Here is a 72,089-nt window from a genome sequence, read left to right on the forward strand (position 1 = left end):
CTTCAATGACATTAATTTCATTACAAAAGTCATTGATTTTAACACAAAATAAAATACGATCTCCCACAGACCAATTTTTGAGAAGCTTACGTAGATTTCTTAAGTTCACAAAGAGTTTACTCGACGGAGAACCAATTGATGTCTGACTCACCCACCATGATTGCACACATGATATAAAGTCTTAATTGATCAACAATTTATTTTTGAATCTAAATGGCCGACATGTTCTCTCCATCATACGACATTCCATCAAATCGGTTGGTGATCAGAACAACTCCATGAAATGACCTTTTGAAATATATTAGAAACCCCTCAAAAAATATATTCACTAATTTGAAATCTATCGATACGAGAATGAACTTGACCCCATTACCATTACCTCTCCCAAAGGTAAATTGATTGTCTTCCAAAGGCAAGTCAATAAGTTTAAGATCTTGAATTATCTTTGAAAACTCATGCATTAAGCTACTAAGCCTATTGGTCCATTTCCTTCCAGGCGGGGATCTAACTTCGTTCATGTTGTTCGCAAAAACAATTGATAAATCATAAAGACTTGCCACGTTCTTCATTTCATTAAAATCTCTGTTTTAAATTATGATAAAATTGTTCCATAAACTGCATAAATTACCCATAGAAAATTATTGATACTTCTCTTCACATCATCAATTAACTCATAAACGTCCAAGCAATAATTTTTTCAATCACTTATAAAATCTAATTGGAATAACTCTTTCTCGGGAGACGCGCTTTCCTACTTTCATATAACTCTACAATATGTCATTTAGCCTCTTTAGTTGACAATCTTGGTAGTTTTTTGATTAAGAATGATTTGAATGAAAAGTATATGGGAGGGATGAAATCTCGTGCACAATGGGCCACATTTCAGTCTCTAATTCAAATACCTCATTCATGGGGAATTTATTTTCACCCATTGTCATATTATGTGTTGAGAATTCTATTTGGATATTTTTGTTGACATCATAATCTGGCTCAGAAACCACCGATTCTTCAACAAACACATCATGAATGAAAACTAGTAATCATGAATGAAAACTGGTGATTCAAGAATATTAATCTCATGATAAGAGTTTTAATAAGATTGACCTAGATTATATCTTCTACAGGTGGCCATAACTTATTTTCTACATCGTCAATAATTTCTTTCTCGGACAACAAATCTAAATTATGACGATGAGTTAATGAACTCGGCTCTTAATATACGGGGAGACATCACAACTCGAGGGGTGTGAAAACGAATACTCTATCTCAGCCTCACAAGAATCTGTTGACTCATTTAATCCAACCTCATCTTGTTCAATCACCCTCTCGGCCATATCAAATCCCCCGAATTGGTCATCACAAGTCTTTCAATATCTACAAGGCTAGCCATATGAATCCAATCAACGTAAAATTGGGTTATCACTGACTCTCTCGTTAGCCCAAACAAAGTCGACGCCTCCAACACATGCATATTTGATCCCGGTGAAGGAGACACGACAATAAAATGTTCAGGCCACGCCATCATTTTATATACTTATGTCTCGTTATCAACTCAAATAGATTTAGGGTAACGACTGTGTGGATCAAATTGATGCACCCTAATTCTAACTTAACTGTTCTCATGTGCTCTTTGAGTTTTCTCATGAGTTCAATAAATCCTCCAATATCATTACCGACATGTCTAAAAAATCATGATTTCACATATATATTGTCATTCCAAACAATCGAATTCAATCAAACATTAATAATTTATATAATTTATTCCTCTTAATATTCTTTTAAAATCTATACCCTTTATTTATAGGATCAGGGACGGACCTAGAATTTCGAACTGGGATGTGCTTGAAAAAAATTTAGGGTGGGCTTAAAATAATAAAGATAAAATTTTGAAAAAAACAAGTATATAAAAGTAAAGTTTTACCATTTTTTTAATAATTAAATAAAAAATAATGAATTATATTAAATTTTTTTAAGAAATTAAGGATAATGTCATATTTTTACAGTAAAAATATTTCGGGGTGGGCTTCAGCCTAACCGAGCCCCTACATAAATTATAGGATGTATATATATATATATATATAATTAATATTATGTATCAAACACTATTTTATATTATTAATAATATTAGTTTACAAATTTAATATATTAAAGTATATAATTTAATATATTAAATAAAAATAAATACTAATATTTTTTTAATTTATATATTAAATTATAATTTGTTAATGTAATAAATTATGTTCTTTTATTTATATAAATAAATAAATAAGTAAAATAGACTCACTATATTTATATATTTCTGTCTCTCCTTTTTTTTATAATATAATTAATATTAAATATTTTTATATTTTTATTTTACTATGTTTAAAATTAATATAATAAAAATCAAAGTTTAGAAGAAGAAAATTGATTGTAGATTGTAATGAAAAAAAAAAAAGAAAAATAATAAGTTTATTAAATTTAGAAATATGAAATAATTTTTTTTGGATTAATTTTTAGAATAAAATGTTTAACATTTTTTTATTTTTAAAATAGTTTTATATTTTATTTATTATTTTTAATATAAATTTTATAGAAATAAGTGATAATAAATATACGTAATTAAATAAATTTATATTAAAATATATTAAATTAAGTGATAGTTTAAATTATAAATTATGTTTAAAGATTAAATTTTGGTTACCATTTTATCTACTAATAAACCCTAATTTCTAAGTTTCTTGTTCATCCGTTGTTTGCTCGGCAACTGAACTATTTTTCTACCTTCCTCTGAAAAATCCGCCATCGATGGCCGGTTCTTGAGTTTGATGATGTAAAAGCATCAGATTTAGCAAAAACCCGTTTCTAACTCATCGTCGCAGATTTCCAGATCCTCAAAAACAATCTTTTGATCGACAGGAACATCACATCATGTATTGCTTCAATGTACCAATGAAGGTATTCCCAAACCCTTTTATGGATAATCATTCACTCTCTTTTCAATCTCTCAATTCATTCTCTACAAGCCTATACTCACCTTTAATCCCAAATACCACCGCCTATAAATCTTCAAACTTTCCTTCCATCAGTTGCGGTCTGCGTGAAATAAGAGACAGAATCGAAACTGTGAAAAGTACCCAGAAAATTACAGAAGCTATGAAGCTCGTCTCAGCTGCTAAGATCCGTCGAGCACAAGAGGCTGTTTTAAATTCTAGACCTTTTGCTAAAAGCTTAGCTGAGTTTTTGTATGTTATTAATGAACAGATGCAATTTGAAGATGTAGATGTTCCTTTAACAAAAATTAGGCCTGTGAAGAAAGCTGCCATTGTTGTTATTACAGGTAACAGAGGTCTCTGTGGAGGACACAATTCAACAATTCTCAAGAAGGCAGAGGAGAGAATCAGAGAATTCAATAGAATTGGATTGGATTTTACTGTCATCAGTGTTGGAAAGAAGGGTAATTCTTATTTTCGACGAAGGAGTGATATCTCTGTCGATCGGTTTATCGAAGTGAGCAGTTTTCCAACTGCTAAGGAAGCACAAACCATTGCTGACTATCTTTTTTCTATGTTTGTGACTGAAGAAATTGACAAGGTAGAACTTCTTTATTATAGGTTTGTCTCCTTGGTGAAATCTAAACCTGTTATTCATACATTGCTTCCGATATCAGCAAAGGGTGGACTGTTTGATGAGAATGGAACTTGTGTTGACGCTAGTGAAGACGAGTTCTTCAGATTAACAAGTAAAGAAGGGAAGTTGTCTGTTGAGAGAGACAAATTGACGAGAAATGGAGAGAACTTTAATCTTAACATGCAATTTGAGCAAGACCCGGTTCAGATTCTTGATGCGATAATGCCTCTTTACTTGAATAGTCAGATATTGAAGGCGTTGCAAGAATCGTTGGCCAGTGAGCTTGCAGCAAGAATGTGTGCAATGACTAATGCTACAGATAATGCCAATGAACTGATGAAAGATCTTTCAACTGTTTACAATCGAACAAGACAAGGTAAAATCACCAGTGAGTTACTGGAGATTATAGCTGGAGCTGAAGCACTTAAAGATTCTTCATATTGATTGCTCCCTGTTCTTGAACAACAAGGTAAACAAGTAGATGTTTTCCTTAAGATTTGATATATTGTTTTTGAACAGAGAAGGAAGAACCCTTTGGAAACAATAATATAACATGTATCCCTAATAGATTAATGACATTACATTACTTTGGTTACTATTGAGCTTTTGTTTTGATTCCTTTGAAAAAAGACGCAATTTTCTATGTAAAACATGACAAAAAAATAGAACGAAACCCGACCATGAACACTGGATCTATTAACATAAGAAATAGCAAAGCAAGTTGAATCTTTAAAAGTTGATAAGAATTGGTTGACAAAACTTTGTGCCTCCCATGAGATGCCTGTCCGGTGGTTATCATCGGATTAAGGCAATCAATCGCTCAAAATGACACAAGGAGATTGTTTCCACAAAAGAAAACACAAATTCAAGTCATTTTCAATGTCATAGCTTCAACTGAATTCGGAACCAGGTGAAGAAGTTGTTCTCGCAACGAAACTACAAAACTATAGATGAAGAAACCACACAGACAATCAATATTAACGAAAATCTCAACATGAGAAGAAGAAGAGATTACCTCAACAAAACAAGAACCAGAAGAACATATAGATTTCTTGACAGAGGAATGGTTTCAGAAGCAGCACGCGGACAATCAATTTATTTCACGATGTCTTTATTTTCTAGACAAAAATAGGATCATTCACATATAAAATAGAGCCTTTACAGTTTCTAATCAAACTGCTGGTAAGCACTTCGGTGTAGTCTAAACCATTCTTTTTGGGTTAAAATAAAATTATTTTGGAGTCAAGACTGTATCAATCTGTCGTCCAAATATAAATGTGACGAAGAAACGACGTTATTCAGAGGTCGTCTTCGTCTACAAGTGTGATATTGCTCTTTTAGCTTTTAAACAAGTTTTGACTATTTTTAAAAGTCCTCACCATAAACAAGAAACTAGGAAAAGTTGTTGAGTTCGAAGACTTGTATAAAATGTTATGTTTTTGGTCCGACGTTTTGTTACACTTGAAAAAAGGGTCTCGGCCCTATTTCGTTTGTACTCATCGAAAAAAATGCCTGAACTCTAAGTAGAATTTTTGAGAGAGAGAAAATATGTATATAATTTTTATTGCTTGGTGTGATTATAATATAATACATTTAAGGTATTTATAGAACTTATGACGTACTAATTTAAAAATTGTCTTTCAATTACAAATTAATTAATACTAATTTAAGATATTCACTTTTTAACTAGAATATTCACTCCTTAACGAAAATATTCATTCTTAAATTAGAATATTCTTTCCTTAATTAGAATATCTCATCTTAAATTAGAATGTCTCTTCTTTAACTAGAGTATTTCTTGGATTGGGCCTACTTAGGCGATTGGCCTCTCCTTAGCTAGGATGATTGAGAGATAATTCTACACTTCACTTCAAGTTAGATAAAAGATGTTGAGAGTACCCACTTGCCACATAGTTTTTCGAAATTCCACTTGAGAAGAGTTCTTGGCTCTTGGCACTTGACACTTGGATCTTGACTCTTGGCACTTGGACACTTGGAAATTGACTTTTGGATCTGAAACTTGTCTCTTGGCTCTTGCAACTCTTGAAGTGAAAGATGATAATTTTTGGACAAATAAAATTTTGAAAGAAATTTGTTAAGACGCGAACTCGTACATATTGCAATTTTTGAAATGACGTCCCACTTGTTTAACATAGTAGGTGATAAAAAAAAATAGTTATGAAATATGAGATAATATAATCATTTGAGTTCTCCTCCAATGACTATTTTTACCATTGGAGGAGGAGGCATCGAAAAATTATGAACATTTTCCTTTAAAATGGAAAAATCTGCTCTGATACCAAGTAGAATTTTTGACAGAGAGAAAATATGTAGATAATTTTTATTGCTTGTTGTGATTACAACGAAATACCTTTGAGGTATTTATAGGATTTATGACGTATTAATTTAGAAATTGTTTTCCAAATACAAATTAATTATACTAATTTAAGATATTTTTTTAACCTAGAATATCACTTCTTTAACTAGAATATTCTTTCTTAAATTAGAATATCCCTTCTTTAACTAGGATATCTCATCTTAAATTAAAATATCTTTTCTTAACTAGAATATTCCTTGAGTTGGGTCTACTTAGACGATTGAGTCTTCCCTTGTACTAGGATGATTGAGAGATTATACACTGAGTTTTTTTTTTTTTTTATAAAATATGATTTTTACATTTTATTTGATTATTTTTTAAACATTTTATGTTCTTTGACCTATGTGTTTAAATGGTTAATCTAATTCTAAACATACTACTAATTTTGTAACACTTTACTTTTAGTAATGCATTTTAGGTATAATAATAGGATATCCTATAATAAAAAACTTTTAAAAAGTTTATATGTTAGCAAACTAGTTAGGATACTTACAATTTTAATATAAATTTTGAAGTTAATTTTCAAATAATCATTTTCGAGATTTTATCCCAATATTTTTTAATTTTTTATGATTTTATAAAGACCAAATAAAAAAATTAAAACCAATCAATGTCTTAAGTGCCTAGACCGAACCAACCATGAGGCGTCTCAGTCGCGACCGAACCATGAGGCATCTGGGTCTCAGCCACACAGTTGTATGCGGCAATTCTCAGTCGCGACCTCGGTTAACATGTAAACCAATTGTTGTTGTTGTTTTTTTACTTGTGTGGCCCTTGTGTCTCTTTCGTCATTTTTCTAAGAAAAAATCTTATGCATATGCATCGTGATAATGAGTTTGAGTATTTCACACTCGAATTAGGTAAAGGAAAAACCTTATAATTAATCTTTAAAGAGATAATAATAATATTAAATAAATAAATAAATGGTAAAAGCAGATGGCTAAATCAACTAGGACTAGCCTAACTCATATGAAACACAAAGAATTAAAATAAGAAATTAGCTATATATTGCTTCTCACGTGGACTAAAAACTAAGTCTAGGTGTCTTTATTTTAATAGCTATTTGTCCCCCATATCAATTTTGTAGCATATCTCATATTTAAGAAACTCATTTACTTTTATAATAGATTTCTCTTTTATAAATTAGGAAGCTTCACAATCTATTTAAACAAGTTCTCTTTTAATATATTGCCACAAAGGAGACAACCCAAACCAATGAAGTATTTTGAAGAATCTCAAAAACTAATTTAGAATCGAGACTATAATTCTTTGATTTGTTTGTTCCATGCCTCCTTTATATTTTTTGGTTACAAATGTGTTCCAATGGGTTGCTTATCGGGCGAGAATTGTTATTAAACTTTTAAAAATTTTGATGTTTCTTCAAATTGAATTCTCAAGAATCTCCATAATAATGATAAATGGGTAGTGTAAAAATGTGTCTCCTAACAAAAACCTTTAAAAGGATGAATTTTGTTAAAGGAACGGTTAGACAAAAAACGAGATGGTTGAAGAGGAGATACTTGATCGTAACAAATTTGACAAAAAAAAAAACAAAGAACTTTCAACTATTACACATGTTCAAACCTAGCTAACTCAAAAGTTTTCAATTTGAATTTTTGATATAATTATATTATATGTACATAAATTAATAAAGTAATTAGCATCACAAGATAATGTCATATTAATTTGTTCGATTCATCTAGACCATAAATGTTTAAGTATAATATAACTTTGAATTGTTAATAATCATATATATATATATTGAGATTATATTGCACTAATTAAAGTAACACATGCATGCCACATTAGAGCCGCCGTTAATAAGATTAAATTAATCAGCTTCTATGAAAGTTGCAATATAATAATAAATCCAAGAAGAAACCTGGAAACCATATAACTATTTTATTATTCCTATTTCCTGCTGAGAGGTCTAGTTGATTTTGAATACTCCCTCTTTTTAATAAAGCATTTATATTGGACACTTCTTCTTAATATAATCATGCATATTTTCTTATTATATTTTTAATATAAAGAAAAAAAAAGGGTAAAAGGCGGTGGCTAGCATCGAAGAGAGCCGTCATAGATGTAAAGTGGGAGTTCGGCTTTCTCGTGGCATATGACGAATAAAAATAGGCGATCTCGAAATAAATCTCTTCTATTAAAAGTAATTTTTTAAATGATCATTAAACGTAATTTTTTAAATGATCAATTCAAAGAGTCTATTTTGGTGTAGTTCCTGTTTGTATAAGATTAATTTGGCAACTAAATACATCATTTTGTATTTCAGGATTAAAAGTGTACAATTTTATTTTGTTAAATACCGGGTTCTTAGTGAAAATCGATTTTAAGACTTTAGTAGAGTCAAGGATTATTTTAGTATTTATTTGATTGAACACAAATAATTTTATTTTTTTTATCATTCAACTTTTTTTTTTCTTAATAATGTATATACACTGTACGGTTAGGTGTAATACATAATAATAATAATACACATGCATGCCACACTAGAGCTAGCCGCCGTTACTAAGATTAAATTAATGAACTTTTATGAAAGTTACAATATAATAATAAATCCAAGAAGAAACGAGGAAAGTGAGATTGAACAAAAACTTTTATTTTTCTCTACTTCATATATTATTTAATTTATCCCTCTTGAAACAAATTCTCAAGTTGCTTGATTCCCTTATAAATTTGATCACCATCATTTCAAGTCCCCCAAGATCGAAACTCACCTCAATTTCTCCCAATGGACAATTGGTATCGGACATTGATCAGCTATGGCGGCAAGAGGAACCAAGAACTTGAAGAACAACAAGGAGTGCGGTATGTTCTCAAAGAAGGAGATTACGTGAATTCTTATCAAACCGATTCAACCAAAACGTCATTTTCCATAACCTCGAGGCGTACTCATCTCTCAGCAGCCAGAATGATCCCGAGATCAACGACTTCCAATCTTGCTAAAGATCCCAAGTCGAAAACTCAACAATCGGCTCCAATGGTTGTGCCGGATTGGTCCAAAGTATCCCATTTAGAGGACGAGGACGATGATGAGAATGATGTAAGGATTCCTCCCCATGAATGGAGTGCAAGAGCAATGCGTAATAAATGGTCATTCTCGGTATGCGAGGGTGCTGGGAGGACACTCAAAGGAAGAGATCTAATGACGGTGAGGAACGCGATTCTCACTAGAACAGGATTCTTAGAATAACTAGTTATTGCTTATAAATGAAACACCTCTTATTTTTATTTGTCACATTTCATTTCAAACCTCACATTTTTTTTAGCCTATTAGAGATAAATTACTTCAATTGTTTTTTTAAAGTCTTGCACTATTATTTATCATTTTTGGTACTTTTATTTCATTTATTTATATTTTTCCATCTTTTAAATATTTTGCAATCAATAAATATGTAAATGCTAAAAAGTTAATCAAATTTCTTTACATAACGAATATATCAGTAAAAAAAAGTCATAAATTACATATTTTATCATGTTTAGCTTGTAATAGAGTTTGAATGATATGGACAACTAAAAATGATACTTGTTTCTCTAATTAAGAACCAAATATTAAACGTAGAAAATGAGTGTAAAAATAATTATCTTTTTTATATATATTATCATTAACATGTAACTGTGTTTTAAAATTGTGTAATCGAAATTCAAAAAATATACCAAAATAACGTTTTTATAAAAAAAATTAAATTATTAATAGAGTCATGCATATAATTTTAAACATTGTTTTGAAAAACATTTCAGTTATTAACCCGTTTTTTTAGTGTATTTCAGTCCAATCGGTTAAATCACTAGTTGGACCAGATTTTATTTTTAAATTAAATAAATTTAAATATATTAATACATAAATTGTATATATATAATCTTTATACAATGAAAAAATAATTAAATAAATACTAATTAAATTCAATAAATTGCCGAATAAATTAATATAATATCAAATATTCATAACTCTCTACAAAATTCATTAAATTTTTCACATATATAATTAGGGGGAAATTTGATGAAATGGCCCCCATAACAGGCTAAAATCCAAAAATGGACCGCGCCTGCTAATGTTGGCAAAAAGGGCCCTTTTGCCCTGCGAAATGTCAGAAATACCTCTCGCGCGCCAGATTTTACGCTCATTGACGCGAATTGACATTTACGCGATTTAGATTAAATCGCGTGATTTCATTCACGCGTTTAGATGAAACGCGTGAATGACAATTCGCGTTTTTCAATTTACGTGAATTCTCATCCACGCGTTTCATCTAAAACGCGTTGATGAACTCACGCGATTTATATTAAATCGCGTGAATGACAATTCGCGTCTTTAGTCTTATATATAACTTTTGGCCCTATTTTAAAACAAAACCTCCCCGATTCTCCCTCCCACCCCGACTTCCAAAACCACTTCTTCTCAACTGTCGACTTCCTTCAATATCGATCAAGATTAGGGGTGAGCATATATGGGTTTACCCAAACCCAACCCTAACCCAAACCCAAAATATTAATTTGGGTTGGTTAATATGAGTTGGGTTGAGTATGGGTTGGGTTGAGTATGAGTTGAGTTTAATTTGGGTTGGGTTAGGGTTACCCAAATTACCCAAATTATATAAATTTAGTTTAATTTTCTATTATTAATCCAATATAAACTAATCATTTTCCAACTTTAAGTCGAACACGTTTTTGACATGTTTAACATATTTTTCATACGTTTAACACGTTTTGCACACATCTAACACGTTTTTAATATTTTTAACATGTTTCACTTATAACATGTTTTTCACACGTTTAACACGTTTTTCACACGTTTAACACGTTTTTCACACGTTTAACACGTTTTCACATTTTTGACACGTTTAACACGTTTTCACGTTTTTGACACGTTTAACACGTTTTTGACATATTTAACACATTTTCACACTAAAAACACGTTTTTCACGTTTTTGTCATGTTGAACATGTTTTTGACATGTTTAATACGTTTAACGCGTTTTTGACAAGTTTAACATGTTTTTTACGTTTTTGACACGTTTAACACGTTTTAACATATATAACACTTTAACACATTTTTGATAAGTTTAACACAATTTTCACGTTTTTGGCACGTTTAACACGTTTTAAACATATTTAACACGTTTTTAATAAGTTTAACACAATTTTCATGTTTTTGACACGTTTAACACGTTTTTGACATTTTAACACGTTTTTGCTATGTTTAACACGTTTTTCACACTTTTTAATATTTTTTATCACGTTTTCACACTTAAAACATGTTTTTCACACGTTTAACACGTTTTTATGTTTTTGGCACGTTTAACAAGTTTTTGACATATTTAACATGTTTTCATACTAATAACACGTTTTTATCACGTTTAACATGTTTTTGACATATTTAATACGTTTAACGCGTTTTTGACAAATCTAACACGTTTTTTTACGTTTTTGGCACGTTTAACACGTTTTTAACATAACTAACACGTTAACATATTTTTGATAAGTTTAACACGGTTTTCACGTTTTTGGCACGTTTAACACGTTTTTAACATTTAAACACGTTTTTGATATGTTTAACACATTTTCACATGTTTTTCACACGTTTAACACGTGTTTCACACATTTAATATGTTTTTCACGTTTTTGGCATGTTAAACACATTTTTGACATATTTGACACGTTTTTCACACAATAACACTTTTATCATATTTTGGTATGTTTAATACGTTTTTGACATGTTTAACACGTTTTTCACTTTCTTAACACGTTTAACATGTTTGTAACATATTTAATACTTTTGTAACATGTTTAACACGTTTTTCACGTTTTTGGCACGTTTAACACGTTTTTGACATTTTAACACGTTTTACACATTTAACATATTTTTGACATGTTTAACATATTTTTTTGCACCTTTACACGTTTTGATAAGTTTTAACACGTTTTGTCACGTTTAACACGTTTTTGGCATTTTTGACACGTTTAATATGTTTTTCACACGTTTGACATTAAACATGTGAAAACGTATTAAACGTGTCAAAAAAGTGAAAAACATGTTAAACGTGTCAAAAACGTGTTAAACGTATCAAAATGTGCCAAAAACAAAGAAAACGTGTTAAACGTGCCAAAAACGTGGAATATGTGTCAAAACGTATTAAACGTGCCAAAAACGTGAAAAACGTGTGAAAACATGTTAAACATGTTACAAACGTGTTAAACATGTTACAAACGTGTTAAACGTGTTAATAATGTGAAAAACGTGAAAAACATGTTAAACATGTCAAAACGTGTTAAACGTGCCAAAAACGTGAAAAATGTGTTAAATGTGTCATAGTCGTGAAAAATGTGTCAAACGTGTTAAAAACGTGTTAAACGTGTCAAAACATGAAAATAGTGTCCAACGTGTCAAATGTGTTAAACGTGTTGAATGTGTTGAAAACGTATTAAACGTGTCGAAAATGTGAAAACGTGTCAAAAACGTGTTAAATTTCTCAAAACGTGGAAAACGTGTTAAATGTGTCAAAACGTGTTAAACGTGTCAAAACGTGTTAAACGTGCCAAAAATATGAAAAACGTGTGAAACGTGTCAATAATGTGAAAAACGTATTAAACGTGTCGAAAACGTGTCAAAACGTGTCAAAACGTGTCAAAAACGTGGAAAACGTGTTAAACGTGTCAAAACGTGCCAAAAACGTGAAAAACGTGTGAAACGTGTTTGAAATGTGAAAATATGTTGAACATGTCAAAACGTGTTAAACGTGCCAAAATGTGTCAAAATGTGATGAACGTGTCGAAAACGTGAAAAACGTGTCAAAACGTGTCAAAAACGTGGAAAACGTGTTAAACGTGTCAAAACGTGCCAAAAAAGTGTGAAACGTGTCAAAAATGTGAAAAATATGTTGAACGTGTTAAACGTGTTAAACGTGTTAAAACGCGTTAAACGTGCCAAAATGTGTCAAAATGTGTTAAACGTGTTAAAAACGTGAAAAAACATGTCCAAACGTGTCAAAAACGTGGAAAACGTGTTAAACGTGTCCAAACGTGCCAAAAACGTGTGAAACGTGTCAAAAATGTGAAAAATATGTTAAACGTGCCAAAATGTGTCAAAATGTATTAAACATGTCGAAAACGTGAAAAACGTGTCAAAACGTGTCAAAAACGTGGAAAATGTGTTAAACGTGTCAAAACATACCAAAAACGTGTGAAACGTATCAAAAATGTGAAAAATATGTTAAACGTGTTAAACGTGTTACAACGTGTTAAACGTGCCAAAATGTGTCAAATGTGTTAAACGTGTCGAAAACGTGAAAAAACGTATCAAAACGTGTCAAACGTGTCAAAAACGTGTCAATCGTGTCAAAAACGTGTTAAACGTGTTAAAAACGTGTTAAACATGCCAAAAACATGTAAAACGTGTTCAACCTGTCAAAAATGTGTTAAACGTTTCAAAAACGTGTTAAACGTGTGAAAAACGTATTAAAAATGTCAAAAACGTGAAAAACGTGTTAAACGAATAAAAATGTGTTAAATGAGTCAAATACATGTTAAATAAAAAAATAAAAAAAAAATAATTTGAGTTACCCAACCCATAGTCAACCCAACCCATACCCAACCCATATTAGTAAATAATATGGGTTGAATTATGGGTTGGGTAAATTTAATTTGGGTTGAATATGGGTTGGGTAATACGGGTTGGGTTTACCCGTTTGCTCACCCCTAATCAAGATCATCGTTCCTCAACTTCGTTCCTCGTCCAACATCATCGACTTTCCACCGTCTATTCGACATCATTGTCTTTCCACCGTCTCTTCGACATATTCCGGTGAGTTTAAGGCTTAAGGGTTAGGGTTAGGTTTTGATGTGTATTATGCCGTTTATATTGATTTATATTGATGTATTTAGGGTTCAGGGTTTGGTTCTGGTTTCGTTTATGTGTGTAAATGCTTTTAGGGTATATGACGAGTATTGTATCAGTGTTCTTATTCTGCATGTATTTCACGTTTATTCATTCATTTCTCGTTTAAGAAATGACATTTTCGTGTTTGTTATGTGTTTGTGAAGAAATGGTATTTTTGTGTTTTCTTTGACTGTGTAGGCTTAGAGTTTAACTTTTGCTACTTTACTGCACCTTAATAGAATGCCAATGAGACAGGTTTCGATGTTATATTAAGAAATTTAGAACTGTCCATTGAGAAATATATTACTGCACCTTTATTGTATTACTGTCCATTACCGCACCTTTACTTTACTGCACCTTAATGTATTAAGAAATTTGCAAGCATTTCTCAATGGTTAATTCGATTTGCTTACTCCCATGTTGTTCCTTATTTTGTAGATGGAGTCCACTATAATACCCGAGTTTGCTGGGAGGGTATCTTGGAAAACTAATATGAGAAATATTGCGGCCAAGTTTGCAAAGATGAATCTAACTGAAAGGGTAGAGGAAACCCAATTCAGATTCTTATTCAAAGGGCACCCGTTACTACAGTTCTCAGGAACGATTATACACCACATGCTCCTCAAGAAGTCCAGCTCAAATTCTATGGAGATGAAGTTCCTTGTGAATGGAGAAGAGCTGTGCTTCGGGATGAGGGAGTTTGCATTGGTTACAGGTCTCAATTTTGGGAGATTCCCTGCGGAGCAAACAATTTTCAATCAGGTTGAAGAATCTCCAACTTTGGTTCTTAAATATTTTAAAAGTATTCCACTTATTAGAATAGCAGACCTTCATTCAAAATTCATGTCCTGCTCTGATAGGGAAGATGCATGGAAATTGAGGCTGGTATACCTTGTTTCCCATTATCTCTTTGCCCTTGACCCGAAGAGGATAATAAATATGAAACTCTTCAGCATGGTCGATGACATCGACACCTTACTCAATTTTCCATGGGGAAAGGTGTCCTTTAGAGCAACCATCAAGGGTTTGACCAAAGACCTTGATCGCTACAGGAAGCTATATCTGCAAAGAAGAATGCCGCCTCGGGGAAGAAGAACAAAGACAAAGACAAAGATGTCGATGTTTCTTATACCGTATATAGGTTCACACTAACCTTACAAGTGTGGACTTATGAGGTGATCCAAACGTTTGTCCCCAATCTTGCAATTAAAACGACGCTTCAAACGGAAGAGCCTGTCTGCCCAAGGATAATACAGTACAAATCAAAGAGGAAGAGCACTGCCTCTGATCTTCACACTGCCCTACAAGGCAAGATTGTTAAGAAAATGGAATTGTCTGAAGAAGAGAAGATCTTATATGTTGGGGATGACTTTGAAGATATGGGAGGTAATGTTTATGATGTCTTTTTTGATCTTGACTGCAGAAAGAGGAAATTTGGAGATATTGACGATGGAGTTCCTCATAAAAAAACTGTCATGAGGAAGAAAAGACAAATTACTCCAGCCAAAGCCAAACCTTCCACGAGAAGAACAACCCGCAACCCTACCCCCAGCACCAGCACCAGCAGCTCTTATTCTGTCGAGAGCGCCATGAGTAGAAAAGACGAAGACGAAGAATCCTCTCCCCGACTCCAACAGCAACAACTTCCTAGGATAGATGTAGATTGGATGAACTTTTGAAGGAGCTAAATGAATTCAAAACTGAAATGAGAAATAAAATAATTCTCATCAAAACTGAAATGAGAAATGAAATAATTCTCATTAAACGGATGTTAAACCAACTACAACAAGACTTTGGCATATTATCAGCCATACTAGGGGAGAAAAAGAAGGAGAATGATGAAGAAAAGGACGAGGAAGATTTTGAGGTGAACATTGAGGTATGAGTTTGAATGATGATAAATTTCGTGTATTTGGCATTTCTTGCATTTGGTCTAATTAAAGGATTTTTTCTTTTTTGTAGGATGTGAAGGGAGACAATGTTGTGCTGATTTTGGAGAAAGACAATGTTGGGCTTGTGGAGGAGAATGAAGTTGATGTATGTATTTCTTGCATTTCTTGCATTTCTTGCATTTGATGCATTTCTCGCATTTGGTGCATTTCTTGCATTTGGTGCATTTCTTGCATTTGGTGCATTTCTCGCAGTTTGCCTATTTCTTGCATTTGGACTAATTGAAGACTTTTCTGTTTTTTGTAGGATGGACAGGAGGAAGACATTGTTGGGCTCTTGGAGAAAGACAATGTTGGGCTTGGGGAGGACAATGAAAATGAAGATCATGATTTGTTGAACGAAAAAAATATTGAGGTATGCATTTCTTACATTTCTTGCATTTGGTGCATTTCTCGCACTTTGCCTATTTCTTGCATTTGGACTAATTGAAGGCTTTTCTGTTTTTTGTAGGATGGGCCGTTGTTGGAGATGGACAATGTTGGGCCTGTGGAGGAGATGACAGTTGAAGATGGTGAATTGAATATCGAGGTATGCATTTCTTGCATTTGATGCATTTCTCGCACTTTGCATATTTCTTGCATTTGGACTAATTGAAAGCTTTTCTGTTTTTTGTAGGATGGACCGTTGTTGGAGATAGACAATGTTGGGACTTTGGAGGAGAAGACAGATGAAGATGGTGAATTGAATATCGAGGTATGCATTTCTTGCATTTGGTGCATTTCTCGCACTTTGCATATTTCTTGCATTTGGACTAATTGAAGGCTTTTCTGTTTTTTGTAGGATGGGCCGTTGTTGGAGATAGACAATGTTGGGACTTTGAAGGAGAAGACAAATGAAGATGGTGAATTGAATATCGAGGATGGGCTTTTGTTGGAGATAGACCTTGGGAATGTTGAGGAGGCTGATGTGGTTGATGGGAAATCCGATGGTGGGAATGTTGAGGAAGCTGTGGAGGAGCAAGTGGAAGAGAAGGTGGAAGAGAAGGTGGAAGATAATGAAGATGAGGTATGCATTTCTTGCATTTGGTGCATTTCTCGCAGTTTGCCTATTTCTTGCATTTGGACTAATTGAAGACTTTTCTGTTTTTTGTAGGATGAGCTTTTATTGGAAAAAGACCCTGGGAATGTTGAGGAGGCTGATGTGGTTGATGGGAAATCCGGTGTTGGGAATGTTGAGGAAGCTGTGGAGGAGAAGGTGGAAGAGAATGTGGAAGAGAAGGTGGAAGATAATGAAGATGAAGTATGCATTTCTTGCATTTCTTGTACTTTTTGAAAGAAATTCTGTTTATGCTCAAGTACGCAAACAGGTATGGCCTATTTCTCGAGTCGCGGAGGGACCTAATTCAATGATTTCTTTGTAGGTGGACGATGATTTCGTTGTGCAGAGGGGTAGGAAGGGGGTGCAGAGGGGTAGGAAGGGGGTGCAGAGGGGTAGAAAGGTGGTGCAGAAGAAGGTGGACGATCATTTCGTTGTGCAGAAGAAGGAGGACGAGCAGATAGATGAGGATGTGGTTGTACTGGAAGATGCATCCCACATCCTATTTAAGAGAAAGAGGACGACGTCGAAAGTTGTACGCAGTCCCTACATCGTCCCTCGTCCAAGAAAGAAGACGATTGTTGTCGATCCTATGTCGAATTGTAATCAGCAACCGAGGACAGAGTTCAGGAAAGAATTTGCGAAAGGGGCTACATTTGAGAACATCCAACTCTCTGATTGCACTGGAGACCTTAAGTTCTTCACTACAATTCTGAGGTTAAATAGGTGGCTAACTGATGTGGAGATGAATGCCGCAATTTGTCTGCTAAGAGCAAGAGCATTCGCCTACCCTAAGGCGTACCCGACGGATTTCACCATCTTAGATTGCCAGTTTGCCCCTTTGATTACTTCATACTATGACGATTTTGTTGCTGACTCGGTTGATCCAGAAAAACCAGCTGGCCATCTTTTCGCTGAAATCATTTACCACTACTACTGGGGTAGAGAAGATAAACATATGCCCAGTTGGAGCAGTGTTGATGATATTTACTTCCCCCTCAACCTCAACAACCTACACTGGGTACTGTGTGTTATTCGATTGCAAGAATGGAGAATTGATGTTTATGATTGCGATCAGACAATTTTCAATGACGACGAATTTGGAAAATCCATGAAAGCCATTTGTGAGATGATGCCGCCCTTCCTTCATAAAGCAATGTCTGAAGTTGAAATGGCCAAGTATCCTAACATGATAAATGGAACTTTTAGATTTCAGAGAATCCCACATCCCGAAGTACCAAAAGCAGAATGGAGTGGGGACTGTGGAGTTTTTGTATTAATGTATTTAGAGTACCTGACTGATAAACTTGGTCTAGAAAATTGCATATCAAAAAATATGCAATTATATAGAGAAAAGTGGGCAGTCAGGTTGTACCACCAGATTTTAGAGCCATGAAGTTGTAAACACTGAATTATTGTTGTAACATGTGTAAATACTGAATTATTTTTGTAACATGTTGTGTAAATACTGAATTATTGTTGTAACATGTTGTGTAATACTGAATATTGTTTATCATCATCATTGCAGCCATGAATGTTGTAATAGGTATCATAAAAATGTGTAGTAATATGCGTATGCGTGAGTTATGACTCACGCGTATTCTAATATGACTCACGTGTATTGTAATACCCGTTAGTCATAACTCACGCGTATTACAATATGACTCATGTATATTGTAATACACGTCAGTTATGACTCACACGTATTACAATATGACTCACGTATATTGTAATACACGTCAGTTATGACTCACACGTATTACAATATGACTCACGTATATTGTAATACACGTCAGTTATGACTCACGCGTATTACAATATGACTCACGCATATTGTAATATCACGCATATTGTAATACACGTCAGTTATGACTCGCGCGTATTACAATATGCGTGAGTTTAGCGTTGTGCAATATATATGCGTGAGTCACTATATGTCATTAGCATGGCCAACATGGATGTATTATACAATCTGTATACAACTTTCAAATAAAAAAACATAGACAATATACATTTAATTGAAAACCAACAATCTGTATACAACTTTCAACTGATCAACCATAGACAATATTCATGTAATTGAAAACCAATAATCAATCAGTATACAACTTTCAACTGAAAAACCATAAACAATATTCATGTTTGTGGCTGAGATGATGACGGCTGAGATGATGATGCTCTTGCAGCTCTTGCAGTAGAGGGTGCAGGCATTACTAATTTGCATGTTTCCCTATTATGACCCTGACCACCACATGAGCTACATGTTCTCGGTACCTTACGAATTTCACCTTGGGATGACCTACGCTTTGTTTGAGGTCGCCCTTTCTTAACCTTAACAGGTGGTTTAAGGCACACTCGTTGCTTGATATGTTCTGGAATATCCCAATACTCTTCATGACAAACTGGATATATTGTTTCCGCATACGCATTGATCCACAATTCACTTGAGTAATACCTGAAAGATAACAATTGAACATGTGAGAAATAAAGTTAGTTAGATAGATTCAATAGCAAATAAAGTAAAGTAAACCCTAAACCTTGAGCAGAACTCATAGGCATCCAATCTATGGGTACGGGAAGCAGCCAGGGCATGAGTGCAAGGAAGACCAGATACATCAAATATCCTACAACTACAACTCATTCCTTTCAAGTCAACTTTATAATCAGATTCACCGTCATGGACATAAGAGCATCTTCAGCGCATGACCTGTGCCCGCATCGGACAACGTGGAAAAGGGCAGGTCATTGATTTTTTTCATTTTTTGCATTGTAGATAAAAGCAAAAAGAGGGCAGTGCCCTCTATGCCGGTCATGCCCTACTCTGACATTTTCATAATTATATAATATAATATACTCTATAATATAGGAATATTAGTTATATATTTAATTATAATATTTTTTCCTACTATTTTTAAGTAACATTAAATAAATATATATTCTAAAATTTTACTATAATACAGGAATATTAATTATATATTTAATTATAATAATATTATAATATATTTTAAATTATAAAAATATTTTATATTTTATTATAATATAGAAATATTAGTTATATATTTTCAAATTTTTCTATAATATAGAAATATTAGTTATATATTCTCAAATTTATTATAATATATTTTAAATTATAAAAATATTTTATATTTCGATTTATTTAATATTAGTTATATATATATATAATTAATAAATATATATTTTAAATAAATTAATATATTTTTTTATTAATTATATTAACACGTTTTAAGGGTTTAAATTCTCAAATTTTCATATAATATAGAAATATTATTATAATAATATAAATTAGTTATTTATTTAAAATAGTATAAATAAAATTCACTTTAAATTATTTAGATAAGAGAGCGGGCGTAATCATTAGAGTGTTTTGCCCAAGTACAATATGTGCCCGCTTTCTGTTGAGGTGGAATATAGATTTGACAAAATAAGAGGGCAGAGGTCTTGTGCGCTGCTGATGCTCTAAAACTCGAATCGGTTAAGTGGATGAACGTTATATAATCTGGCCTTCTCAGCTTGATCACGTAAGAACTTTTCATAATAAGAAGATAAACGTTCATTGTGATTGGACGCTTTTTCTCTTCGACTATTAAACCAATCTTGTAATGTGAATCTTAAATAATCAGCTAAAATTGATATGGGATACTTTCTAGCTTCCCTACTTTGACTATTGAAGCTCTCAGCGTAATTGCTTGTCATTTGATTGTATCGTTTACCAGGAAAAAAGGCACGACTCCATCTCTCAAACCCAATATCTTCCAAATACATTGCAATACGAGGGTCTTTAGCATTGATCTTGTCAAAATGCTGATTAAACTTCAAGATTGTGTACGCTTGAGAAGCCAAACCAAACTCGGCGTGGCAGTGATCGGTTTTGAATTTGGCCATAATATTCATCTTGATGTGATATGTGCACGCACCGTGGTCAGCTTCTGGAAAAACAGCACACAAGGCATTGGCGATGCTTGGGTGTCTATCAGATACGAACACGAGATCATCAACCAATCCAATTGCATCTCTAAGTTTTTGCATGAAATAAGTCCAGGAGTTGTTATTCTCCGAATCAACAACGCTGAATGCAACATGATAGAGTTGTTCATTCGCATCTAATGCTATCGCCACCAATAGCTGACCTCCAACCTTGTGCTTAAGAAAACTGGCATCGACGCACAATACTGGACGACAACAGTTTTTGAAACCCCTAATTGAGCAGCCTAAGGACATGAACATATACCTGAAATGACCGTGCTCATCCGTCTGGATGTCTGTTATGGTACCTGGATTGTTCTTCTCCAACATGTACAGGTATGCTGGCCATTTACCATAAGAATCTTCTACAGTTCCTCGCACTGCCATTAGGGCCTTTTCTCTAGACCGCCAAGCCTTATTATAAGACAACTTTATTCCATAAGTAGTCTGTATGTCTTCCATTATTTTCTTGGGCATGTGGTCATGGTGATGGTCCATGTACTTGCTTTTCATGCATTTCCCAAACACCCATTTTGGTGCTTGCCTTTGATTCTCTTGCCTCGTCACAATTGAACACGTATGATCTTTTACGAATTTACGAATCTCAAACATTTCCGAGAAATTTACTCTGACAGCACGTAGTCTCCACTTGCAATTCTTATCCAAACATTTCACAACCCAAAGTTCTATTTTTGACTTCACCACTTTGAATTCAAAATGATTAGTCATGGCATATTTATATAACCTCAGTTGAAGTTTTTTTATTCTCAAACAAAGAACTGACTTCCAATCCGATTCCGGTACTTACTGCCTCATGTATAGGATTTTCACTACTTGGTATGTTACTAGCAACCCATTCACTACATCTTGGTTGAGTACGAACAACAACATTGTTTTGTTGTGTACTAGGAACCCAAACACTGTTTGGATTTGGATTGGTACTAGGAACCCAATCATAAATACTAGGTTGGGTAATAGGAACCCAATCATCATCAGCATCATCCCCCACATTCAGACGCAAATGTTCATCTTCAATGTCATTTTCGAAGAAAACCTCACGCTGCTTTGGGAAGACGTCGGGGTCATCAATTTCTGGAACCTCTACACTTTCTTGGGTTGGTAGTGACTTCTCTACTAAGGATACACACAATGGAGTGCGGTTGTGGACTGAAACTGCTTCATGTAAAAAGAACTACACATCCACATCTTTTTTTATATCAGTTATATAAGAAAATTTGGCAATCATGCCAGGAGCATTATACTTGGCTTGAAGCAATAAATCATATCTAGATTTGTCAACATCGGTAGCAGAATAAATTTGATCAACTAATTGGGCATAAGTAGACTTTTGGGGAACAATCATACCGCTGTTTGAATTTGCAGAAAAATGAGTAAGATCATCCGTAGTTTTCCACTCTCCATCAAAGTAAAGAAGTACAGGTACTTGAGCTGCAATTGAAAACAGTTCAACAACATCACAAGAATTGAAAAAAGTTCAACAACATTACCATAACCGAGGAGAGTTTGCTCGTAGAGTTTCAGGAAATCCAATGCAGCAACTTTTTACCATAAATTTGCTTCAATGAATCTAATGGGATAAGAGCTCCCTATCCAATAGGTCCATTGAAGCAAACTTGTGGTTAATTCTTGGCACATTGTATCTCCACGAAATATACCAGTAAACTCTACCTCAAAGCTTAATTCGCGTGAGTGGGAATCAATAAGCGTGAGTGAAATACGCGTGAATCAGCTACACTATGCCAACAAACCCTAAACCTTAATACTAGAATAACAACATAGTATTGATTCTCATTCATTCAAATACAACCTAGCTAAACTATAATTTAACTAACCTAGTGTTCATAATCACTAAAAACCATAAAATAAACATACCCATTTTGAGAACGAAGAGTAGTGGGTCACGAATTCAAACGGAGAGGTCTCGTGGTGTCATCGTAGTCGTCAGCTGCTGCTGCTCGTGGTCGAGTTCTTCAGGGGAGTACGGTTTGAGGGTCGAGTCGGAGTGGAGAAAGCGAGAGAAGAGAGAAGGGGAAATTAGTGATTCGTGGTTTTGTTATAAATTAGGGCACAAAAATATTATATACGAAGAAAGACGAGAATTGAAATTCACGCGTTTCATCTAAAACGCGTCAATAAACTCACGTATTTTAGATGAAACGCGTGAATGCATTTCACGTTAATTGAAAGACGAGGAATGCCATTCACACATTTCATCTAAAATGCGTGAGTTTATTCACGCGTTTTAGATGAAACGCGTGAATAACAACATTGTTCTTTGTTCCTTGTTGTTTGAGTTATGTTGTAAACAAAGAAAGTGAATATGCGTGATTATACACAATACACGTGAGTTATGTTGGATTTTTCTAAATAAGCATAAGTTATGATACTACATTCAAGCATTCTACACAATATACGTGAGTTTGTAGTATGGTGTATCATCAAATCGATTAACTCACCTAAATTATTAGAAATCCAACAATGATAAATAAGGCATATTGTAATAAATCAACAAACCATATTGTTAACAAAAGTAATAAACCAAAAATAGAAGAATATTCAGTAATATAAACCACCATAAATAGAAGAACAATAAGTATTGTTAACAAAAGTCTAAACAACTCCAAATTAAGTAAGCAAATGTTGCAAATCACAAGCAGCAACAGATTGAAGCAACTTTGTATGAGGAACAACATGTTCATCCAATATGCATGACATAACAGCCACTTTCTCAAAAAGCCAATTGTCGGGAAGAACATCAAAATCCTTTTCAATTGGTCGATACCTGCTGTCTATCTCGAAATATACTATTATAGTTTTCGCATCCCTTGGCTCAGCAAATGGATAATCTGGATTATCCAATTCTTTAATACTACCACCTCCAGCAACTATTAACTCAATGAGATCCTGTTTGTAAAGTGGGATGAAATTCCCTACAAATATAAAAATGTAACCGTCAAACAGTTTCGAACGCTGAAAAACAAACAAAGAAAATAATTTCAGTTATTAAGCAAAATAATAAAAGTACAGATAGGAGGAATAAGACCAAACTCACATTATTCAACAACCGAAGTCTGCCTTTTCTAGGACCACCTTGGGCTCCATGATTATCATGTTTAACCTCATAAGGTTCCTCATCAACACAGTTTTGGGTTTTCAATGATGATTTTATCCCTACACAAAACAATTTTTATATTAATTTAACAGACATATGTATGAAACAAATCGTGTTAACAGAGACTCACAATCAATAGTAAGGACTCATTTCCCGTTCAGAATTGCCTTCAATACTTTTTGAGTTCGGCCGCATGCACCATTAGGATCAGTGTAAGCAATAACATGGGTTACATCTTCTCTCCACTTCGGAGACACCCTTGCACCAAAAGTGCGAGCAAATTCAACTATCAACAACTGTGTAAAACAATAATATAATGGTTATTACATTCAAAACTAGTTAATATGGACATAGTAGAGAGAATAGAACATACATTATCTTCAGGTGATAATTGATTGGGACATAAGGTCATAGCAGTGTTTGTTGCCTGCATATTATTAAAAAAAGGAGTTTTGTTATTAAATACATAAATATGAACATTTCAATTCAATATAACAACCATTTTATTAAATACCATTTTGTTGAACGAACTAAGAAAACCGGTTGTGGTGGCGGTCGTGGCAGCTCCTGATCTAAATACTACAATATCCATCAATATAAACAGCAGAATATACATCAATAGCTAACTATACAATATTCATGTAATTGAAAACCAACAATCAATTAGTATATATAGGAAAACCAACAATCAATTAGTATATATAGGAAACGGCATAATATACATCAAAACCAAATCTTAAACTCTAAATACACTAATATCCATGAATATAAATGGCAAAATATACATCGAAACCTAACCCTAAACCTAAATACATCAATATATATAGGAAGGAAACAACATAATATACATCAATACCAAACCTTAAACCCTAAATACACCAATATCCATGAATATAAATGGTAGAATATACATCGAAACCTAACCCTAAACCTAAATACATCAATATACATAGGAAACATCATAATATACATCAAAACCAAACCTTAAACCCTAAATACACCAATATCCATGAATATAAACGGTATAATATACATCAAAACCTAACCCTAAACCTAAATACATCAATATATATAGGAAACGACATAAAATACATCAAAACCAAACCCTAAACCTAAATACATCCATATCCATGAATATAAACGGTATAATATAAATTGAAACCTAAACCTAAACCTTAAGCCCTAAACTGACCTGATGATGTTGAAGAACGATGATGTTGGAAGGATCCCGATGATGTTGAGGAACGATGATGTTGAGGAACGATGATCTTGATGGATGTTGGAGGAAGTCGGAATGGAAAGTCGGCCGCAGTCGGAGTGGGAGGGAGAATCGGGGATGTTTTGTTTTAAAATAGGGCCAAAAGTTATATATAAGACTAAAAACGCGAATTGCCATTCACGCGATTTAATATAAATCGCGTGAGTTCATCAACACGTTTTAGATGAAACGCGTGGATGGGAATTCACGTAAATTGAAAAACGTGAATTGCCATTCACGCGTTTCATCTAAAACGCGTGAATGAAATCACGTGACTTAATCTAAATCGCGTGAATGTCAATTCGCGTCAATGAGCGTAAAATCTGGCGCGCGAGGGGTATTTCTGACATTTCGCAGGGCAAAAGGGCCCTTTTTGCCAACATTAGCAGGCGCGGTCCATTTTTGGATTTTAGCCTGTTATGGGGGCCATTTCATCAAATTTCCCTATAAATACATAAACTCATTATACCCTTCTAACATTCTTATTCAACTCATAAGTTTGCTTACCTCTTTATCCGAAGCAAGGATATCTACCTAAACAAGATATCTGTCTTAGATAAGTTAAATCACCAGAAAAAATAGTAGATTCTCGTAAACAAAACACCGTCAGAAATAACGCAGTAGTGTCGCTGGACATCTCCTTTTACCTTAAGACCTACGGAGGCAACCTCTACGCTGTAGCCCTTGGGGAATTTGAGGAACCCCGTTACGTACTATTTGGGTCATGGGGCGGTCTAAGGAATTCTTCTTGCTTTCCGTCAGAATAAAATTATATCCAACTAATACTGGGGAAATCATTGCCGATATGGAGAGAGGCAGGATATACAGACATACATAGATAGAGAGAGGGACAAAAGATTGAGAAAACTTTGCAGAAATCTTTCTAACCACAAATTTCCATTTTGAATTTTTGGTTGAATCATTCCGTCGGACCAGATTTTGACCGGTTCGAAAGGTGACCGTATTAAAGTAAAAAATCGAATCGCCTACTTAACCGTTTCACGGTCGGACCGATTAGATCGGTTGTCCAACCGTGCGTATTTTAAAATTGTGATTTTAAATATAATATGCTCATGATTCAAATTCAACTAATGCAAATTAATTTGGAATATTTGAGGATAATCTAAAACTTATAGTATGGACAATGTGAACATCATACTTGAACTTTATGACAATAATTTTATTATTGTCAATTTTATTTTTAAAAAAAAAAGTTTTTTGTTTTAATTATTTGATTATTTTTAAATATTCATGTCCGGGCTAAGTTCATCGGTCCTAGGTTCAGGGATCCTCGATCCTAGGTCGAACCTCTCGATCTTGGATATAGAAATTCTCGGACGGACCTTTCGGTCCTGTTGAAATTCTCAGTCCTAGGTCTTGGTCCTAGTTTCGAATTTCTCAGTCCTAGGTCTTGGTCCGGACCGATGATTATCGGTTGGACCTCTTCGTCCTCAAGAACACAAAAAAGCAGTTTTATAAATTTGTTTTTTAGCTTGAATTCTTTGATTCAATGATTTGGGTAACTTCACAAAGCTCACATGAACATGTTGATCATCATCTCAAAGTATCAATCGACCTAGATGATGATCACATCGTTTAAAACAGTTTGTGATAAAAAATTGGATATTGATTTTAAAATTGTTTTGAGAAGAAATGAGTTATCCAATAGCTTCTTAATACCTCATATATTTGATTAGTACCAAAACAAGAACACTGCATTTCGTTTTGATTAAATGAAGAACTAAAAAATTTCAATTATTTTGAAAATTTTGATTTTGACCAAACATGATCGGGATAGATCAAATATGATCCAAATAGTTGCTCAACATGATTACAATTATGTTGGGAAGCTTTCTGTGATGTGATTCAAAAGAATTGGCTCAAGTACAACAAATATTTTTTTTTTCATTTTTAAAATTCAAATTTAGGTTTTTCTGTTTTAGGTTGATTGATTATTTCTAACATATCTAGAAAGTTCATAAATGATTTTAGGACCGATTTCCAACCATAAAACACCGTAAGCAACAAACATACAAGCTTATGCAATTCGAAAAATAAAAATATCAAATTTAAACGATAAATATGAATTAAAGAGTGATTGGAACTTTACCAAGGATTGCAGAACACTCATTGATCCTTATGAAAGCTTTTGGGATGTTCAGATCCAAGCTTTAAGGCCTCACACGAAAAATCCAAAATCTTGAAGCTTTAGTGGCGGTTTTTTGAATTTCTTCAATTTGAAGGTGGAGAGTAGATTCTATAGTTTCAGAATGACTCAAGGGGTGTATTTATAGCATTCCTAAGTCGGTGGAGGATCCAAGTGGACTGAATCAGCCAAAAGCTATTAATGGCGTTTTGGTTGTTCTTTCGGTCACTTACAATAGGAATGAATCATCTCTATTAATGTAGGATAAATGATTATCATGGTAGGTGATCATTTCAGCCGAATGGGTTGACTGTAGGTTGTATTCTATCTTTGAGAAATCAAAGACGGAACCTCATCCTTATCCCTTCGGCGATCGCGACGAAGACGAATGTGGCACATGAAACAACGTCGTTTTATGCGCGTTTTGGCATTCCGTCAGCGGTCCGTTGACGATCGGGAGTTCCGTCAGCGTTCCATTAGCGTTTTGGCTAACGGAGCTAACGCTCGGTTTGTTGATCCGGTGCGATGCGTGCGCGCTTCCTTGGTTACAATTAGTTACGTGGGCGTGTCTAAAGTGTTGGATGAAAATCCAGTGCTCATCCGATGAACACAGTACTTGCTATAGCCGATCTTCACAATTTCGACCACACTAGATCGCGAATTTTATTTTTATTTTAAAACCTTAAGGGTTTGTTTGAAATTGATTTTTCTTTCACCCTTTTGACTTTAATTTTAATCTTTTTTAAATACACAAACTATTAAAAATAAATATTACAAATATTTTATCAATTTATTTTATTTTATTTTTGCATATTTTAGTGTTAAATAAATAATTTTGGGGATGAAATGAGTTCATCCTAAATTATTTATTTTAACCCCTTAATTTTTTTCTAAAATTATTTTAAGATAAATGAGTACAACATTTCTCTAAATAATTTTATTTTTATTATTTTGACTATTTTCCTTAATTAATTAGGCTTTAATTATTATAATAAATAATCTAATTAACTGTTTTAATTGGGTTTTGGCCATGAGTTAATTATCTTGATTTTATTTATTCAAAAGTAAGTCAAAATAATTATTTTAATTTTATAAAGTTCTTAGATTTTTAGTGTTTACATAATCCATAATTATTTTGACAATTAAATTTATTTTTATTTTAAGATAGTTTTGTTTTTAATAAAATCATATCAATCACTAACAAAGACACATAAGGTAGTTAGCATCAGCGATCTCATCGTTCAAGTCCTCAGACGAAGGACCTTCCTTATTATGATTAACGAAGTCTTTCCAACCTATAAAAGATCTAATGCTTCCAAACCTACACTATATAATCTAGGAGACAAAGATCTAATGCTTCCAAACCTACACTATATAATCTAGGAGACTATGCCACTAGTATGGTTAGAAAATTAGCTCTCCATTAGAATCATTAAGAATCTCATGACTTGGTTATGAATGCTACCTCGAAAATTCATGCCCCGATTCAAGATAAGGGATTACTTTGCCAAGTCTTTTACCTTCCTTGTAGACCAAGAGTTAACCCCATGTTCTATTTGGTGAACCAACCACCATCACCACTGGTGGTTCACGTCTTTCCCACGATTCCATGGGAAGTTATTTGATTTAAATTAAATGATTCCAATAAGATAGATTAAGCGACAAGATTAGTTCATTAAAGATTAAATATTCACTTAAAATACTTTAAATAGATGTGAAACTTTGTGTGTCATACAATAATATTTTTTAAAAATAAAATGATAATGTTATTTAAAAAGGGAAATTTGAGAAAATGACTCCACTAATAGGCCTAAATGAGGATAGTGTGAGCGCATAATTTAAATAGCGCTGATGACCCTTTTTTTTAATGACAATTATACTCTTACGTAACGTAACCGGATTTTTATTTTTTTATTTTTTCAAATTTTTTTCGTCTCGCGATTGCGTGATGCAACTGGGGTTGTGTGACGCAACTGGGGCATTTTCGTCCAAAAAAATTCATAATTAATTTTTTTGAAAAATAAAAAAATAAAAAATTGCGTCACGCAACTGGAACATTTTCGTCCAAAAACAGTAAAAATGGTCACCATCGCTTTTTTTTTTTTTTTTTTTTTTTTTTTTAGCTTTGCACTTTCCGCTCTTAGGCCTATTAGTAGGGTCATCTCCTCAAATTTTCTTTTAAAAATGTTCAATTTTTAAATAAATAAATAAATGTATTTTGGTATGTTTATTTTAATTTAATTTAATAAATGATTTTTTTAAGAAGAAAAAGAATGGTCCGTAAATGTGAAAGTTAAATTAATGAAGTAGTATTAAATCCTTATCCGATCAGATCGTCGGCCGTACTATCTTCTTCTTCTTCTTTTCTCTCTCTTTACAAAGCCAATTTACCGACGCCATGGCTAAGATCTCCTTCAAGTTAGAACACCCTCTTGGTTTGATCTCTCATCTCTATCCTATTTTTAATCTGATTCTTCCTTTTCTCTATTTGATTCATTTTAAATAATATTGATGATCAAATGACGATCCAGATCATGATTCGTCCTTAATACTGTTCGTAGTTCTTCGATCTTCATCATCGTACGATTTACATGTTTAGATGGGTGTTTAATTTTACTTTTGGGTTTGATTCGTTGATCTAAAAAGCGTTTTCTTTGGTGTTTGTGGATTGTGGTTGTGACCAAGATTTTTCTTCTGATAATTTTGATGGAGCTTTGTTAAGAAGATTATCTCCCTATTAGGGTTTTCGTATTCTGTTTGGAATAGCAAAAGATCAATATTATCTCTTATAGTTATGTAATGGGGATTGAAAAGATGGTAAAAGATCATCAATGGTGAAATTTACATAGACAGAAGAATAATAGGCTAGATGATCTTGGGCCGTTTTGGTATATCTGTAATCTCATATAGCTTAATTTTATACAAAACAAAAGTAAAATTGTAAATCAGGATCCATTCAAAAGTTTATGTGACTCTTTGATGATGACTATTCAATCAATCTTCTCAATTTAAGCTTCTACTCCATTAATTGAAATATTTACTTAAAACTCAATAAATTTTATAACAAAACTCTGTAAATCCATCAAGTTGGTTGAATAACAGCATTTTTAGCTTGCAAGATTATGAAATGCTTGATTTTAAGTCATTTTCTACTATGCAGAAAGGAGGCAGGCTGAAGCTGGACGCATTAGAGAGAAATACCCAGATAGAATTCCAGTACTTGAAACTAAACTTGATTGAATTGATATATTGATCAAATGTTGTATAATCATCATTCCTTGTGCTGTTATAATTATAGGTTATTGTGGAGAAAGCTGACAGAAGTGACATTCCAGATATTGACAAGAAGAAGTAATACAGCAAATTTTTAAGGATTGTGATGAATATGCACTAATGATATACATATCCATATTCAGTTTTTTAAAAAGTCTTGATATTCAAATGATTGATCTTTAGCTTTAGTGTTGCTTATTATGGGTCAAGACCAAAATACCCGTAGGCCTTGTTTGATGGATGAGAAAGGTTGGGAGACCAAAATACCCTTGGGCCTGGTTTGATGTAAGGGTTATTTGAATAACCAAGTGGTTATGTATGAATAAACATGTATGATGTAGGTTATTGAAAACTAGGTTATTTGGAGTTGTTTTGGGTAAAAAGACATTAGAGATATCAATATATAATTTGAATGTATCCTATAATTTTAGTTGATGATTTGAGTGAGTTATTTGAAATTAATCTCAAATACCCACATTAAACAAGGCCTTAGTAGTTGATGATGAATAGTGTATTTTGTTGGAAGAGTTGACCCACATCAAACAAGCCTGTAATGGCCTCAATTGAAGACAAGTTCTTATGTCTGAGTTTTCATCCTCATGTAATCTCATTTTGAAACTGAACTTAGTCTGACACAAATTACAGTTTCTCGGAATCTCCAACAAAATTGATTACACTTATGTGGATTATCTTTTGTTACTAATGCAGATATTTGGTCCCTGCTGATCTGACTGTTGGCCAATTTGTCTATGTTGTCCGCAAAAGGATAAAGCTTAGCGCTGAAAAAGCTATTTTTATCTTTGTGAAGAACATATTGCCTCCAACTGGTGAGTCCCATTATTGTGAATTTTCATTGGTATATTTATGATTTGCTTACATTTTCTTCCTTTGTGTGGTCACAGCTGCCATGATGTCAACTGTATATGAGGAGAACAAGGATGAAGATGGTTTCCTTTACATGACTTACAGTGGGGAGAACACATTTGGATCGTGCTGATCGAAGCGAAACAAAAAATATGTAAATAAAATTTGGAATATATGATATCCTTGTGCAGAAGAAACTTTTTTATTTAGTTGGCAACAACTTTTTTATTTAACACTTATTGCTGTTCTATTTGCTCCTTCCTAAACCCTAAGGTATTTAGGTTTGTGTGGCATTTTCATTTGTCATTAGTATCTGCAACAGAACCCGAGTTCTATATTTGATAACAAAGTCTCTACTGTTTTATTAAGCCTTCCCAGTTTCTATAAACCTCATCACTAATATTTTAAGAGAAATGAGCTATGAGTGATCATTAAGTCTTTCCTCTTCTTAGTAGGTAGCATCAAATTATTCTTTATTTCTATAAGTTCCTGTACCAATTACTAGCTTCATTTAGAAACTCCATTTGATTTTCTTTTCCTATCTGGGTGGAGATTCAGGTTAGACCAAGATTTAGATAAAGGCTTTGGTGGTGGTAGAATTGCTTTTATAATTGAGGTGGTGTTTGATTAAACTCAGGAGGGTTCAAAAAATGTGTGAAATTTATAAATAGGCAAGACATCAATAATTAGGGTTGAGCAGCCAAATCTACATGCCCCTTAATACCCAATTATATTTGAATAGAAAAATATCTATTAGAATATAATATATTGATTTGATGAGCTAAAGTGATATATAATCAAATAATTGATCCAAAATCACTTACATAGACCACTTTCAAAACTCATACAAAATGACAAATACATGTGATAACATAACATTAATGCCTTGTTTGATTTTGAGTTATTTTGATTGTTTCTTTTACCATGACATTTATTTTCATCATTTTTTGGGATTAAATTTCCTATGTCCAAATATTCCATTTGACTCCAAAAGGATTATAGCTTGACAATGAGGTCAAGTTTCTAAAAAGTATTTATGATCCTACAAGAAAGAACAATTGTTTGATAATTAGGTTTAATAGAGGCATAGTGTCAAATAAATTCTTATATCTTTTCGAAAGCTCTCGAGTTATTAAATTTGATATTATCAATTAGAGGTGATTGTGAATTTGTCATGTTCACAATTACTCTCCAAGGATTAAAAATTGGGTCCAGAGTTTGGAGTCCAAAGATTTTGTCCAATTAGGTCAAAGTATCATTTTCCTTCTCTTGTGATATAAATGCCCTTATATACCCATTTTGTAATATCAATTATCAACTCATTTTAATATGAAAAATATTTGAGTTTGTTATTGTCATCCAATAAACATTACTGGACAATTCATTTGTAAAAAAAACGGTTACTTAATAGTCCCTTGGAAAACATTATAACAAAAATAATATAAAAAAACGTTCCTTAACAAAAATATAAATAAAATAACATTTCTCTCTAATTTTGATCATAATTTTGAAACTCGGCCCAGTCATCATCCAGACGAAGAAATTGAGTCACTGGTTCAACGAGCGAATTTCATATAATAATACAAAAATAACAAAAAAATTCATCAATTTTTTATACCATAATAGTAAAAGTAGGTAGTGATCAAAATTCAAAATATTGTTTCGTAATTACACTTTATTCATTGTCTCTATTAGGAAAATACAATTAAAATAAACATAAACTCTTAAATAATAAAAATAGAAATAAAAAATCTACCCACATGAAACTCATGATACTAGAAATAGATAAACCTAATGAGAACAAAAAAACAAGAGAAGGGAACTGAGAGAGTGATAAGTGAGATTTTTTTAAAAAAAAATAGGATAAACCCGTTGGGTTAATCTGGACTGTCGGATTTTCGGTCCAACCGGGGTGAGCGAATTTAACTAGGTGGAATGCATTTTCAATTTTTTCATCAACCCAGCCCCGATTTGACGACCGATTCACCAACTTTACTGGTCTGACCAGCTGCTGAATTTCAAAACTATGGTTTTCATCCTATAAGCATATATTCATCACATTAAAACTACAAATATATTATTTTAAAAAGAGAGAAAATTATACATATTTATTTTAAAAAATAATATTATATTTACCAAGTTACTCAAGATCTCAAATTTATTATAAAAAACAATAATATATTGACCAAAATTAACTTATTCAAAAATTTCACCTGAATTTGGGACTTGTAGCTTTCTTTCTCTATATCTTCTTCAATGGAGAAACTAAGAACTTTGGTGAATCAGATAGCTCACACACAATCTTCCAAAAGGCGATCTACTCTCTCCCCTCTACAACTTTCTCTTATCCCCTTCCTCTCCTTTGCTTCCTCTGTCTATGGACATGCTCTTTCCATTCGCCATTCGCTCTATGACTTGGGTCTCTTTCGCCGCTACCGGTAAACCGAAACCCATTGTCTATTTTCGTTTTTTTTTTTCTTTCCATTAGTGGTACCAGAGAAAGAAACGAAAATGGACGGAAGGTGTTTGCTTTAATGCTTCAGAGGATTTATCTTGGTTTTTGAACTACTTGATTCGCTTTAAAATAAGCCCATTTTGTTGAACTTGAAGGAAACCAAATTTATCAATGAAATGAGACTAACTGTTTTCTTTCTTTATCAATGCTGACTAAGGTTGCCGGTTCCTGTAATTAGCATTGGAAATCTGACATGGGGTGGAAATGGGAAGACACCCATGGTTGAGTTCATTTCTCATTGGCTGGTTGAATCTGGCGTAACACCGCTCATTCTTACTAGGGTACATTTCTTTGTTTCAATTAGATATTGATTTTTGATTTTTAATATGTGTGTTTATTGACTTTAATGATCTACTTGATTTGCTGAAACTGTTGGGTTCTGGATTGTTTGAATTGAGTCACTAAAGTTCTGCTTCTGGTTTGGAAGTGTATAATTGTAAATAGAATTTGAGTTAAATTATAATTATAATTTGATAAGAATTGAAATTGATCCACAATTTAGTTCTTAAGTTTGGAAAAATCATAGAATTGCAATTTTGAAATGTGAAGGATGTATTTGGATTGGAACTTAATAATCATATATTTTCATCTCCATTGGAATTATAATATTTAGTTTAAGTTATCGAACAAATAAAGAATTTGGAATTGGACCCCCAATTCAAATCGTGGCCTTGTAGATTTTACTGTTGAAACTTGTAAATAGAAAGGCAAGTAGTATTGGAACTCGCTACTTTTTTCTTTCTTTCAAAACATTACTGTCCTACATTGTGGTGAACATGACCATAAGTAGATGTCCACTGAAAATTGTAGATTGTTTACAAAGAAGTAATGTTCATATAATACTTAGGAATGAAGCTAGAAGTAGTGCTTATAAAAACAATTTCTTGGCAGGGTTATGCTAATGGAGATGAAGCTAAGATGCTTGAGAGGCATTTCTCCGGAACATGTGTAAAGATTGGTATAGGTGCAAATCGAGCTGCCACTGCTGCAAGTTTCATTGAGAGACATGGTTTTGTGGATCCTTACAAAACTTCTCTTTTAATGGGATGTTCCCCAAAAGATAGAGATGTTCTAGAGTTGGACAGAGTAGGTATGATTGTTCTAGATGATGGGATGCAGGTAATAGTGCCATACAATTGTCGTCTGTCTAGTTTTAAGAAAAGTTTTTTATGTAGTTTCATAATCTCTTATGTTATGACAGCACTTGAGCTTAGAGCGTGATTTGGAGATTGTAATGGTAAATGCAATGATCCCATGGGGAAATGGTAAACTAATTCCTCTAGGACCTTTAAGAGAACCATTGACTGCCATCCGACGAGCTGATGTTGCGGTTGTGCATCATGCTGACTTGGTAATAAATCTTGACACTTATTTTTTACGATGATACCTGATATATGTGAAAGGTTGTAATTCATGTTCAATTTTTGACTTGTTTGATAGAATTGAATGTTGAATTCAAAAATTTAAATATATTAAATGTTTTATAGCCTTCTTTAATCTCAGCCGTCCATTTGTGTTTCTTCCTCACGGTCAGATCTGGGTTGGCATAGTGTCACGGGCAGAAACTCAATTACTCGAATAACTCCTCGATCCGTGCGACACTAGACTAGATTACCTCAATGCTAGTAAGCCTATTAGAAAATGCAAAAAGAAAGAACACTTAGAGAGAGAGCTCGAAAAAATTGAGTTATATTTCTTGTCTTTGGTTCATGGTCAAGACTTATTTATATATATACAAGTTGAGGGATCTTTCTAAATCCTTCTTATCACTAGGATATTATTGAGAATTCTATCATACCTAGAATTAGGAACTCTTAGAGAATTATAGAGAATTCCATGGAAAAAAAAACTACAAAATCTAGAACCTTCTAAAGTATGTACATTATGGGTTTGACATCTTTGGGCTTTAATCACCCAATTGAATGAGCCTTGACATTCTCCCATTCAAAAGTCGGACTTAGGTGGGGGTGGGGGAGAATGTCACGGCCCATTCAGTTGGGTGATCAAAGTCCAAAGATGTCAAGTCCATAATGTACATACTTTAGAAGGTTCTAGATTTTGTAGGTTTTTTATAAAGTTTTTTTGTAAGAAAGATCTCTCAACTTGTATATAAACAAGTCTTGGCTATGAACCAAAGACAAGAAATATAACTCATATTCTCCAATCTCTCTCTCTTTTAAGTGTTCCTTATTCTTGCATTTTCTAATAGACTGATTAGCTAGCATTGAGACAATCTAGTCTAGTGTCGCACGGGTCGAAGAGTTATTCGAGTAATTGAGTTTCTGCCCGTGACAATAAGTCCCTATATATATTACCAAATAAGTATTTTAATCTAGATCTACTAACAACCCAATTACCCTATTCTTAACCCTAATGTATGAGAATGTGTTACGCCTTATTTGTAACTTAGAGTTTATGGGTTCTTGATTTCAAGAATCGAGTTCTTGATCTCTAGGACTGGGTGAGAAATATATAAACATAGGGCAGCGGAAGAGTTTTGTAGTGGAGAATTTGAGATTAGGGGAAAAGAAGAATCAAGGTGAGAAAAGAATACTGCTGGTCTATATCAAACAGTCCAAAACAAAGGTTTAAAACCTAAAATAAAATAGGGATGAAGAACTTTCACAAGAGAATTCAAATATTCATTTTCATAAATCTTTGGGGAAGAAAAAGATCAGCCTTATATAGTTGCGGTCTTGCCCCACAATATTCAGAATTATTGTTGTAACAACATAACAGAATTCGGTTTGAGAAATATAAGAAAAGGGAAACAAAACAGAATATTAAAACAAAAAACAGAAATGTAGCCCAAGTGCACACTAGAACCGAAGGGTGCTGGAATTATTCTAAGACCGATGCATTAATTTGGAGACCGTAACAGAATGTTAATCGAATTGCGAGTTTAATGTTAAGATTATAATTGACCAATGATTCTTGTGTGGTATGGGATTGATGGAGGGTTAGCATATGTCTAACTTCATTTGTTTATGATTTCTCACTCTTCTACTATAACAATGAGTACTTTTATTTCAAATCTATTAAAAACTAAAATTATGATGTAATTTCCAAAAATAGGATAAAATGACTTATCCAGTTTAAAAATTGTGATGCTTATGCAGGCATCGGAACAAGATATTGAGTTCATTGAGAAAATGCTGCAAGGATTGAAAGAATCTCTCCCTGTTTTCTTCACAAAGATGTCTCCTTGTTTTTTCTTCATAGCAGGAAACACAAAAAGAATATTGCCTTTGAATTCTCTTCATCTAAAGGTTATTCTATGTGTTTCTGCAATTGGTTTTGCAGATGCTTTCAAGCTCACCATTAAGAAAGTATGAAATTATGTGTTTGAAAACTTTAGAATTTGAACATAAGTCATTAATAACTTATGAAATGTTGCTTGCCACATATTGTGCAGATAGACCCATTGCATGTCGATGAGCTATACTTTAGTGACCACCATTTATTTGAGGCAGAGGTTTGGTTTAGTTTATTTCTTATAATTATTTGATTATATTATTTTATTTTATTTTAATTTTTGAGAATTAATATGACATCCCACCGCTATAGACCTGCTGTTTACATGTATTTGTTCCTTCATGTCGTAACAATTTACTATATTTTCTATTTTAGGATATCAGAGTGATCATAGAAAGACTCGAAAATCTTCATGCCCAGTTTCACTCGCCCCCGGTTGTAGTCGTCACTGAAAAGGTGAGGCTGCATAACTTTGAAAAACCATTAGTAACCATTTATATCATTAAGAACTTTTCATACCATGTGAATTTTCATATTTTTTGTCTCAATTATTTATCTTTTGCCTTTAGCTTTTAAAGGAGGCTAATATAACATCCAACCATTGCAAATTCTTTTCTATTTCGAGAAAGCACTTCATTTCTTGGTGTCAAATTAGGATATGTGGTATAAAAATGGACGATTACGCAGGAAAAGTGTTTAACTTGTATGTTATTTTGCCCATTAAATCTCCTTAGAGAACTTTTTATGCCATTCATTTTTCTTATCAGGATTATGACCGAGAACCAGGAATTCTCCAGCATCTACATCCTTTTGAAGTGTTGGTTCTTTGCTCAGAACTGCAATTTATTTCAAGAAAGGGAAGCACCTCTGAGAATTACAAGGCATTGTTAAAACAACTTCTGAAAGCAAGATTATTGCATCAATAGAAGATATTATGGCATTAAAAGGGCAAGGAAGGGAACATAGAGGGAGTTGTTTCCAAGAACAAGCACCAAAATGAAATGGTTAACCAAGTCGAATCAAACCACCCCTGTTTTTCCCCTTGAGATGGGAGCGGTCAATTGCCTCTTACAAAGCAATCCCGATTCTTTCTGCCCCTCAACAAGCACCAAAATGGGTAACCAAGTCGAATCAAACCGCGCCTGATTTCCCCCTTTTGAGACCGGGCAGTCAAATTGCCTCTTTCAAAGCAAACCCAATTCGTTCTGCCCCTCATTTTTTGAGAATCGGAAATCCTTTTCCAATTTGAAATTGTTCATTTGGAATCACTTAGCTATGAGTCTCGACAAAGTTTGAATAATTAATGTTGTGAACTTGTGATGTCTCTGAAACTGTTCATTGAGCTATTACAATTCTTTATACATTCATCTATCTGTTTAATCAAATCATCAACTTATGAGTTAAGGATCAAACGCTTCATAAAGATAATACACACTAGTCTGAGTAGTCTCATAGTTTCAATAATATTCATTTCTCATTGATACTTAAGACTCCATATATTTACGATCAGCCAATCACATTTAACAATCAATTTTAATACTAGTTTCATATCATATTTATTCGATTCTTCAAAATTAACTTTTGGCTTTTCCATATTAACTTTCAGTATTGAACAAGTCTCGAATACAACATCCATATTTCTTAAACGAGAGATTCTTATAAGAAATATAATATAATTAAAATAATATATGTATGCGTGAGAGTCTTAATGGGAAAATATCACATTATTTTCTGGTAGATAATTTGGTTGGAGAGAAATTGTATAACCTTCAATAATCTCAAACAATTGTTGCGGATCTTTCATAATGATATAATCATAAAATTATATGATATTCGATGTGGGAAGCCGACAAATTTAGTTGGAGAGCTTAGTTCTCTTTTAAAAGATCTCCCGTACACGTTAATTTTGTACTATTTGTGCAATTTTTTTTACAAATATAATATTTTTGTCTTTGTACTTAAACGACTAACCATTTCATAAAATCAATGAATCATTTAAAAATAAAGTAATTGATGAATGAAAGACTAATAATTTTATTATACAATTGAATCGCTCTTTAAAAAGTTTATAGTAAAATACAATTATGAGTTTTCAAATTATTCTCCTATCTGTCTTTCTAAATTTTTATTCCATACTTTCAACGTGATGACAATGACTCAGATATTTGTGTTGATTATAATAATTTTGTATTAAATTATTACTAAGTTTTATTTTACCCTATCAAACAATTTCCAACCAAAAAGTTTAGCACAAAAGGGATGGGAGCTAAAATCTTCATTTTTTTTAGTTTATGCAGTTTATTTTTTAATTATTACTTAATTGTATTGTCAAAATTATATGTATAATTGTACTAGATAAGATTACTAGCAACCGTTTTAAACTTATTTTCTATGACATATTTTTTCATCATTCTTTAGACTAATTAAGCCACTAAATGTTTTTAACATTTAGATGTTAACTATTTTGTTAAACTTAACTATAATCAAACATTATTTTATTCTCTTTCATTAATCACATAATTCAATTTATTAATTAAAACACTAAAATATATTTTATCTAAAATAAAATAAAATTTATTTTATTATTAAATATTAATATAAAAAATACACACATTCTATAACTTATCACCTCAATATTTTTAAATAAATTAGATCTATTTCGATAAAATCAAACCAATTAAACACTAGAAATTGTACTTGAGAGAGATGAGAAATGACAACTTTTGTTAGACAACTTTAATTGAAATTTGTTGCCTAATTAATTAATAAGGAAAAAACATCACCGCTTGCACATCTTTTTCTTTGGACAACAAATTAGGTTTGATTGCTTTAACAAAGCCAAAATTTAATTTGTTTAATTGTATTGCCAAACTAATCTCAATCCTTTTAATTAAGGCAACCTAATTTTGTTGGCTTGCATCTTGTTTGTTTTAAGAATTTATGATTGTTCTCTTTATATATATTTTCTTATCTTTACCTAATCAAAATTTGAACTCGATTTACTACATCTACTTGTGTGGGTAACATAATTTGTAACGCCCCGAAACGAATCATCACAACTCAAACTCAAAAGATACCCATTAAATGTATTTATAGTACATTAGTCTCATTATTTTTAAAGAATTCATATTTACTGTGATTTTTTAATACGGAACATTACGATCTCTCCAACTTAGTCACGCGACGTCCTCGTCGCGATTCCATTCATAGTCTTAGTATCCCCTAGTTAGAACTCTAGAAGTGACTCACGTGACACTTGTTATCGCGGAGATTCAAGAGATGTTCCTCCGTGACACTTTGTTCCTACCAACGAGTTAGCTCTGATACCACTTGTAATACCCCGAATCGGCCGGGTACCATTACCAGTAAAGAAATTGACTATAAATATTCTCGAGCAAAAGGTACTCATTAATGTATTTATAGTCTATTAGCAGTCACACTCTTATAAGGAGTTATTGTTTACTTTGATTTATGTTGAGAATGAATTTACGATAGTGCAATTATGGTATGTTATGTTACACAATCTTTGTATAAGGAATGAGGATATTAAATAAAAAAGAAATTATATCTGTTAGTGTATAATCTTAATACAAGGAAATAAGATTAACACAAAAAGAATTAGATATTTTATTATAGTAATACAACTAAGAAATATGGTAACAATATTTTGGTGGCTCTTGAAGAATTTTGGACAAGATATTGATGTTAACCTAGTTGAGACTATTTAAATTTGCAACCAGACACCTTAAAAAGCTAAATCTATGCCTTGAGAGCTGTTGGGATACTAGGAGATGAGTATCTCTTAATTCAAGAACAATAACAATATCGAATAATTGTAGAAATGAAAAACAACAACTAAAGAACGCATACACTGTTTATAGTGGTTCGGCCAAAATAGGCCAGCCTACATCCACTTTCGAAGCACAAAAGGCTTCAACTTTATTATCAAGATTTTTATAGAAGTATTACAATGATTATCTCATAATGAAAGCTCACACACAACTCACAAGAAAGCGATGCTCTCAAGGCAAAGACTTGACTTTCTAAAGTGTCCGACTGCACCTTTAAATAAGTTTCAATTAGGTCAATATCAATATTTTGTCAAAATCTCTCAAAGAGACTTTCCAAAATATTTTTACCATATTTCCTAATTGTATTTCATAACAAAAGATCTAATTTCGTTTTGTGATAATCTTATTTTCTAACATCAAGATTATACACCAAAATATATAATTTCCTTTTGTTGAATATATTTTTTCCTTGTACTAAGATTGTATTGTTGAGAAAAAGATCTAATCTAAACATACGATAAAAAAAATAAGAGATAAAGTGGTAAAGAATAATAAAGAACACAATATATAACGAGGTTCGACCAACAATGCCTACATTCTCAGGGAGTCGTCCATTCTATTGATTTTCCATGGAATAATGGTTCAAGTAACCCCAGGTTACAGTGTCTCTATTTATAGAAATACATCAAAAGCCACAAAGACTAAACTACTACTCCTAAGCTCAATAAAGGCTTAAAGCCTATTACAATATATAAACTCTAATAAAATATGAGCCCAAACCCCAACAATCTCCACCTTGGGCGAATATCGCGCTTATTGAGATGTGATGAATAAATTACAAATCTCCACCTTGACGAATTTCACGTCCCTTAGGAAATACACGAGCCGTACCCATCAATCTCCACATTGAAAAAATCAAGCCATCAAGAAATAAGTAGGTTCAACACTTTAATCTTCACCTTTGCTCGAGCCATTAATGATATAACTTTTCGTACATCCACTTCCATTTAAGAGCCCTTAGAAGAATAAAAATCTCCACCATCACGTATATCGCGCTATCAAAAAGTTATGAGCCACGCATCAATCTTCATTATTTGATCCATTCACGAGATAAATCATTATATCTCCACTTCCGCTCAAATCCTTTAAAAGATAAAATCATAGAGTTTATAACACCTAATAAATTTGGTTAACCACGTTATTTCAACGAAGAGAGATATTCAACAACTCTTCCAAATCTTTGTTCATACCCGTTGACATATGCGGAAACTAAAATTAACAATTCTTTATTATGTCAAAATAATCTTTACCTTTGTTTGCCACAAATTGAGTGTCTTATTTATCAAATCCAATAATCAACTGAAACCAAAATACCGATTAGACCTAAGACGAACTTTCATCGTCTATTTTTTCAAAATCAGATATCTATCGAAAACTAAGGACACCCAAAACGAACTTTCATCGTCTACTTCCTCAAAATAAGATATTGATCGAAAACGAGAAGACCCAAGACAAACTTTTATCGTCTACTTCATAACAAATAAATTAGGCTACCATGACATCTCTTTTCTCTAGCTCAAGATCTGACAAAGTATTTGTCACCCATCTTGCCTTGAACGTTTCATACTCAACCAACTTGAACCTCATACTTCTTCTTAACCAAATTAGCTTGCAATCTACTAGTTTCTTGAATCCAAAATCGCCTAGAAATCCAAGAATATTATTTCAAGATTCACTATCTCTCTTCAATTGTCTTCACCAATGCTTTAAATGATCATCTATAGTTTCTCCAAAAGAAATTGCGAATATCCTTCCATTTGAATTGATCGAACCTCTCATCTAGCTCTTTTTTAATGACTAGGAATCACATTCAAGGTCTCAATCATCTCATCAATAAGATGACAAATCAATCATCTCATTCATCTAAACTATGATCCACAATATATAGACAGTTAAGATAGAACAAAAGAAGTAACAAAATCATCACCTTCGAATGAACTGAGTCTCTCATCTAGCCCCTTTTTTCATGACTGGAATCCCACCCAAGGTTTTATTTATCTTCTCACATTAGAAGATAATGCAATGATTTCATCTTGGTTGTTTGAGAGTTGCTCTCAAGATGTCTCCACCTCAACTTATAAGTGTCTTTCATTAGTCTTCCTCTTCCTGGTCTTTCATTCATAATATTTGTTAACTGGAATTGTTTCAATCCATAATCACCCGCCAACTCAATGCAATCTTGCAATTTGGGCTGAGGGATTACTCTGTCAACATGTCGACAATGTTGTCATTGGTAAACACCATATAAATAACAACTTTCCAAACTCAATCTTGTTTTTGTCAAGTATAAAAACACATAATCTCACCACTGTCTTCATCTTGATTAGCTATTCCAATAAGATAAGGTCATAACCAAAAAGATACAAACTTTTTGGTCCCAATCAAGTCAAATAAAATTAAATTAGGGAGACACTTTAAGCCCCAGAAAAACAAACTTCGAGACGTTCAAACCTTGATCCGACCGTTGAAAATGTAGAGGAATGAGTTACCAACCCTCTTGACAAAATCTTAGCGCAATCGAAGTTCGTTTGAATCTCCGATCATCAGTTTGATGAACCCTGTGCGACTGTAGGAGAAAATATGCTACTAGATTTTCTCTCTACCTCTCTTTTAATTTTGACTTCTTCAATAACTGTTTTCCAAAGAAAAATCTCTCCAAACTTATTTCAGCCAAGAATTTCTTCAAGTCAAAGCCTTGGACATAGTGAAATAATGTCACTCATGTATGCCAAGACAACAATCAGTTATAATAAAATCTTTAACTAATTTTCAACAAGCATGAATATGTATCGTTTGTTCTCCACATTCTTCTAGCCAAATTATGTATAGAAAGAATCTAACAAACCATGAATATGATTAGTGCACCCTCAACTCATACCTTAGAAATTATCATTCTTAGTAGAACCATTGAGGCATCAACACCTACTTGACAACTTCACACCAGTACTTACCGGAATTGCCAATTAAAACTTACTCACAAGGTTTGATGCAAATCCAAATTCGGCCTTTATACACACATCAAACTACACTCTTGCAAATAAACATTAATGCCACCTGCTTTAATTAGAAAACCCTTTACATGTTGCATCAATTGTCTTCCATAATCTGCAACATCGAATAAACACTCCACCTTCTTTTTCAACTCCAATTTTCAATATCCATAATGACGAATCACAAATCTCCCTCTTTGAGAAATTCAAGTCAAACAAGTCTCAATACAAATCCAAGATCAAAGCATACAAAACTTTGAGAATTTGATTAAAATCAAATAAGGCTTTACTTGTGAAAATTGGAATCAAATAGGTCTTAAACCTATTTTATGAAATCAAATGAGACTTAAAAAAAATCTTAGTTGAAAAAGTCTTAGTTGTTGACCTCTTTAATGATTCTTGGCTCTTCTCTATGTATTATATTATATAATAATAATAATAATAATAATAATAATATATATAGAATATATATAGAGACATATATGGAAATATATATATATATATATATATATATATTTTGTTTTTTATATTTTAATAGAACATATGTCTCAAATTAAAATAAGTCAAAAGAATATACCTCATCTTCTTCATTTTTTACGATTTTTCGTCACCTGCACCCATTGGCGCCTTCGAGAAAAACAAAAGACCCATTGTCTTCTTCTCTCTTCTTATCAAGAGAGCGTCACCCAAAACTAAGAAATATTTTAACGACTGTTGACATCTCCTTAGCAATTGAAGATTTCGACTCAAATCTTAACAGCGGCTAAATCTTCTCCTACCAATGTCGTTTCTCCAATAGCCATCTTCAACAAAAGCACAAATATCCAACAACTTCTTCAATGATTGTTAGGGTTTTCGATAATATCTTCAAAAATAGATTAGGATAAATATTCTCAAAACATGCTCTGATACCATTTGTTGAGAAAAAGATCTAATATAAACAGACGATAAAAAAATTAAGATATAGAGATAAAGTGATAAAAAATAATAAAGAATACAAGATATAACGAGGTTCGGCCAACAATTCCTACACCCTCGAGGAGTCGCCATTCTATTGATTTTCCATGGAATAATGGTCCAAGTAACCCTAGGTTACAATGTCTCTATTTATAGGAGTATATCAAAAGACACAAAGACTAAACTATTACTCCTAAGTCCAATAAAGGCTTAAAGCCCATTATAATATATAAACTCTAATAAAATATGAGCTCAAACCCCAACATGTATACCATGAATATATACCATATTTGTAATATTGTAAATTCATCCTCGACAAGATCATCACTTCCTTTTGAGTTGTGTGTGAGTTTTACTTGTGAAAAATTCATTGTAATACTCCTGAAATAATTTTGATAGAAAAATTAAGAGTCTCTTGTGATTTGAAAGTGGATGTAGGTCTGTTTTGGCCGAACCACTATAAATTATTTGTCTATGTTTTTTTATTGCTTTCTTTCATTTTTTGCTATTATTTGTTGTTTTTGTTTTGCATCAAGAGGAATATTTCCTCCGTGATACTTTTTTCCTATCACCGAGTCGGATCTGATACCACTTGTAACTCCCCGAATTCGGGTACCGTTACTAGTGAAGAAATAGTGTATAAATACTTCGAGCAAATCACTAGATCACCACAACCCAAACTCAAAAGGTACTCATCATGAATGTATCTATAGACTATTAGTCTCACTCTTATAAGGAGTTCATGTTTATTGTGATTTAATCATCATCTCCCCCAACTCAGTCACATTCGTAGTTCATACTTCCTCGGTTAGGACTCTAGAAATGACCATGTGACAAAAATCTTATTTAAAAATTAAAAGTTTTAAGTTTAGTTTCTACTTAAAAAAAAAAAAGAAGAACTTTAATAGAAAGAAAGTAACAAATTTGAGAGTTAAGTCACTCACAGACCAAATTCAGATAAAAACAATATCATACAAAGATTCTATCAAATTTTCGTGACCCTAAAATAAATGACTAGAAATAACTATCTATCTTAGAGCATTGTAAACTTGAAAAATATTTTCTGAAGATTTTTTTTTGTAAATATTGTATTTAACTATGAATTAATAAATCATTCAAAATATTTTAAATACTAACTATTATATTATGTAACAAATAATATATTTTATTTTATATTTAACTAATATATATATATATATATATATATATATATATATATATATATATATTTTCAATTTAAATCATCATTATTATTAATTATAACTAAGTATAATATGTAAACTAATAATTATGTAACTAAATTATATATTATTATCATTTTGATGACCGAGGAGAAAGGGTCTTTGCGGTAAGAGGTTATAAATAGAGCTGTTAGTAACTCAGTATAATTTAATTAAAAGAAAAGATAATGTTGACAATACAATGTAAGCAAAATCACACCTTTGTGAGATGAGTTTAATTGAGAGAGGAAATTGTTTTTCTTTTCTCTAATAAAAAAAATAAAATGACTTGGGAGAGTTGAAAAGACACAAATTTTGTTAAATTTTCAAACAAGGGAAATAAATAATTTTGAAAAAGTTGAATAGTCATACATACCAAGATATTGATGCAATTTATATTCAAATTTTGATATTTAAAAAATAAGTAGAAAAAAGAGTAATGTATTATGAATCGGTATTTTTTACTAGTGAAATCATAAATAACCTTATTGTTAAAAAAAAGTATATAAGCTAACTAAATAACTGTACACTAAAAATCATCTTCCACAAAATTGGGTTAAGTTATACTATTTTTTATCACATGATAATTTCATTTTTTTTTTATCAGTGGAAACACATGAAAATTCTAGAAGTAAATATTTTGTCAACTTAAAAAAATATAATTTGTATTAAATGATGATGGACTCGACAAGTCATGTATCATTGAATATCTACAACTATTTTAAAAATAATATATGTTTCTACTTTGACTACTGAGATTTCAAGACTTCTTAATGGGGAATTTATTAATTTCTTCATGGTTTCTAGAGTCTTAATAATAATGTTGTATTTTATTTTTAGTAATATATCTAATTTTTATTTTTGATTTATTTTGAAGAAATATTTTTTTAAATGATTAATGTAAAATGATATAAATGAGAGATTCGTTTAAGCTCAACGAAAAAAACATTACAAAAATTTGAAGAAAAAACATTTAGAAAAAAGTAGTATATACTTAGGTAGCGTTTGTTATATGATATTAGTTATATAGTTATTAATTATAAAATGTATAAGTTGTAAAGGGGTATTAAGAGGTATAAATTATATATGTTATTTGTATTTGGTTGAAAGTATAAGAAGGTTATAAATTGTATAGATTTTATAATTTCGTGTTTAGTTGGTAATATAAAAATGTTGTATAAAATGTAAAAGACATTTTTACCTTTTATATTTATATAAATTTAGTTTAATTTTTTTTCTTTCCATTCATGTTTTTTTTTATTATTACATATAATTTGTAAACATATTTTGTGTTAGGTTATAAAATGTTATTAACAAATGTTGAGCTTTGTTTACGTTGAATATTGAATCTTTGTTTCTCACTTTTAATTCTTTTATTTTGTTTGTTTATGAGAAATCTTACTCTTTAGATCTAATTTAATTATCAAGTTTCTTACCACTATATTAAATCACCACCACCTTAATAATAAGTAATTTTTATTTACCTTATTTAAGATTATCCCAATATATTAAATTTTATCACATTATATTAAATTATCTTATATATTTTATAGGACCAAAAATTTATTTAATTTTTTATTTATTATTTAATATTATATATATTTAAATAGAATCTATATATAATATTTTTTTTAAAATAATTTTAACATTTTTAAAATTGAAGGAGTAAATGAGCACGTATTAACTTCTTATATATATTTAGTAAACTGTAATTAAAAAAAATGTAAATAACATATCAAATAGGAAGGAAAAAAAAAATTAAAATATAAAGATAAATATGAAAATAGGGTTTTTAAAGAAAAAAATAATAAAAGTATAAGGGTAAAAATGAAAAATATTTTTTTTATATAACCTTGTAACTGGTTTACTAGGTACAAATTTGTACATAGTTTAAAATATAAATTATATGTCTTTTAAATACTGTTTATATAAAATAATCAACCAAAACTATTAGTATTATTATTCAATCCCTACAGTTTAATACTATCTAACAAACACAGCCTTATAATAAAAACTCTACATAAATTAATTGAAATTGTGTGTCTAACCAATCATTATTTAGGTTTCATTATTTGAATGTTACCCTATAAATATGTTATTATTAATAGTTTTACCGATTAAGATATAATTTTAGAGAGATAAACAGTGTGAGACAAAAACTATTTATCCTCCTTCTTTATAGTGAAATTAGGTGACGACTGGAAGTGGACGTAGCTCTTTTGAGTGAATCACTATAAAACTATGTCTTCTTGTGTTCTTATTTTTTTTTACGTTTCAAGTAGGTCAGATTTTTGGGATCCAAATTATAACAAAAAAAACACAACACAAAAAGATTCACTAATGGCCAAAGAATAAATAAATAAAAAAATTTGACGAGCACAAAGATACTCGAGAAGATCAATGAGTTCTCTAACTGTCTCAATCGATTTACCCAATGAAACTTCCTCGATTGTCATAATAATAAAATTATGTACTAAACGCATCAGTCGACAATGATCACTGAATGTTCTACGGTTCCTTTCAAGCCAAATGGTGGCTCAACGGTTCAGTTCAACCGAGCTCATTATCTATATTCACACTTCCTAACAACTAACAATAGATTATGGTATAACCCACTAAATACCAGTCATGTTCCATAATAAGGTTCAAATTGCAACCACTCCATCACAGTGTAAGAGCAAGTGAGGAGCTGACTCCGCTTTTTTTTGGACACATTCTACAACCACTCACCATAATACACCTTTTTTTAATGAATCTATCATTCGTCAAAATCCCTCAACGTATTACACTCCATCCAAAGAACGAGATCTTTGATGAGAACTTAGAGTCCCACAACTTCTCCTATATGAGATCATAAAGAGCATTATTCGCAATTAAAGAGTAGAAATGACTAACCTTACAACTATCAATATATTGTCAATGCAAAATATCACACAAAAAAGGATTCACCTCTTTGCCCCCACTAGGTCCAACACTCTCCAGCATAAGGTTATAACTCTTCATCATTTAGTCTTCTCCTATATTTAATTCTCATTACATAATTATTAGAACTCACGTCAAACATGTTATTGACTATATCAACTCTACATATAGCGATCGAGGCAAGAGCTGAGAATGACAAGGAAATACTTCTAACACTATACCATACGTCATCCCAAAAACTAATCGAAGAGTCATCGCCAACTGAAAATATGCACTGTTGTTAGATAAATTCATACCGGTTCGAATAAACCTAACTTAAACAAACTTCCCATGCAGGGACAAGGAACCGGATCGGATAAACAGAAGAGAACCAACTGAAGAAACCGAACCGGTCAAGCTACCAAACCGATCAAGAGTATTCGGTACGTGACCGCACAGAGGAAGGATCGGCCAAAGCTCAAAACCGGAATCATCATACAGCCGATCAATCCACAAGGCAATCATAACCGGAAGAAATCCGATTACTTTACTATCAAAAGACATTCGGCCAAGTCAAGTGGCCAACCTAGGCCAAGTCAAGAGGCCGACTAGTACAAGAAGACACTTTGGGTATCTGTTGAGAATGATACCAAAGGAACAGACTGAATACTTCCATATCCATGCAAGTCTGAAGAAAGACTGTAGGCTGCAGAAAACAGTACTACCGGATCCTTCTACTTCGGGATAAGCCAGAAAGGAAATCTTCAAAGTACAGACAACTGTCCAAGCAGACAGTGCCTACATTGAGTAAAAGACAAATCCAGCAGGTTTGCTTTACAGACCGGCAGGTCTAAAACAGGATGCCAGGTCTGAGATTGACCGTCAGGTCTGAGGAGAAGACCGCAGGTCTGAGACACTGAATCACTGCATCTCTGATCAGCCAATCAGATTCAAGGCTTCGAAATATGACCGTTGGCATATTTCACCTATAAAAGGAGGCAGTTGCAGAAGAGTAAATGCGTGACAAACATTGGGATAACAAGAGCTAAGTGCATTTACTACAAGTGATAACAGTGTGGTATTCTAAGAAAGCCTAAGTGCTAAATTCTAAGTGTGTGTTACAATTTCGGTGTAAATTGTAAGAGTACTATCGAGCAGGAAATAAGTCTCGATCGAATTGTATTTGTATTCCTTAGTGAATATCCTTCTCGCGGTTTCGAGAGGAAGGGGTGACGTAGGAGTTTTATCTCCGAACATCCATAAAATCTGTTGTGTTATTTACTTTCTGTTGGCTTCACTACATAACCGACTAACCTAACCATACCGCTCCAAACCAACTCCATACTAACCATACCGAATATCCAGATAACCGAAACCGACCCACCATTCTTCAAATCTCTATCATCCGAAACCGACTCCGCATATCATACACGTGTATCGCTTCAACTTGAAAGCAAACCTCTTCCGTGCTTGAACCTAGTTCAAGGGTTTGTGACAGGTTGTGTAGTATTGAAACCCCGGTGTTAATCTCTAACCGGATTAACCACCACCCTACGAGTGAGAACCGCTAACCGGTCCAACCCCCGGTCCACCAGCGGCGACCTAGATCCTAACAATTGGTATCAGAGCAGTTAGTTTCAATACTCAAGCAAACATGTATCAAGATAGACCTCCAATGCTAGAAGGTGAAGACTTCGCCAACTGGAAGGCACGGATGTATCTACATCTAATCACCTTGGACGATGAGATGGAGTCCATTCTGACCGAAGGACCGATAGTTATCAACAAGGAAAGAAAGGAATGGACGGCTGACGATAGAAGGAGAAACAATCTGGACAACCATGCAAGAAACCGGATCTCTAACAGCGTGGACAGAAACACATATTGCAAGATTAGAGACTGCAAAACCGGAAAGGAGACATGGGACACCGTTATCCAGATCTTTGAAGGAAATGAAAGAACAAAAGAAAACAAGATAATGGTGGCCACCCAGAAGTTTGAAAGTCTGAAAATGAAACCAGGAGAGACAATGAAGGAATACAGTGACCGGTTCACTGGTGTGTTAGATGAGCTTGCAACACTTGGAAAGAAGTACGACAACAAAGAGGTTATCATGAAAGCACTAAGATCTCTTCCAAGTGCGTGAGATATAAAAACAATGGTAATGAGGGAATCAAACTGCCTAAATAAGATGAAGCTGCACGATGTCTTCGAAGATCTAAAGGCATATGAGTTTGAAATGAGGTCCAGAACTGAAGAAGAAGTCTCGGCCTCAACCTCAACCAGAGCATTGATCACACCTATGGAACCGGTTGCTCCTGCTCCTGCACCCATCAGAACAGCCGAACAGTTTACTGAGGATGCCATGGCCATGCTCGCACAGAAGTTTGGAAGGTTCATGAAAAGGAACCAACCAACGAACTACAACTACGGCGACAAATCCAATGTAAGATGTTATAATTGTAATTGTTTGGGTCATTTTAAATGGGAATGCAGGAAACCAAAGAGGGACACTCGGAGACCGGATAACCAAGACAGCCGGAACAACTACCAACAAACCAGTGAAGGAAGTGAGGTACCGAAAGCATTAATAGCCGACGATGGAGGAAGTCTGTGGGCTCGCAGTGACAGCGACGATGAGCTCATGTGCCTTATGGCCAATGAGGAACAGGTATTCGACTCTCCCTATGATGAGTTTACTAAAGATGAGTTATATGAAGCGTTAAATGATATGGTCGAAGAATATAAGAACCTACTGACCATGTTACCTACACATCTCAACATCAAGACCGATCCTATAGTACCAATCCCAATAGAACCAGAGGTACCCATCTTCACCAAACCGGAAATCATACAACCTGATGATACTCACACCCTAGAAACCGAGTTAGATTCCAAGATCGAACAACCTAGTGAACCGACTAGAGAGCTAACCGAGGAAGAGAATGCCCGATTCCAATATACGATGGCCGCCTATAAGAGATCCAGTGATATAGTAAAGGATATGAATAAACACTATAGGAATCCTCGTTGTAAGCGTGGTCTAGGATACACAGGGAATAGCTCTAAAGACCGAAAATCTATAGAGAAATCAAGACTTACAAAAAGAAACCTCCCATTCATTAAATTCCTTAAGAGCACCTGGACAGCCGAAGAAGAGGAGACCGCATACTATAGGGAAGAGAAGCTAAAATACGACTATGTTGGTCCAACCGACTCATGGCTTGACCTTGAGAAGAGAAAAGCCGAAATCCTCAAATATAAGAAAGACTTCCCTGAACCGCGTAGGTCAAACTACAGATCACCAAACCAAAGACGACCACCATTTAGGACATCTGATGGAAAACCGAAATACACCAGACCGAGTGCCAAAAGGACAGTTAAGACCCTAGCAAAGAAAACTGTCCGGTTCATCAAGGTTTGGGTACCTAAGGGACTAATCGCATGTGGACCCAAGTAAATGTGGGTACCAAACACTTGTAAATATGTACATTTTGCAGGATCCAAAGAAACGGCTAGGAAACTCCGAATGGTTCTTGGACAGCGGTTGCTCCAGGCACATGACCGGAAATAACAATTTGCTAACCGACATCAGACCTGTAACCGGTGCTCTAATTACCTTCGGTGACAACTCGAAAGGTAAAACCGTGGGCAAGGGTAAGATTGTTCATGGTAACCTAACCATTGATAATGTACTCTTAGTTGAAAACCTGAAGTTCAATCTGCTTAGCATTAGTCAGATGTGTGATGCTGGATATACTGTAGAATTCCTTAAACATGCATGCTTAGTCAAGAACTCTCAAGGCATCACACTACTAACCGGAAATAGGATAGGTAACATATATAAGGTAGACTGGAAAACCAAAGTAGAACATCCTATATGCATGATAGCTAAGACCGATCAAACCTGGTTGTGGCACAAGAGATTAAACCATCTAAACATGAAAACCTTAAACTACATTCGCGGTAAAAAGCTAGTTGAAGGCATTCCTGATATGGTATTTAACCAGGATAAGGTTTGCTCGGCATGCCAAATGGGTAAACAAACTAGATCATCTTTTAAGAGTAAAGGAAATATTCAATCTAGTCGGTGTTTAGATCTCCTTCATATGGACCTATTTGGACCGATTCAGGTCGTCAGCCTAGGAGGCATGTTATATACCATGGTAGTTATAGATGATTATTCCAGATTTACATGGGTAATATTTCTACCATCTAAACGTGAAACCGCATCTAATTTGATCACACTTCTCAAACGTTTGCAAAATGAAAAATCTGTTCGCATTAATAGCATTCGTAGTGATAGAGGTACCGAATTTACTAATAGTACCTTAACTGCTTATCTTGATGAATCCGGCATTAGACACGAGTTGTCTAGTGCTAGGACTCCTCAACAGAATGGCCTGGCCGAGAGAAGAAACCGGACTCTCAAGGAAGCCGCACGGTCCATGATAGCCGACTCCGGCATTGCTCAGAAATTCTGGGCTGAGGCTATCAACACTGCATGCTATACACAAAACCGCTCTTTGATAAACAAATTTCACAACAAAACACCATATGAGGTTTATTTCAACAGAGTTCCTAAACTTAAATACCTCAGGATTTTCGGTTGTAAATGCTACATTCATATAAATGGTAAAACCCAACTCACCGCTTTTGATGCAAAGACCGATACCGGCATCATGCTAGGTTACTCGGCAGTGAGCAAAGCGTATAGAGTGTATAATGACAGAACTGCAACCATGGAGGAAACACTTCACGTTGTTTTCGATGAATCGGTTGAAAGCAATTCTGCCTCGTGCTTTGATCTACACAACAGATTGGAAAATAATAATATCCATTCTGACAGTGAAGATGAGACTCCGGTCTTCAGGCGGTTTGTCCATGACCTAATGGGTAACATTGATACCCAGCCGGATCAAGCTGTTCCACAACAGGAAGCTGACGCTTCGGTTCAATCCGAAGAAGTCGGTCGGTCTGACAATCTCGTTCAGCCTACCGACAAGTCTAGCCTTGATCAATCAAACGGCAACCTGGTAGACATCCCTGAGCTGAATCTCAGAAGAAACAGTAAACATCCTCCTGAGCAAATTATAGGTGACCCTTCAGAACCTGTTCGAACTAGGCGTCAACATCTGGAGGAATATTTTAATTCCGCCTTCATATCCCAGATTGAGCCGAAAAGAATAGATGAAGCATTGTCAGATCCGGACTAGATCTTGGGAATGCAAGAAGAGCTAAACCAGTTCGAGAGTAGTAAAGTCTGGTACCTAGTTCCCAGACCGAAAGATAAATCGGTCATAGGAACAAGATGGGTATTTAGAAATAAACTCAATGAGGACGGTCTGGTCACGAGGAACAAAGCCAGATTAGTGGCTCAAGGCTACAAACAGGAAGAAGGCATTGACTTTGAAGAGTCATTTGCTCCTGTAGCCAGAATAGAAGCTATCAGGATTTTTCTAGCTTTTGCGGCTTTCAAAAACTTCAAAGTTTTTCAAATGGATGTTAAAAGTGCATTTCTGAACGGTGATCTACGTGAAGAAGTGTACGTTGAACAACCACCCGGTTTCAAAAATGCTGCATTTCCAAATCATGTATACCGGCTGAACAAAGCTTTATACGGTCTGAAGCAAGCACCTAGAGCCTGGTATGATACATTAACCGCATTCTTATTAGAGCATGACTTTACCATTGGTTCGGTGGACAAAACTTTGTTTAAGTTTGAAAAGAAGGAACATATCCTACTTGTTCAAATTTATGTAGATGATATTATTTTCGGTTCCACCGACCCCAATCTTTGTGACAAATTTTCGAAAATGATGACTGACAAATTTGCAATGAGTATGATGGGAGAATTGAGTTTCTTCCTAGGTCTTCAGGTTAAACAACTTAAGGAAGGAACATTCATCAGTCAACCGAAATATACCAAGGAGCTGCTAAAGAAGTTCGGTATGGACACCTGCTCCTCGGCGGCCACTCCAATGAGCTCATCAATCAAACTGGACAGGGACGATGAAGGCCAATCAGTAGATCAGATTGCATACCGAGGCATGATCGGTTCCCTACTGTATCTGACAGCGAGTAGACCAGACATCCTGTTTGCAGTTGGTGTGTGTGGGAGATTCCAGGCAAATCCAAAGCAATCCCACTACACGGCCGCAAAGAGGATACTGAAGTATCTGAAGGGCACTCCTGATGTCGGTCTGTGGTACCCAAAGGACTCGTCCTTTAATCTAACTAGTTATTCAGACGCAGATTATGCAGGGTGCAAGATTGATAGGAAAAGCACGAGCGGAACATGTCAGTTCCTAGGTGACCGACTGGTGTCATGGCACAGCAAGAAACAGACATCGGTGGCTACATCAACCGCGGAAGCTGAATACTTGGCGGCCGGAAGCTGCTGCTCTCAACTCCTCTGGATCCAACAGCAGCTGAAGGACTTCGGTATTATAGCCGAAGAATCCCCGATATTCTGTGACAACACAAGTGCCATTGCAATCACCTACAACCCGGTTCTCCACTCCAGAATCAAGCACATCGACATCAGACATCACTTCATTCGAGAGCATGTCACACTGAAGCATATCCGGCTGGAATACGTATCGACCGATCAGCAAGTAGCCGATATCTTCACGAAGCCGCTGCAGGAAGCTAAGTTTTCTCAATTTAGACTTACTCTCGGATTAACCGATATTAGCCAAATCCTTCCAAAGGATACTTAAAGGAAAGTCGGTTCAGACAGACAAACCGGTAACTCTTCCTAAGATGTTGAACTTTGAATCTTCGGGGTGTCTGTGGAAGAACCGCCCAGTTTATCAGATAGAGTAAACCGACCGGTTACTTGGTGCATGCACCACGTAACCGCATCGGGATGAACAACTGAAAGCTGACCGGTTCGGAAGAAGGTTATCCCAGATTATTTGAAATTCAAACAAAAGAGGAATAATTATCAGAGGTTAAAGATCTCTGTTCTGCATCATTACCTTTTAGAATAATCCTGGTCGTGCCTAAAAAGACGTGAAGATCTTTTGATATCTTTCATAGTCCAGGCCTATGACCGACACCTAGACCTGCAAAGTTACCTATTTTATGCAAAGACTCTTATCCTGCAGTTAATATACATCACCTCACTTAATGCCCGGACAATAGGCTAGCCCCAAACCAGTATTTAAAGAGAGCACTCTCCCACTCAAACACTCACAAAACAAAAAACACCCTCTCTATCACTAAGGCAAAACACCTTTCTTCCTCTAAGGCAAAATGTCTATCTTCACAAACATCCTACAAGTGAACTTCGAATCATGCTCCAGTACAGATCACTATGATCTATACCGAATGATCAAGCAACTGGAGGATACCGGCCTCCAGTACTTCCTGGATGATAATCAACTCATCTATCCTCAGTCCGTCATTGAGTTTTTCAACAATGCCAGGGTGTACCAGGGGACACCCTACTTCAACACCCACATCCAATCAAAAGTTAGGGGTGCCATCTTTGACTTCACCGAGCAAGACTTTGCTCGGTGCTTCAATCTGCCCAAACAAGGGCTCACGGACCTTAACCCTCCAGCCGACACCAAGGCTGAGGTCTCTCTCTCCCTCTCTCGGTCAGATGAGCCAGTCGATGATCATGGCTCCAAATACCCCTTAAGGGCTGAATACCAGCTCCTCAATGACATAATCGGGAGGAGCATCCTCGGAAAAGATGTAACCCACACATATTGCACGGTAACGTTCAATATGATGGCGGCCATCATAACAAGGACGCCGGTCAACTGGTCCAGGGTGTTGTTCGATGCCCTGATCTGGATAATCGGCACCAGGTCGGTGGCGTTCATCCCCCAGATCAGCCGACTGTTTGAAGAGCTCGGGGTCCCAACCTGTCCAGGCGAAGGTTTGGACCGCAGCCAAGTGTTCACCAAGGAAATCATCGACTCGTTCTACGATCGGGTTGAAGAGAGGAGGAACCGTTAAGTCACTCCTTCTTGCATCCGGTCATTTTGCTTCATGCACCGGATGTATTATTATTCAACTCAAATCTGACCATATCGGCTTCATCCATGTCCACTTCGGTTTTATTTCTGTTTTTCATTTCTGTATGACATATTTCGGCTTTATCTAATCGATGTTGTTTGTGTGATAAATGCACTTAATGAGATAATCTTATTTAATGAGATAACTCCCAACCACCTACATCTTTACTTTCCAACTAATCTGGTTGCTTCCCAACTACCATTTACCTCGAGACTTGCAATCTGCTCCTTCCCCATGCATCATTAAAAGGGAAAGATTCTCTTCCTTAATAAGACAAAACTGATAATCAATGCTCAGATTTTCCCTCCAAAACCGATTCTATATAAGGAGCCATCCTCTCCTCATTCTCTCACATCCACAATCACTTGTATTCCTTTTAAATCTCTCTCTCTCTACATCATAATCATGCCAAGCCGAACTTTGGGAAACTTCCTAATTGTTGATTTCGGCTCATGTTTGGCCGAATGGGACTATGATCATCCAAAGAAACACATGTTTGAAAGTCTCATTGTTACCGGTCTTCAAGCCTTCCTTGACGAATCCGGTCCCATACTGACGGAAGATGTCAAGGAATTTTTCAGAAATGCCGTCAACTGGGGAGATCGCATTGTAACCACTGTAAGGAATCATACCTTCCGGCTTGATGAAGCCGAATTTGCCACCCTCTTCAGTCTGCCCAAAGAAGGGTTCTCTGATTTTCCGGCCATGGAGGGTGCTGATGAATACTACTATGGGCTCCGCTGCTTAGGAACCTTAGATACGGTGGAAACCCATGGGTTGAAAACCCGTCTCGGTCGTAGCACTCAGCTACTTCTTGAGATTGTCACTCGGTCCATTCTGTGCCAATCTCTAAATCAGCGGTATTCAAGGAATACCTACCACATGATGACCCACATCTACAACCACACGCCCATCAATTGGGCGGCGGTTCTCTTTCAAATCTTGAGGAAAATGGTGCGGACCAAGAAGGGTCTCGGCTTTGCACCCCACATCAGCAGGTTGATTCTCAAGTACCGGCCAGATTTTGGACCGGGTACACCGGCATCCCCCTCAAACATCCTCGATAAAGATGCCGTGGTGGAAAAGTATTCCAAAATGGTGCTTACTGTTTAAACATCTTTACTTAAATGTCTGTCTTTCGTACTATCGGTTTCCACTCTAATAAAATATCGTTTCAGTCTTGATGATCGTTTCTCTTTGTTTTTCTCTAACATAACCGGCTTAATATCGTTCGTATCCGGTATCATAAAATCTGCTTAAAACCGTTAAACACCGATCAATATAAATATCTGAAACACTATTAGAAACCGATCTGCCATTCGGTCTCAAAGAAAAGATTGCGTCACCGATGACATAGACAAACTTTTGGAGGGAAAACTCCCGCTCAAAGACACCGCACACCGTTTCGCACGAAACCACGTCCTTTCATTTTGGAGGGAAAACTCCCGCCCATTCATGATGGGACGGTTTGGCTTCCAAACCGTGCCTATAAAAGGGAGCCTTCGTCATATTTTTCATTCTCACACAAATTCACTTTCTCTCTCTAAACTTCTGAAATCCTTTGAAGCCGAATTCTTTCATTCTAAAACTCTTCAAACATGGGTCGTGATTCGGCGTTGTTCAAACTATACTCTCAAGTGGACTTCGAGGAGATTCGGCAGAACGGAACGGCCGAAGCAAAAGAAGTAATTGACCGACTGATTAAAACCGGTTTGGAATATCTACTAGACGGTCCCCACGTAATATACAAGGACGCGGTCGAAGAGTTCTTCAAAACCGCAACCATCTCCTACGATAGAATCCTCGCAACGGTTTGCGGCTCCCAAATAGAGATCACCGAAGCTGTAGTGGCCGAGAGTCTACGTCTCCCAACTACCGGCATGGACGCAACAGCAGAGATGGACGATGACGTCTTTAAGATGGCTTGCCGCCGTTTATCAGCAACAAACAAGCCGGTTCCCACATCCGGAAAGAAACAACTGCTGAAACCGGAGCTCATCCCGGCGTGTGACGTTTTTGCCAGGGCGATACTGGCAAGGGGAGGAAATTTCAGCAATCTGACCAAAAACAAAATCAGAATGATTTTTCGTCTAATGGAAGGCACAGAGATCAACTGGGCAAGATCGGTCTTCAGCAACCTTATGGAAATGGTGAGACCGGACTCAGACAGGTCTTGGGGGTATGCCGTACAACTCGGCAAGATCTTCTTACATCTGAAGATCAAAGTCGGTCCCGGTGTTGGAATACTAAAACGCAGCATCATCCGATCAAGGCATTTTCTTCCGAGAAAGCAATCGGCCTCCAGTACCACAGGTGGCCGAAAGAAGAAAGCCGCAAAGAAAAATACCCCGGCAAAAGAAAACACCGGAGGGAAGAGAAAAGAAAAGGTAATTTTCGAAGAACCACCTCAAGAAACAGAGGATGAGGAGTGGGACGATGAGGAAGCCGACACAGAGGGAACCGAAAATAGAACGGACCTTGACGATGATCTTTCGGCTCAAAATCCAAACAATGCCGAACAAAGCTTCAATCCTGAGACCACCGAGGGTGAGGACGGGGTTGATGAAGGAGACAATGATGAAAGAGCCGATGATGGAAACTTCACCAGAGAGGAGGCCGACGAAGCGGAGGCCGAAAGACTAGCCCAGAATATCTTTCAGGGCATTATCAGAAGAGACGAGGATGTCATAGACTTATATCTGGAGTGGCATGAGTACCGGTTTAATACAAAGTATAAAGACATCCTGTCGGACCACTCGCAAGAACACTGCATCGCCAGATTGGAGGAAGTGGAGGACAATATCCTACGTCTCACCAAATCCAATACCATTCAGGAAATACAATGCCGAACTTGCCTACTGATACCGAGAAGTCATCTTCGACAGATAAGAAGGCGTATCAGAAAGATTAAGGAAGAATATGCTGAAGGGGGATCGGTGTCTACAGTAGCACCGCTGGTATTAGAAAAGCTTGAAAAGGGCAAATTGGAAATACGCCAAGAGATAGCGCGGTTAGAAGCTATATGCAATCAGAAACAAGTTCCGGTGTATACCGCTCCGGTCATCGAAGATTTTCAAATAGACTGGACAACAGAGGACACTGTGACACCAAGGGACATTGAGACACCACTGCCAGAAAATGATGAGGTACCGACTTCGAAGTCTGTTGAGGTCCAAACTTTGGAGGATGCGGTTCCAAACCCAGACGATACGGTTCAAGACCTGGAAGCTGAGATACCGACATTGGGAGTTGAAGCTCCAAACTCAGAAATTGAGGTAATAAACTTAGAGGATTCGGCTCAATTAGAACCTCCAAATGAAGAGGAGGCACCGATAAATCTTGATGAAAGAGCCGACCCTAATCCGACCGAGCAGTCCCCTCCCACTCCACCACCGGAAGCCACCGTTTCAGTTCCTCCTAAGGAATGGATTGAAGACCGGCTCCAAGAGTTTGAAGTATCCGTTTCGGAAAGGATTGGTGAGCAACTTAAGAAATTTGAAGCGTCCACATCGGGGCAAATGGAAGACCGGTTTCAGAAATTTGAGGCATCAATATCAGAGATGATTGATGACCGGATAGTTGAACACAACGTCTCTAAGCTTCAACCATTCAAGGATAGCGCCGATAAAATATTTGACTCGGCCATAAAGTTCGCCAATGCGACGAAGCTGGTTGTGGATCACACTCAAACACGCCTGGAGCAACTCAGCACCGGACTATGGGAAGAGGCCGGTGAGCGAGAAAACTGTGCTCAGCATATTGTAGCTCTGGAGGGTCTCACTTCGGAATTAAAGAAGGATTTCGAACGGGTCGACCCAACAATTGAACGAGTCTCGGTACTGGAAAAGAAGAACGAAGATCTCGTGGCCGAAGTAAAGGCACTTACTGCACAGATAGCCGAAATCCTGAGAGCTAAGGAAGTCGCGGATGCCGCGGCTATAGAGGCCGATGCTCTGGTTGCTAAGAGAGTCCAGGAAAGCCTGGACGCCGAAGTTAGCAGAGACAAAGAGGCGCCGCGAGCGACTCAGCTGACCGAAGAAGAAGTAGAGGCCGAGAGAGTAAGAAGGGCTGAGATCATGTATCCAGGGTTTGCTGAGCAAATAGCAAGACAAGCTGCGGAGGATGCCGAACGGCTGGAGAGACAAAAACGTGGGCTGGAAGAGTTCTCCGAAGCAAACAAGAAGAAAAAGAAAGTGGCCCCCTCTGCTTCAGCACCGGTCGCCTCCGCCTCAGCACCAAAGAAAAGAAAGAAGCCGGCTCCTAAGAAAGTTCGGATTGCGGAGATGCTCAATATAATTTCTGACCCGGTCGAGACGGGTACTTCGCAGCAAGACGCCCAAGTCGAGGATGAACTCGAAGAACAGCTGCGGTACCGATCTAAAAGACCACGACACTCCACGCAACCGCAACCGCAACCGCCACCGCAATCAAAGAGAAAGAAGAGTGCCTACGAATTCACGGACTCATAATAGGGACTATCCTTCTTTTTCTTACTTACCTTAGTATTTTTGCTTAGTCTTTTTCCGGTCATCTATGAATATATAAAGTTATTTTTGAATACCGGCCTTATTTTGCATTTCTACATGATTTTGATAATTTTAAATAAAATAATCAAAAAGGGAGAAATTGTTAGATAAAAGATAGAGATTCTTCCAAACTTATCCCCCAAAATTTTCCGAAAAATTCTCTAAGTCTTTTTCAAAATCGGCCAAACAAAACAACCGGCCTACGGTTGCAAACTTACATAATTTTGATAATTTTAAATAAAATAATCAAAAAGGGAGAAATTGTTAGATAAATTCATACCGGTTCGAATAAACCTAACTTAAACAAACTTCCCATGCAGGGACAAGGAACCGGATCGGATAAACAGAAGAGAACCAACTGAAGAAACCGAACCGGTCAAGCTACCAAACCGATCAAGAGTATTCGGTACGTGACCGCACAGAGGAAGGATCGGCCAAAGCTCAAAACCGGAATCATCATACAGCCGATCAATCCACAAGGCAATCATAACCGGAAGAAATCCGATTACTTTACTATCAAAAGACATTCGGCCAAGTCAAGTGGCCAACCTAGGCCAAGTCAAGAGGCCGACTAGTACAAGAAGACACTTTGGGTATCTGTTGAGAATGATACCAAAGGAACAGACTGAATACTTCCATATCCATGCAAGTCTGAAGAAAGACTGTAGGCTGCAGAAAACAGTACTACCGGATCCTTCTACTTCGGGATAAGCCAGAAAGGAAATCTTCAAAGTACAGACAACTGTCCAAGCAGACAGTGCCTACATTGAGTAAAAGACAAATCCAGCAGGTTTGCTTTACAGACCGGCAGGTCTGAAACAGGATGCCAGGTCTGAGATTGACCGTCAGGTCTGAGGAGAAGACCGCAGGTCTGAGACACTGAATCACTGCATCTCTGATCAGCCAATCAGATTCAAGGCTTCGAAATATGACCGTTGGCATATTTCACCTATAAAAGGAGGCAGTTGCAGAAGAGTAAATGCGTGACAAACATTGGGATAACAAGAGCTAAGTGCATTTACTACAAGTGATAACAGTGTGGTATTCTAAGAAAGCCTAAGTGCTAAATTCTAAGTGTGTGTTACAATTTCGGTGTAAATTGTAAGAGTACTATCGAGCAGGAAATAAGTCTCGATCGAATTGTATTTGTATTCCTTAGTGAATATCCTTCTCGCGGTTTCGAGAGGAAGGGGTGACGTAGGAGTTTTATCTCCGAACATCCATAAAATCTGTTGTGTTATTTACTTTCTGTTGGCTTCACTACATAACCGACTAACCTAACCATACCGCTCCAAACCAACTCCATACTAACCATACCGAATATCCAGATAACCGAAACCGACCCACCATTCTTCAAATCTCTATCATCCGAAACCGACTCCGCATATCATACACGTGTATCGCTTCAACTTGAAAGCAAACCTCTTCCATGCTTGAACCTAGTTCAAGGGTTTGTGACAGGTTGTGTAGTATTGAAACCCCGGTGTTAATCTCTAACCGGATTAACCACCACCCTACGAGTGAGAACCGCTAACCGGTCCAACCCCCGGTCCACCAGCGGCGACCTAGATCCTAACAACTGTCCACGAAGAGACTTCCACATTATCGAGATGTTAATCCAAATACTACATCCCACTATCTGATTAATAGGTCCGGTAAACCAGCCATACCAATCTTGTCTATACTTACATTTGATCATTGTAGGCCATAAAGAGGCTACGAGGAATATTTGCTACCCCATTTTGATAAAAAAAAGGCTTTGTTAAACGAAGTCAAATCTCGTATACCCAAGTTTTCTTGGTCCTTAAACTTCTTCACTTCATCCTAGTTGACCAATTGATAGAAGGATGACTTAGAGGACCCTAAAAAAACTTACAAATAACTCTTTTCATCTTCACAACCACACTTTTAAGTATAAAAACCAAGACATCATGTAAGTGGCCATAAATCTCATAACACTTTTGATGAGATCTAAAAGTCCACTTTTCAAAATCATCTTGCTCTTCCAGATCAATAACTTTATTTCAATTTTGGTGACGATCGTATCTCAAGAAGATTTGAAACGGGCTTTAGCACCTAAAGACATTCCAAGAAGCTTTGGAACGGGCTTTAGCACCTAAGGACATCCCAAGATAAGTAGATGTAAATGATCCCACATTGAATCCCAAGATGCTCGCAAGTATCATCTTCCTTATGTTGGATACATAATTTGAGAAAAAGATCTGACTTACTAAGTTTAACCCACAATCCAGAACAAGCTCCAAACAACAACAAAATATCTCAAAGATGTTTGAAGTTTATATGAGTGACTTAAATCATGCATAATGTATCGTACACGAAAAGAAAATGAGAAATGACAAATGAAGACCTCTTTACCCTACAATCCACTCCTCTAATGAGGCTAGCATGCTCGGCAAAAGCCAACATTCTTGAAATAGCTTCCATGACAACGACAAACGGGAATTAGGACAAAGGATCACCCTACCTGATTCCCCTCGACCTTTCGAAAAAACATTTAGGGCTTCCATTCACAATTATAGAGAATTTGACTGTCGACACACACAATTTCATCAAATCTATCTATTTCTCCCCATACTCATTCTACCAATTACATCGAATAAAATTATCAATTCATATAATCATATATTTTTCAATATTTAGCCTCACAAAGGCACACTCATCTACCTTGAAATTTACTGAATCAATGCATTCATTTTCAATAAGAGGCGCATAAAAAATTTGGCGACCTTTAAATAAAGACATCTAATTTGTAGAGATCACTGATGTAAGAACTCCGCGTAGCCTGTTCGCTAAACATGTAGACACAATCTTGTATAATGATGAAACAAAACTAATATGTCTAAAAAATTTCACTTCAATAGTCACAATAGTCACAGGAGCTTTTCAAATCAGACAGATTAGCAAAGAGTTCTTACTCTTGTCAAATATTGAGAACTGATAAAAATGCTCGATCGCTTCCATGAAAAATTTGAAAGCGATCTAGTCTTTATAAGTTAAATGTCGAACCGTTATTTTTTTTGATATAATAAGTTAACATGTCGAATCAATATATATTTTTTTTAAAATTTAGAAAATTAAAATGTCAAACCAATTTTTTTTCTTAATAAGAATCAAACTTTAGACAAATCTTTTGATATTTAAGCTATCTTAATAGGTTATGTCAAACTAATGTTTTAATAATATAAATTCAATTTTTTTATTATATATATTTTTTCAAACATTCAAATTGAAATTAAATCAGTTTTATAATTTTGGAATTGAATTATATAATTCTTCGTTAATTATAGTAGAATTTAAATTGGAATTATCCAAACATACCTAATTGATTTTAATCGTGTTATATATTATAATTGAGTTTCCAAAACAATTAATTAGGGTTGTCTTTCTCTGGTTGATCTTGCTCCTCAATATTTTCGAAAATCAAATTGGTATTACAACAACAAAGTTTGCAATATCTGGTAATTGAAGACACTAATAATCTTAAAGTGTTAGGATTTGTATCTCCCAAATCCGACCAGCTTGAAACAATCTGTAAAAATACAAGAAAGAAGAACACAAGACACAGATTTATAGTGGTTCACTCAAATTGAGCTACGTCCACTTCAACCACCACCAAATTTCACTATGAAAAAGAAGAAGGAATACAGAGTTTTTGCCTCACACTTTATCTCTCTAGAATTTTGTCGTCACAATGTAAACCCTTAATAATCACATATTTATAGGGTAAACATTCAGGTAATAAACTTAAATAACTTTTGGTTAGGCCCAAGCCCAAAACCAAATACAAACCCAATAAACTCTAATTAACAATGTAGAGTTTATTATAAGTGTAAGCTCCATAACTCAACAATTTCCCACTTGGAGACTAACTTCACCATCTCTCGATCGGTAGTGACTTTCCATCCGGTGTCTTAACGAAGAAGACCAACTGAAGTTGCACACAACTTCAGTTTCTCATTTGTCACAACTTTCGTCAACATATCATCTGGATTCTCACTCCCAGGAATCTTCTCAAGAGCTAATACTCCATCTTCTAAAGCTGACCGGATGAAATGATAACGAACCTGTATATTCTTCATCCTGCCATGATAAACATAATTCTTTGCCAAATGAATGGCATTCTGACTGTCGCATCGCAACACACTTCCCTCGTAGTCTTGACTCAATTCTCGCAAAAAGGATTGTAACTACATCATCTCCTTAGTAGTCTCTGTCACAGCAACATACTCTGCCTCACAACTAGAAAGAGCAACAATCTTCTGCAATTTTGAAACTCAACTGATTACAGTACCTCCCAAAGTATAAATGTACCCTTCTGTGCTTTTTCTACTATCAACATCACCACCATTGTCAACATCAACATATCATTCCAAACCCATATTAGACTGTCGAAAACACAAAGCGAGACCTGTATTTCCTCTTAAGTATCATAGTATCCACTTTACTGTTTCCCAATGTTGTCTACCCGGGTTGCTCATAAACCTGCTAACAACTCTCATTGCATGTGCTATGTCTGGTCTTGTGCAAACCATCACATACATAATACAAACAATGGAAGATGCATACAGAACAATGGCCATGTAATTTTTCTACTCCTCTGTTGAAGGCGACTGATATTTAGATAGTCAGAAGTGACTAGCTAAAAGGGTAGTAACTGGTTTTGCATCATACAAGTTAAACCTGCTAAGAACCTTCTTTACATATTCTTCTTGTGAAAGCTTGAGAACTTCTTCATCCCTAAAAATTCTCATCCCAAGGATTTGTTTTGCAGAACCTAAATCCTTCATTACAAACTTTTTAGACAACTCTTTCTTGTGCTTGTTAATCTCATACAAACTTGCTCCAGCAATCAACGTAGAGAAGAAGAATAATGTACAATTTGGTAAACCTCTTGATAAAACAACAATGATCAGCTTCACACCTCAAAAAATTGTTACTTTTCATGAAGCTATTGAACTTCGTGTATCATTGCCTTGGAGCCTGTTTCAAACCATACAGACTCTTCTAAAGCTTACACACAAGTTCATCTTTTCCTTTGATTTCAAATCCTTTTGGTTATCGCATATAAATATCTTCATCTAAATCACCATGAAGAAAAGCAGTTTTGAAGTCCATTGTTGAAGATGAAGGTTTTTTTTCAGAACCAAACTCAAAATAGTTCTGATTGTCATCAATTTAACTACTGGAGAGAAGATCTCATTATAGTCAATACCTTCTTTCTGCTAAAATTCTTTCACAACCAACCTTGCCTTGCACCTAATGTTTTTATCATGTTCTTTTTTAATCCTGAAGATTCATCTGTTGTGAAGTGATTTCTTTCCCTTTGGTAGCTTAGTGAGCTCCCAAGTCTGATTCAACGTCAAAGAGTCCATCTCATCTTTCATTGTAGACTCCCACTTAATCGATTCATCAGATTGTATTGCTTCCTCATAGCATTCAGGTTCACCTCTATCTGTCAACAAGATATAGTTCAGAGATGAAGACCAACTCTCGACTAGTTTTCGATTCCTTGACGATCTTCTCAACTGTATAACCGGTGTTTGCTGATTTACCTCTGGGGACACGTTCTCAACGATTTTATCTTCAACAACACACTGGTCTTCTTCGACAATCGGTATATATTCAGCTAAAAATTCTCTCAAATCGACTGCACCAATCTCTTCAAACTTGGAATCACCATTTGATGTCTTTCCAACACATTCTTTATAGAGAACCTGTTTATTGAAGATAACATTTCTGCTACGAATGATCTTCCAATTTTGATTATCCCAGAAACGATAACCAAACTTGATATCACCATAACCAATTAAAAACATTTATTAGACTTTGGATCAAGCTTGATCATATCACATTCATTAATATGAACATATGATAAACAACCAAACGCTTTCAAATAAGAAAGATTTATCTTTTTATTGCTCCAGGCTTCTTCAGGAATTCTGAATTCAAGAGGAATAGAGGGTCCCCTGCATGCAATCTCATGCTTCTAGCACGCTCGTTCAATGTTCGATTCATTCGTTCAGCTATTCCATTCTCTTGAGGCGTTCGGGGAACAGTCTTTACCATACTGATCCCATTCACAACACAATACTCTTTGAAATCTGAATTAATATATTCACCTCCATTGTCGGATCTCAAGCACTTAACTTTCTGATTTGTTTCATTTTCAACCAAAGTCTTCCATTTCTTGAAAATAGCAAATACTTTAGACTTGTGCTTCATAAAATATACTCATACCTTTCTTGTCTAATCATCTATAAACGTCACGTAGTACTGTGATCCGCCAATAGAAGAAACAGATGCAGGGCCCCACACATCAGTGTGTACCAACTTAGCCTTTCTTTCTTGAGCTCCTTCCCAATCTTTAAAAAACTCACCCTTTTCTGTTTTCCAAGAATGCAGTTTTCACATAACTGATGTTCAACAGACTTCAGTTCTAGAATCTGTCCATTCTTCAAAAGAATTTTCATCCATTTTTTGCTCATATGGCCCAACCTGCAATGCCACAACTCACTGTTCTTTGAGTCATCAACTACAGCAGTAACTGTTTCTCTGCAAGTTGAAGTCGTGTATAACGTTCCAGTTTTGTGACCTCTAGCAACAACTATTGCTCCTTTAGTCACCTTCTATGCACCATTTCTACAAATGAAATTGTGACCTTCTTCATCAAGTTGTGTAACATAAATTAGATTGCGCATTAAACCTGGAATGTGTCTCACTTTATTAATCTTCCAAACAGAACCGCCATCTTCAAACTGATGTCCCCCATCCTAACAATATTCAGTGGCTCACCATCTGCAAGATATACTTTCCCACAGTTTTCAGCCACATAATTCTCCATTAATTCTTTATGAGCAGTGGTGTGGAAAGACTCTCCTGAGTCCAAAACCCATGAATCTATCGAGCTATCAACAGACAGAAGTAACGCATTAGTGATAAATTCTATAACAACGTTGGCTGCATTATTTTTATCATCACCGTTTTTCTTCGGTGCTTTACAGTCCCTCTTTAAATGACCATATTTACCACAATTCTAGCACTCAAATGTTCGCTCAGACTTGGACTGACTCCTCATGCTCCTTGACATAGATCTGCTCTTACCTCGGTTGAAATTTCTATCATTATTTCTTCCCCTATTTTCCACATTCAGAGCAGAACCTTTGATTATTTCACCAGAATTAATTTTACGAACCTCTTCAGTAAGAATACGATCTCTAACTTCAACAAATTTCAGTTTAGCATTTCTAACTGAATTACTAATTGCTACTCTCATAGGTTCATAACTATTTGGTAGAGATGCTAACAAAATCAGGGCACTAACTTTATCCCCAAAATCAATCTCAACTGATAACAATTGATTCAAAATTGTATTGAATTCATTCAAATGAGTAGTAACAGAAGTACCATCAACCATTCTTAAGTAAAAGAGTCTTTTCATTAAGTGTACCTTGTTGTTAGCAGATGGTTTCTCATACATATTAGAAAGAGTTTTCATCAGACCCATGGTGGTCTTCTCCTTTGCTACATTTTAGCTAGCGTCAATCGAACAACTCCCAAAACATGTCTATCAAAGAGTTTTCATTCAGCTTTATCCATCTTCTCTGATTTCTCACTCAAAGGAACATGAAATTTCTTTTCATAGAGATAATCTTCAATCTGCATTCTCTAGAAAGCATAATCTATCCCATCGAATCTTCCAATCCCATGTCCTATATTGTTCTCACTTGACATCATTTCTAATGCTCAGATCTAGCCTAACTACTCTGATATCAGTTGTTAGGATTTGTATCTCCCAAATCTGACAAGTTTGAAACAATTTGTAAAAATGCAAGAAAGAAGAACACAAGAAGACACAGATTTATAGTGGTTCACTCAAATTGAGTTACGTTCACTTTAACCACCATCAGATTTCACTATGAAGAAAAAGAAGGAATACAGAGTTTTTGCCTCACACTTTATCTTTCTAGAATTCTGTCTTCACAATGTAAACTCTTCATAATCACATATTTATAGGATAAACATTCAAGTAATAAACCTAAATAACTCTTGGTCAGGCCCAAGCCCAAAACCAAATATAAACCTAATAAACTTTAATTAACAATGTAGAGTTTATTATAAGTGTAGGCTTCCTAACTCAATATAGAGTTCACGAAATATAATATGAGTTCCAAGTTTTAAGGATATAAGTGCAAAAACTAAAGCAAAGTCTGGCATGTTGCAAACCTTTGAAAATGATTTTGAGATTCATAGTTAATAGTCTTATATTTTAGATTTTAGATTTTGATTGGTTATTTATAATAAAATTAATTAAGCTAAGTTAGCTTTATTAAATTTAATATTAAATTATATATCTCTATATTATTTTTAAAAGGGTTTAGAAAAAAATAAAAGTTGCATCTCTCTTTCCATCTCTTTACTCATGTTGAGAAAGAAATCGTAATGAATGATGATTCTTATGAGACATCACATATCTATGATGAATTTGATGAGATGTTATTTTTGAATATAACATAGAGTCATTATCATTTCAACATTAATTAACATCCATCAATTCTTATATGTTTATTTAGAAATAAATATTACAATAATAATTTAAACACGATGCTTCTTGTTATAAGAATTAGGGCCGGTTCTTTCCAAGTTTTTAATTTAATTTTTACCAAATCACTTTTTTAATCAATCACTTCTTAACAATTATATCACTCAATTCATTAATCAAAATACTAAAATACCTTCTAATTTAAATTATTATTTTATATTTTATTTATATATTAATACCCTTTAAGTCTTTTTTACCAAAATTAATCATTACTTCCTCAAAATTATCACCCATTATCCATTTTTTTCTCTCTTGGTTTTTAAAAAAATCCAAACCCGAACAAGGCCTTAACGGTGAAAGAGTTGTGTGTGGATAATTTGGCTAGAAATAAGAGTCGCCTTACTAGACTACTCGTAAACTCCATTTTTACGACTTTGGCAAAGTTGAGAAATGGGCCAGTGTTTCAATTTTCTAAAATGGCTATTTTGTAACTGTTACAATTATAATCACTTTTGAAATTATTAAAGTAAAAAAATAAAAACATTTTGTTTACATTTAAATATAATTGAATTAGATAAAACATTAGAAATTTTTTAGGTCAAACTACAGAACATTTTTTTATCTAATTTTTTTATAGCAAACATGGTTACGAATATACCATTATTTCAAAACACTCAAAATCGGAAAAATCTCAAACACGAATCACATAGTCGCCAAAGCGGTGGATTGGCTGCAACTGTTTAAATTTCCGCATGGAAATGTCTTTGTTTATTCAAATTTTGCCAATAAAAATATTTTCAACATATTTCATATGTTTATCGGGCATCATACTAGTTGAATATGAAAATACTCAAAGCTCATAATTGCTTGCTAAGTTTGAGGTTCTACAAAAAACCATTATTCAAAATTGGCTATCTTAAGAACTTACACGTAAATTTAATTTCCTTATCAAACATATCCTATATAATTTATGTATAGGACAAAGAGATAAAAATGAAATTAAAAGTTAAAAAAACCCTAAATGGGGAAGTGGTTTGAGTGTGGGACGGTGCATATTCTTAGCATGCTTTGCTGGCATTCTTAATGATTTCTATTATGAACTAGTAAAAGAATCATTTGCCTTAGTGGAAAGCATCATCTTGATCTTCTAAAGATCCCACTTTATTAAGTCAATGGATATTTTTGGGAAGAAAACAAATTAAATCCAATATTAAATTATTTATTGTCACAACTGAACACATTTAAAATGCATTTATACATTCATATGCATGTTCTTAAAGTCAAAAACTATGCACAAAAAAAGGGACACGTGACTCATTTGGATTTGCCATTATAAATTACTCTTGATATATAACTTTCTGTTTCATACATTATTGGACTATATATGTTTTGAATCATGAAATTACCTAAATGTTCATTAAATAGAACATATTAATGTTAGATCTAGGTTGAACATAGTAATAGACATATATAGTTTAATTTGGACAGATAGGGCAGTCCCTTTGTATGTAGAACTTTATTTGGGGTTCTAAGAAGTACTCGTCCTTCACAAGTCAATTTCAAGTCGAGAATATTGACAGTTTAGAGGTCGAGCTTAACAAATGAATACAATAAGTTATTTGTATACGAGAGAAAGTAATTTTGTTCAAGAATAAAGTCGCAATAACCAATTTGTTATGAATTTTTATAAGAACGCGCAACTAAATACTTTCAACAATTTTTATATTTTCAACTTATTGTGTGAGCATCGTAAGTCCTACT

At 34.7% G+C, this 72,089-nt stretch overlaps 4 protein-coding genes across 4 annotated transcripts; all 4 read left to right on the top strand.

The window, feature by feature from the left end:
• Positions 1-2,726: 2,726 nt before the first annotated feature.
• LOC124938270 (ATP synthase gamma chain, chloroplastic-like) lies at positions 2,727-4,224 on the top strand. Its single transcript, XM_047478687.1, has one exon. The coding sequence runs from the start codon at positions 2,911-2,913 to the stop codon at positions 4,051-4,053; it is 1,143 nt and encodes a 380-aa protein (XP_047334643.1). The 5' UTR covers positions 2,727-2,910; the 3' UTR covers positions 4,054-4,224.
• A 4,508-nt stretch (positions 4,225-8,732) lies between these two features.
• LOC124939038 lies at positions 8,733-9,194 on the top strand. Its single transcript, XM_047479555.1, has one exon. It carries the CDS (start codon positions 8,733-8,735, stop codon positions 9,192-9,194), a length of 462 nt encoding a protein of 153 aa, XP_047335511.1.
• A 20,499-nt stretch (positions 9,195-29,693) lies between these two features.
• LOC124940526 (autophagy-related protein 8C-like) lies at positions 29,694-31,887 on the top strand. The gene is made up of 5 exons (XM_047481052.1): positions 29,694-29,817; positions 30,543-30,598; positions 30,681-30,733; positions 31,364-31,482; positions 31,558-31,887. Exons 1-5 carry the CDS (start codon positions 29,781-29,783, stop codon positions 31,650-31,652), a joined length of 360 nt encoding a protein of 119 aa, XP_047337008.1. The 5' UTR covers positions 29,694-29,780; the 3' UTR covers positions 31,653-31,887.
• Positions 31,888-33,728: 1,841 nt separating this feature from the next.
• On the top strand, positions 33,729-38,755 carry LOC124938602 (probable tetraacyldisaccharide 4'-kinase, mitochondrial). The gene is made up of 8 exons (XM_047479073.1): positions 33,729-33,957; positions 34,192-34,315; positions 34,926-35,153; positions 35,236-35,385; positions 37,154-37,363; positions 37,450-37,509; positions 37,665-37,745; positions 38,057-38,755. The coding sequence occupies exons 1-8, from the start codon at positions 33,776-33,778 to the stop codon at positions 38,213-38,215; spliced, it is 1,194 nt and encodes a 397-aa protein (XP_047335029.1). The 5' UTR covers positions 33,729-33,775; the 3' UTR covers positions 38,216-38,755.
• The last annotated feature ends 33,334 nt before the right edge of the window (positions 38,756-72,089 follow it).

This window comes from Impatiens glandulifera, chromosome 5 (genome assembly GCF_907164915.1).
Source record: "Impatiens glandulifera chromosome 5, dImpGla2.1, whole genome shotgun sequence".
NCBI lineage: Eukaryota > Viridiplantae > Streptophyta > Magnoliopsida > Ericales > Balsaminaceae > Impatiens > Impatiens glandulifera.

Excerpts from the sequence above, each read along its gene's own strand:
- LOC124939038 (XM_047479555.1), top strand. The coding sequence starts at position 8,733 with ATGGACAATTGGTATCGGACATTGATCAGCTATGGCGGCAAGAGGAAC.
- LOC124940526 (XM_047481052.1), top strand. The coding sequence starts at position 29,781 with ATGGCTAAGATCTCCTTCAAGTTAGAACACCCTCTTG. Across the intron at positions 29,818-30,542 it reads CAAGTTAGAACACCCTCTTG|AAAGGAGGCAGGCTGAAGCT; the intron begins GTTTGATCTCTC and ends TCTACTATGCAG. Across the intron at positions 30,734-31,363 it reads CCAGATATTGACAAGAAGAA|ATATTTGGTCCCTGCTGATC; the intron begins GTAATACAGCAA and ends TTACTAATGCAG.
- LOC124938270 (XM_047478687.1), top strand. The coding sequence starts at position 2,911 with ATGTATTGCTTCAATGTACCAATGAAGGTATTCCCAAACCCTTTTATG.
- LOC124938602 (XM_047479073.1), top strand. The coding sequence starts at position 33,776 with ATGGAGAAACTAAGAACTTTGGTGAATCAGATAGCTCACACACAATCT. Across the intron at positions 35,154-35,235 it reads TTCTAGATGATGGGATGCAG|CACTTGAGCTTAGAGCGTGA; the intron begins GTAATAGTGCCA and ends ATGTTATGACAG. Across the intron at positions 37,510-37,664 it reads ACCATTTATTTGAGGCAGAG|GATATCAGAGTGATCATAGA; the intron begins GTTTGGTTTAGT and ends TTTCTATTTTAG.